A 72,089-nucleotide genomic window follows, 5' to 3' on the forward strand; every position below is an offset into this window, starting at 1 on the left:
GTAAGCAAGGAACTTTCTCACCAAAAAGTACGACCTCTATTATCAGTTGTCCTCATGATTCTACAACAGCCTCATGACTAGGTTCTTCCCAAAAATCATGCACTGCCTCACGTCTGTCGAATCCTGTAGCTTCTGCAGACGAAAGAAACATATTTATGGGGTCTTCTTCCTCATTTACTCGTTAACTGTGGCAGCTTCAGTTAATCTATTAATGACCGGTCAAATCATTCCTCCAAACTTTCACCTTCTCGAATCCTCTCAGATTCTTCAATACTTCCTTCTATGTTGTTAGAATTTTTAAAATCAATCCAGCTTCATCTACTTCTGTTAGCTGCATCACTACCTAATGAGCTTTCTCCCACTCTACCTACACCTTCTTCTACATCCGAAACTGCTCTATCGTTACCAGACAGAGTCTCCTCCATTTTAGCTAAAACTTCATCTACTGGTATACCATTCTCCTCTGCCACCCTTTACCTATGTACAGCAGTTTCCTCAACGTTCCCTGTAGGAGCCTTTTTCCTACTGCAGTCCTCAGACTAAGATTTTCCCCCACAATCTCATCACGTAACTCCTACTCCTTGCTAACTTGGTTCCTAGATTTGTGATTTTTATATAATCTTTCACAGAATTCTGCCACGTTTCCCTGAAAAGTAAATAGTCTCACTTTCTCCCTTTCTTCCAGTATGTTTACTATACCTGTACCACTATTTGTTTTTGTGTTGATTGCTGGCTTACAAAAGGGCTCTAATAGCAGATTTATCCTATGTTTTGGCAATCGGTAAACGCTAGCACTCTTACAGACTGCTATTAGTTTTGCTCCTCGCCTACTCCGTCATCGGCTGTAGCGTTCCGTTCATTCGGGTGTCTGGAATACTTTTCTGCTCTCTGAGCTGATGGCTTATTTGTATAGCTGTCATTCATGTTCCTGACGTAATTTCTATATACAGTAAAACCACTCTCCCTCTGGCCCTTTCTCTGTAGCAGTTATGTCTCTGCACACCTGTTCTGTTTCGTTTCACTTTAATTCGCCTATCAGGAGCCCTATATTCTCTATTATTCTCCTGTTCTTTCAAAAGATACTCTACCTTTTCCAAGAAAACAATGAACTTGTCAAGGTCCTCTCTAGTTGCAGAAATTATCTTATGTCACCAATACAAAGGCAACTTGTTTTCTAGCTCCCTTATAATCTGTTCCTTGTATAACTTGATAGTCACATAAGGCAAAATATTTACCCACTTCTGTACAAACCTCTTAAAAGTGTCTATGTTTGGATAAAATTTTTACCTGAACAAAAGCTGTTTAATACATCCATCTGTTTTCTTATTCCCCAGAATTCCTCAAAGATGTCCTGTTTAAAACGTTCAATATTGTCATACTTGTCTACAACTAAATATCTCCAAATACCTTCTCTCATAAGATTAGAGATCATAAAATCTCTTTTCTGACTGTCAGTCTGTCAATCCATGAACTTTTTTGGATGCACAGTCGTGTTGGGATTAAATCTCAAAAACTGTCTGGGGCAACAATAGGCTACTGTAGATGATCCTGCAACACTGTTTCTCATTTCATACCACTACCTTTAGTAATTCTTTGTCCTACATTTACGTCTAATGCCATGTACCTGTAGGTTACCATTTACAACTGCACAAAATCCTAACAAGTTGGTTTGTAAATCATTTATTCGTTCTTTATATGGGTAGTTACCTCCTTTCCTGATTTATTCCAGAAACAAATTCTCGTATTTTACTCTCAACATCAGACCAAACTTGATTTATGTTTCTGTTCATATTGTCATTCATCTCAGTCCCAACTTCATGTATTTTTGTATTCATATTCCTTATAATACTAATGTTAATGCCACGCATGTGTCTCATAATGTACTGGAACTTGCCTTCTGTCCTAACTTTATGCTTACCAGTCGCCAATGCTGGCCCTGCATTCTTTCGATGATAGTAAACGGTCTAATTTAACGTCAGGACCAGGTGGCCATACCCTACTTACTTCTTCAATAGAAGTACTTACATTTTTCTCAGCACCTTCAAAGAATTACTCCTTTTTTTTCCTTCATAAGACCATGTGTCAACTTAACATCAACTTTCCCATATTTTGCTAATTAATTGGGCCATTAGTATCAGATACTGAATTCACATCATCAGTGCCATAAATCTCATACATCGACACCAAAAATTGCCTCTGCTACAATCATCTACAAATTCTGAGTCAGAAAAATGTACACCAACCTTCATTTCGCTTATTACAGACCTGTCACTTTCTTCATGTTGACATCTTTCTTCTCCACTCACACAACAAACGAATCAAAACACTACTTAGCTTTTTCTTCACGTTGTCAGAACTGTGGGATGCTACTGCGAGTCCATCCGTCAAAGGCTTGTACAGAACCAAGTGCTAACTGTTCTTGCTGCCGATCTGCTGAGGACGCTGCTGCCAGGGGCTTCGGTCGGCATTAATGAACCTCGCTGGCCTCTCTGCCGGCTGTGTTCTGAACCTCTGCTAAAGTATTTCACAGTATCTGCATTGGTTTAAGTCCTTCTTTTATTCCTTGAGTTCAACCGTTTACCTACACATGCGTGGTTCATTCTAACATAGGTTTTATAATGCTGCTTTTCAAGTTAATTCAACATTGAGCCTTTCGATTCCCTAGCAATGCACCAAATGTAGAGTTACAGGTTGGTCCCACACTATCTTTTAAACAATCAGTCCACCCACCTGGAAAGGTTTCAGGTTGTCTGTCCCTTCACTCTGCGATGGTGGATACTGTTTAGCCCTATAAAACCGACGTTGATGAAAAGTCAGCTAAATACTTTGTAGCTTGCCCCTTCCTGATCGGCCTACTGGATTGCGATATAACTTAAAGTGATCGCGTATGCTTACTGCAATTTTACAGTCAGTAAGGAAATTGTACAACAGACCATTCTGAACGAAGGATCTGTTATGAACCTGTTCTAAATCAATTTTGAAATGTGTAGTATATACTACAGTCGCTCACGAACCACACAATGGAAAAATGAGTATCACGCAATGTTTACTAAAAACATTACTGATTATCAAAAGAAAACACTGATTAGATTATAAGAGGATAATTAAACTGTTGCAATAAATATTAGAATGTTAGGAAAGGTAACGCCAAAGGAATTTAATCAAAAAATTACTAGGTTGGCAACAGAAGATTGTCATCCTTTTCCACAGCAAAAGAGTTCACGAGAAAATAAATGATTCAGAAAGCACTGAGTTTGCAGTTTACCTATTTTGAAATACTACATTTGGAAAGTAAATTTAAATAGCGTTATTTGTTAAGAAAATGCAACTAAGGCTTCGTTACATAGAAAAATACTTCTGTAACCTCATTGTAACGTAATTCAAATTTGAAAAGTTTAAGGAATATACTTTCGATTATAGATAGTTTTATCTGAATTCCTCTTAATCAAATGCGTAACTGATTTTACTTTTAATACAAGAATAGTGTAATACCAGCAGAAGTCACTCGTTAAGCTGAATTCAGAGTAAACGAAATTTTGCACACTTCATTTATGCTGTATCTTTAGTTATTAGTTTTCCCATGAAATTTTACGTTACTTTATTTGAATGTAGCTAATATTCAAAATTCGAAATTAGTTAAGCCTCTGTTATGCAATATAAGAATAAACAGTAGTTGTTGCTTTTGTTGTTGTGGTCTTCAGTCCTGAGACTGGCTTGATGCAGCTCTCCATGCTATCCTATCCTGTGCAAGCTTCTTCATCTCCCAGCACTTACTACAACCCACATCCTTCTGAATCTGCTTAGTGTATTCATCTCTTGCTCTCCCTCTACGATTTTTACCTTCCACACTGCCCTCCAATGCTAAATTTGTGATCCCTTGATGCCTCATAAGATGTCCTACTAATCGGTCCCTTCTTTTTGTCAGGTTGTGCCACATACTCCTCTTCTCCCCAGTTCTATTCAATATTTCATCATTAGTTATGTGATCTACCCATCTAATCTTCAGCATTCTTCCCTAGCGCCACATTTCGAAAGCTTCTATTCTCTTCTTGTCCAAACTATTTATCGTCCATGTTTCACTTCCATACATGGCTACACCCATACAAATACTTTCAGAAACAACATCCTAACACTTAAATCTACACACGATGTTAACAAATTTGTCTTCTTCAGAAACGCTTTCCTTGCCAGTCTACATTTTATATCCTCTCTACTTCGACCATCGTCAGTTATTTTACTCCCCAAATAGCAAAACTCCTTTACTACTTTAAGTGTCTCATTTCCGAATCTAATTCCCTCAGCATCACCCAAATTAATTCGTCTACATTCCATTATCCTCGTTTTGTTTTTGTTGATGTTCATCTTATATCCTCCTTTCAACACACTGTCCATTCCGTTCAAGTGATCTTCAAAGTCCTTTGCTTTCTCTGACAGAATTACAATGTCATCGGCGAACCTTAAAGTTTTTATTTCTTCTCCATGAATTTTAATACCTAATCCGAATTTGTCTTTTGTTTCCTTTACTGCTGGCTCAATATACAGACTGAATAACATCAGGGAGAGGCTACAACCCTGTCTCACTCCCACACCAACCACTGCTTCCCTTTCATAACCCTCGATTCTTATAACTGCCATCTGTTTTCTGTACAAATTGTAAATAGCCTTTTGCTTCCTTTATTTTACCCCTGCCACCTTTAGAATTTGTAAGAAAGTATTCCAGTCAACATTGTCAAAAGCTTTCAAAGTCTACAAATGCTAGAAATGTAGGTTTGCCTTTCCTTAATATTTCTTCTAAGATAAGTCGTAAGGTCAGTATTACCTCATGTGTTCCAATATTTCTACGGAATCCAAACTGATCTTCCCCTTGGTCGGCTTCTACCAGTTTTTCCATTCGTCTGTAAAGATTTCGCGTTAGTATTTTGCAGCTTTGACTTATTAAACTGATAGTTTGGTATTTTTCACATTTGTCAACACCTGCTTTCTTTGGCATTGGAATTATTATATTCTTCTTGAAGTCTGATGGTATTTCGCTTGTCTGATACATCTTGCTCACCAGATGGTAGAGTCTTGTCAGGACTGGCTCTCCCAAGGCCATCAGTAGTTCTAATGGAATGTTGTCAACTCCCGGGACCTTGCTTCGACTGAGGTTACTTAGGCATAAAATTAGGCTGAAACTGGACATTAGCGACTACACACATAACTGTCAATAAACAGTTAATTAATTTTCATAATTATACGACTCACGGTGATTGCATGGAAAGGAAACGGGCCCTGGTTGGTAATAATGGCTAATGACAATGACAACATAGGTGCACTACAAGTTCCAACTATTGCAGGTTATTATCCCAGTTAAACATACTTTGTGAATGAAATGCCTCTTGGTAATGGCTCTATAAGTTTATAATTCTTCAAGTAACGGTTTTACGATATTGTTTCTGTGCGGACGATGCTGAATGTAGCCGACAACAGTGCTGGGATGTTACTGTTGCTGCTGGTTGAGAATCCTGCGCCATCTGCTGAGCCTCGAATAATTATGAGACAGGCAATAGAACTGCAGTTTCCTCCGCCCAACCATACCTACCGTGGTATCGATATTCGCGGGTAATCGACTTTGGTGACCGTACATTGGCGCGATCATAGCTGCACACTGCGTCTGCAGGAGAGCGCAACAAACACTTCCGCACTCTTTCATGACTCAAGCTCTTCTGCTTCCTCTCTGCTCGCAGCGCGAGAGAGATGCTGCACAACCAAAGATAAACAACAGCACAACTACTTTTATTTCGCCATCGCAGTTATCGATACATCTAAACATAGTTTCCTTGGCTATTACCTAGCAATTTACAATATTTGCATTTTAGTTTCTATCAGTTGTATACAGTCACAAATAAATAAACTATTTCATCGATTACGTATGAAATATCGTTTTTGTAATAAAGCTTATAGATTCAGAATCAGAAGTACAGTACAAGTTATCATTGGGTATGTATTCGCATTTTCGGTATTACATGCGCCCAATATTCCGTTAGAATCAGGGAATGTCCCAAGAAATGCAAAACGAAATGCTGATTCGGAAATTAATTTAGTTTTGTTTACATATCTTTTGTTAATCACTCATTAAGCACGTAATTAGCATGACAATAATGTGTCATTACACGCAATTAGCATTACAATACTCTCTCATTACAGCTGAAATGAACATCGTGCACCATAACATGTTTCAAATAACAGAATTGCATTTCTCAAAAAAAAAAACATTATATTTGAAATGAATATTTCATATCAGTATTGTAGAAGGAACCGTAAGTAACACAGCTAAACGTATACAAATAAAGAGTAAAAGATAAGACGTGATATACGAAATCACTGGCTACAATGTTAACTTTAGATACTTTTTCATTGATTGATAACCATTAACAGATTACATTTCTCATTAGCAGGATTCATTTATTTCAGAGGAGCCTCGAGATGAATATTTACAAAAGGGATTTACGCTGGTTGTGTTATAAAGAAAAACTCCGCGTTTCACACCTGAATTTACAGAAGACGCCTCAGCTTTCCAAGAGTCCGCAGCGGTTGGAACAGACAAGGCATTGTTGTGTGTCTTACAGCGGCAATCTTGATCTCTCTGTTTGTGCAGCGGCATTATCGAACGTCTACCTTCATTGCATTCTTGGAAAACTCACTCCTGAGTAATCTCAAGAAGTCCTTATGATTCTGTTACTGTGGATAACGCAACGCTGTCCGTATTCACACGCATACACAGACCTGAAACTTATATGTCGTCAGAGTGCACCGGTATTCACTTATATAACGCATGACATAAAATAAATTTTATAACACATTATTTACAAATTTACAAAGGATACATGTACCAGAGTGACTTTTATACACATTGGTTATGGCTTGGAATTTTCCTCATTGTTGTTGTTGTTGTTGTCTTCAGTCCTGAGACTGGTTTGATGCAGCTCTCCATGCTATTCTATCCTGTGCAAGCTTCTTCATCTTCCAGTACCTACTGCAACCTACATCCTTCTGAATCTGCTTAGTGTATTCATCTCTTGGTCTCCCTCTACGATTTTTACCCTCCACGTTGCCCTCCAGTACTAAATTGGTGATCCATTGATGCCTCAGAACATGTCCTACCAACCGATCCCTTCTTCTGGTCAAGTTGTGACACAAACTTCTCTTCTCCCCAATCCTATTCAATACCTCCTCGTTAGTTATGTGATATACCCATCTAATCTTCAGCATTCTTCTGCAGCACCACATTTCGAAAGCTTCTATTTTCTTCTTAACCAAACTATTTGTCGTCCATGTTTCACTTCCATACATGGCTACACTCCATACAAATACTTTCAGAAATGACTTCCTCACACTTAAATCTATACTCGCTGTTAACAAATTTATCTTCTTCAGAAACGCTTTCCTTGCCATTGCCAGTCTACATTTTATATCCTCTCTACTTCGACCGTCATCAGTTATTTTGCACCCCAAATAGCAAAACTCCTTTACTACTTTAATTGTCTCATTTCCTAATCTAAGTTCCTCAGCATCACCCGACTTAAATCGACTACATTCCATTATTCTCGTTTTGCTTTTGTTGATGTTCATCTTATATCCTCCTTTCAAGTCACTGTACATTCCGTTCAACTGCTATTCCAAGTCCTTTGCTGTCTCTGACAGAATTACAATGTCATCGGCGAACCTTAAAGTTTTTATTTCTTCTCCATGGATTTTAATACCTATTACGAATTTTTCTTTTGTTTCCTTTACTGCTTGCTCAATATACAGATTGAATAACATCGGGGAGAGGCTACAGCCCTGTCTCACTCCCTTCCCAACCACTGCTTCCCTTTCATGTCCCTCGACTCTTACAACTGCCATCTGGTTTCTGTACAAATTATAAATAGCCTTTTGCTCCCTGTATTTTACCCCTGCCACCTTTAGAATTTGAAAGAGAGTATTACAGTCAACATTGTCAAAAGCTTTCTCTAAGTCTACAAATGCTAGAAACGTAGGTTTGACATTCCTTAATCTTCCTTCTAAGATAAGTCGGAGGGTCAGTATTGCCTCATGTGTTCCAATATATCTAAGGAATCCATACTGATCTTCCCCTAGGTCGGCTTCTACCAGTTTTTCCATTCGTCTGTAAAGATTTCGCATTAGTATTTTGCAGCTGTGACTTATTAAACTGATAGTTCGGTAATTTTCACATTTGTCAACACCTGATTTCTTTGGGATTGGAATTATTATATTCTTCTTGAAATCTGAGGGTATTTCGCCTGTTTCATACATCTTGCTCACCAGTTGGTATAGTTTTGTGAGGACTGGCCTTGTTTCGACTCAGGTCGTTCAGTGCTTAGTCAAACTCTTCATGCAGTATCGTATCTCCCATTTCATCTTCATCCACATCCTCTTCCATTTCCATAATATTATCCTCAAGTACGTCGTCTTTGTATAGACCCTCTATATACTCCTTCCACCTTTCTGCTTTCCCTTCTTTGCTTAGATCTGAGTTTCTACCTGAGCTCTTGATATTCATACAAGTGTTTCTCTTTTCACCAAAGGTCCCTTTAATTTTCCTGTAGTCAGTATCTATCTTACCCCTAGTGAGATAAGCTTCTGCATCCTTACATTTGTCCTCCAGCCATCTCTTCTTAGCCATTTTGCACTTCCTGTCAATCTCATTTTTGAGACGTTTGTATTCTTTTTTGCCTGCTTCATTTACTGCATTTAATATTTTCTCCTTTCATCAATTAAATTCAATATTTCTTCTGTTACCCAAGGATTTCTACTAGCCCTCGTCTTTTTACCTACTTGATTCTCTGTTGCCTTCACTACTTCATCCCTCCAAGCTACCCATTCTTCTTATACTGTATTTCTTTCCCCTATTCCTGTCAATTGTTCCGTTATCCTCTCCCTGAAACTCTGTACAACCTCTGGTTCTTCCAGTTTATCCATGTCCCAAGTCCTTAAATTCCAACCTTTTGCACTTTCTTCAGTTTTAATCTACAGTTCATAACCAATAGATTGTGATCAGAGTCCAAATCTGCCCCTGGAAATGTCTTACAATTTAAAACCTGACTCCTAATCCTCTGTGTTACCATTATATAATATATCTCAAACCTGTCAGTATCTCCAGGCTTCTTCCATGTATACAGCCTTCTTCTATGATTCTTGAACCAAGTGTTACCTATGATTAAGTTGTGCTCTGTGCAAAATTCTACCAGACGGCTTCCTCTTTCATTTCTTAGCCCCAATCCATATTCACCCACTATGTTTCCTTATCTCCCTTTTCCTACTGACGAATTCCAGTCACCCATGACTATTAAATTTTCATCTCCCTTCACTATCTGAATAATTTAGTTTATTTCATCATACATTTCTTCAATTTCTTCGTCATCTGCAGCGCTAGTTGGCATATAAACATGTACTACTGTACTAGGTGTGGGCTTCGTATCTATCGTGGCCAACATAATGCGTTCACTATGCTGTTTGTAGTAGCTTACCCGCATTCCTATGTTCCTATTCATTATTAAACCTGTAACCCTGTAGTCACCTGACCAGAAGTCGTGTTCGTCCTGCCACCGATCTTCACTAATTCCCACTACATCTGACTTTAACCAATCCAATCCCCTTTTTAAATTAAATTAAGGGATCTGACATTCCACGCCCCTATCCGTAGAACGCCAGTTTTCTTTCTCCTGATAACGGCATCCTCTTCAGAAGTCCCTGCCCGGAGATCCGACTGGGGGACTATTTTACCTCCGGAATATTTTACCCAAGAGGACTCCATCATCATTTAATCATATAATAAAGCTGCATGCCCGCGGGAAAAACTACGGCCGTAGTTTCCCCTTGCTTTCAGCCGTTCGCAGTACCAACACAGCAAGGGGGTTTTGGTTATTGTTACAAGGCCAGATCAGTCAATCATCCAGACTGTTGCCCTTGCAACTACTGAAAAGGCTGCTGCCCCTCTTCAGGAACCACATGTTTGTCTGGCCTCTAAACAGATACCCCTCCGTTGTGGTTGTACCTACGGTAAGACTACCTGTATCTCTGAGGCACGCAAGCCTCCCCACCAACGACAAGGTCCATGGTTCATGGGGGATTTTCGTCATACTTCTTGAAAATTAATTAATGACAGTCTGGTTCAAGAAAGAATAAGCTTTGAAAATTACGCTAATAATTAAGTCTGTGCAGGAAATACTTTCTCAGATTTATGAGTTCTTGATTGACTGAGCTACAAGTCAACAACATTACATACACGTAACAGCTTGCTAGAATTGGGACAAGCTAAACGGAAAGCATTGGCATGAGGTATAGTGACAATCTTAAATAGTCCATTCTAAAATAATTTAAAATTTGAAACCTAATTATCGATCTTGCTTGCTTTATCGTTCCGTTTAACGAGAACGAGGTAGCCCATTGCAAATTTTTAAAATCGCTCTTTCGAGTCATAACTCCGTATTCGCTTCTCGGCCTTATTTTCCGTCATCTCTCGTAAATGCTCTTTCTTCACCTACATGACAATACTATCTAGCGGTGGGAAATCAATTCTCTCTTCCACCAAACTCTTAAACTCACAGTCTAACTTGATTTTCTCCAGGGTGAATCCTGTAGATTCGTGCACCAAAGCACTCATAAGCCTTTAGAAATCGTTTACATATTTGCCCCATGCTCTGTGATTGTGATGACAATACATTCGGCAAACTCGCCCCAGCTCATGTGTGTCTCGTGCCGCTGGATTTCCGACAGTGCTATAGGCCCAGATGTGTATCATTTTCAATCCATTTGCTGTCCATATCTTCATTCATAACTTGGAAGTAAGCTGTGGCCCTTTGTCGGGCAAAATCGCTTTTGGTTTGCGATATGCAAAAGTAATCATTTAGAGGTTTGCCATGAAAAACCGATTTGGCTGTTACCTTTCTTATCAGATACAACTTAATGACATTCTAAAACGCTTTTAGTACTACAAATATGTAGACAAAATTTTCTGGGGTGTTTGGCAGGAGGTCATACAGGTCTGTAAACACTAACTCTACGGCATCGTCAGGTGTTATGCTCGACATAGGGCCACGATTTGTGCAGTTGGTCACTTTGAACCTCTGAAAGTTATCGTAGGTCTTTATACTATCTGTTACTATCTTGCATGAGTTGTTAAAATACCCAACCCTATTTCTGCCTAAACCAATTCCATCAGGTAAAGCAAGAATGTGAACACGTTGGTACTGACTACTCAGACCAACACTTTTTTCCTTAAAACACACTAATTTCGATCTCATCTTTTGAAATGCGTATAACTGTTATATTGTTGCAGTCAATTACTGCGTGGTAACGAGTCTAAGCTCATTACTATCACGATGCTCACATCTGGCACGACGATCAATTCACATCCAAATTTTTCCGCTTAAATTTCTAAACAGGCACATATTTTATGGGATACAGGTTTGCTACTCTTTCCGGTAGCACCGATCATTTCAGCTCACATTACGGGCGTTACCACTACTCTTGGTCTTTCCTTTAACAAATCGAAAATTTTTTCTGCCTCGGTATCAATTAAACCGCACTTTTGTAGGCTGTGCATACCGATGGGTAGAATTATTTATCTACACTTATCTGTGTCTAGTTCTTGGTTTTCTCATAACAAATACTCATCCATATTAAGGTCATTCAAGAAAAACTCATCCGGCTCTGACACCAATAGCAGCTGATGTGGTGGTTTTTTAATTTTCTGTTATTGGACATTTATAATTTCTGTCTGCCTGCCTTGCATTTGTTGAAGCCCTTTTGACAATACTGAAACCTTTTTATCAATGTTTTCGTTTAACGGACCTAGTATTAGGAACAATTTGCTAACTCTCAAGTCACAAAAGTTTCCTCCGCAAAGAAGGTATCGTCTTCCAAATTTGTTGAAGAAATGTACTCGGTCTCTGCTTCTAATTCGTTTCCCGAGCTCACACAACCCATACCACTCCTGTCTGATTGTATGATGTCAGCCTTAACCTCGTAGATGTCGTAATCTATGTGGCCATCAATTAGTCGTACCCGCTCCTCATCGGCAAATACGTCTTGCCCCTCTTCAGAAAGTTTCCTTAGGACTAACCACCTTGTGGTTGGCAACTTCAGTTATTTCACCATTTAGAGCAGCTTCAGTACAGATCTTTCCGTTTCTTCATAAACGTTAATATCAGGCGGGTTTAGAAGCGTCAGATATTGTCCACTCTCCCCATTAGCACACCTGCCATACAGTTCTCTGTAATTCTTCAGTTTGTCGTATATCTGACCGAACTGACCTAGCCACATTTCCTGGTGTTTCTCGTTGCCCTGCTCAATAACTGAAGTTTAATCCGATATCGGTTTCTTTAATTACGCCGGCGAATCACACTGTACTAGAGCCTGTGGTACCAATGTCGTCCTAACATGGGCGCCTCATCCTCATTGACCAGTACTCTCTTTTCAACGTCTTTACTGACAGCGATCGCTTTGTCCACTACCTTATCATCTTCAATTATTCTTACTCCGGGTGTGCTACTCACTCTGTCTTCTTGTACATCCTCCCATCGCCCATTTATCCATCCTAATGTACCATAGCGACGTTTGTTTGCTTTTTCTTCTGGGCTACCAAGGTTTTCCCACGCCTAGTGAGCCCAAAACTGGTGCAGTTAATGGTTTCCCACACTAGGTACGACAGGCCTGTTTCTATGCGCCTGTCACAATTGGAGATTTTGCACCTGCATACAATCATTCTGCTGAGAGCCACGTGCCACATTCACATGATACTGGCCTCTGTCATTTCTTCTACTGTTGTTTCCACTATGACCATTATTGTTATAGTGGTGTCAGTTATTATTACCATGGTGGTGATTAAGATTATTGCCATGTTTTTTTGTTATTATACACCATACTTGCTCCGGACACAGCGAGAGGGCTGTACAAGCAATGATCACACGCATGGCACAGCGGACACACCAGGAACCGCGGTGTTGGCCGTCGAATGGCGCTAGCTGCGCAGCATTTGTGCACCGCCGCCGTCACTGTCAGCCACTTTGCCGTGGCATACGGAGCTCCATCGCAGTCTTTAACACTGGTAGCATGCCGCGACAGCGTGGACGTGAACCGTATGTGTAGTTGTCGGACTTTGAGCGAGGCCGTATAGTGGACATGCGAGAGGCCGGGTGAACGTACCGCCGAAATGCTCAACACGTGGGGCGAGAGGTCTCCACAGTACATCGATGTTGTCGCCAGTGGTCGGCGGAAGGTGCACGTGCCCGTCGACCTGGGACCGGACCGCAGCAACGCACGGATGCACGCCAAGACCGTAGGATCCTACGCAGTGCCGTAGGGGACCGCACCGCCACTTCCCAGCAAATAAGGGACACTGTTGCTCCTGGGGTATCGGCGAGGACCATTCGCAACCGTTTCCATGAAGCTGGGCTACGGTCCCGCACACCGTTAGGCCGTCTTCCGCTCACGCCCCAACATCGTGCAGCCCGCCTCCACTGGTGTCGTGACAGGCGTGAATGGAGGGACGAATGGAGACGTGTCGTCTTCAGCGATGAGAGTCGCTTCTGCCTTGGTGCCAATGATGGTATGCGTGTTTGGCGCCGTGCAGGTGAGCGCCACAATCAGGACTGCATACGACCGAGGCACACAGGGCCAACACCCGGCATCATGGTGTGGGGAGCGATCTCCTACACTGGCCGTACACCTCTGGTGATCGTCGAGGGGACACTGAATAGTGCACCGTACATCCAAACCGTCATCGAACCCATCGTTCTACCATTCCTAGACCGGCAAGGGAACTTGCTGTTCCAACAGGACAATGCACGTCCGCATGTATCCCGTGCCACCCAACGTGCTCTAGAAGGTGTAAGTCAACTACCCTGGCCAGCAAGATCTCCGGATCTGTCCCCCATTGAGCATGTTTGGGACTGGATGAAGCGTCGTCTCACGCGGTCTGCACGTCCAGCACGAACGCTGGTCCAACTGAGCCGCCAGGTGGAAATGGCATGGCAAGCCGTTCCACAGGACTACATCCAGCATCTCTACGATCGTCTCCATGGGAGAATAGCAGCCTGCATTGCTGCTAATGGTGGATATACACTGTACTAGTGCCGACATTGTGCATGCTCTGTTGCCTGTGTCTATGTGCCTGTGGGTCTGTCAGTGTGATCATGTGATATATCTGACCCCAGGAATGAGTCAATAAAGTGTCCCCTTTCTGGGACAATGAATTCACGGTGTTCTTATTTCAATTTCCAGGAGTGTAGTTGTTACCATTGTGGTAATTATTTATATTACCACAACTCTTAAAATGTTCGTGATTATTCCAATAATTGTCTTCATCTTCGACCTTTCCTAGGAATGCAGTAACTATTTTGTAACTACTGCCTATGTACCTCTTGTAATCATTTGGAAGCTTCTTGCACAGCTCCCGATTCAGTCCGTTGATCACACAAATATTTTAACTTGTGGACCAAATTTTCACAAAATTCTTTCATCGCGCCGCGAGAGTTCGCGTCGTAGAATTTTGACACTACAAAATCGATCCATTCACTCTCATGCTTCTTCTCCCACCAAAGATAGCATTCTCAAATTCTTGAAAGCTGAAGTTCACAAAATCGAGATTTAAGCCCGATCGCTTAGCCTCGCCCGTTTGCAAGTCGATTACAGCGTTAATTATCACTCACCTGCCCACACTTCAGGCAAGAGCCTTTCGGAGTTTGAATGAAGTCGGTAGCGTGCAATCCGGGGGATTTTTGAGAGGATTGAAATGCTGCCCCGTCGCTAATATTTCAGATTTTTGTGCGTGGCATGACACATAGTGTAGCTTTTCGTCTACTCTCTTTTCTAACTTCGTTAGTTTTGTACCTACTTGGCTAGTGGTCGTCACTAATTTTTTCACTTTTCCCTTTTTCTCATCACACATAGCCAGCTGTTTCTTTCCTCTGGTATATGTATCTGAGACTAAAGTTTGAAATTCACCTTCTCTCTCGAATTTTACCTTTTCAGTTATGGTACTTTATTTTCAATAACGGGATCAACGGTCTGTTTAAGTTTCTATTCAGTCCTCTCTACTTCCGTCGCAAAACGACTATTAATGCTTTTCTGCTATGGTTGCAGGTTCGAATCCTGCCTCGGGCATGGCTGTGTGTGATGTCCTTAGGTTAGTTAGGTTTAAGTAGTTCTAAGTTCTAGGGGACTAATGACCACAGCAGTTGAGTCCCATAGTGCTCAGAGCCATTTGAACCATGCTTTCTATTTTTGACTGTACCTCTGTCATGTCCCGCTTAAGGTTACCGAATGCGATATTCATTACAAATATTTCTTTCTTGATTTCATCTACCTTCGTGTTAACTACTTCAATATTATTCTTTACAATTCTCATTGTTTTGGATTGAGCGTTAATTGATTCGGACTGAGCTTTTATTGATTCAAACTGAGCATTACTTTTAGCAGTAACTGATGCGGACTGAGCATTAATTTTAGCAGTAACTGATTATGACTGATCATTAAATGTACTGTTCAACATGCTCAACAAATCGTTTATACTGGATGGTTATGATTATACTTTTCCTATTCAACACGTTTTAACACAGAAACTAATTATCATATGTGTACCAAACTGGGTAGCATTAATGTTGAGAGTAGGAGGTGCATTATTTCCCTGCTTCACCAAGCCACCGTCCAGTTCAAACTATACCAACCAGATTTCGTGATCAGTCATCATGATTCGTAGTTTCACACACCTGACCAGTGGAAGTGCACTTGTTGACGTGGCAACATGAGCTTGTAGAAAAGGAACACTGCATTATTGTTGAACTTCTATTATCAAAACAGTGATGCTGCAGCTTCACAACGAGAATATCGCCGGCTGAAAGGACTAAGGAAGGTTTCTCTTTCTCGACCTGTTGTGCAGAGTATGATGAAGAAGCTCGAATCGACTGGAGAGCTGGGTGTCTCTCTGGGAAGAGTCGGACGACCTGTGGCACCACAGGTGGTCGACGAAAATGCTGTTGCTATGGCAGACAACGCTGTGCACAATTCCCTATCGTCAGGCAGTGCGTATGGTGAGGTATGACAGTTGAACATCCGATGGTCCACTTCAAAATGCAAAATTCGTGACAAGAACAAATTTGATACTATCCTGTTACTAGCGTCGCCACGAGTAATTTCCTCTTTTGCAGATAGTAAGGCTATTGCTACCAAAGAAAAATATCACCGGTCAGTTGAAAAAAACTGTAAAACGAAACCTTCTGAATGATGTATTTATTCTAAACCTAATCTAAACACTGATAACTATTTAGATGTGGGTGGAATATACTGCAACCGCTCCTAAACCACATAGTAGGGAAAACGGTACAATGTTTTCCCTAGTACCATATTTACTACACAAATTACTGATAGTACAATACTGATTAGCTATAAAGAGGATAATGCAATGGTCGCTAGTCCGCTAGGGCAATGAATCTCCCGAATCTTAGGAAAAGGTGATGGCAAAGAAATTTAATCAAATCACTTACGTGGCAACAGAATGTAGTCACGATTATCCCCAGCACAACAGTTTACGACGGAAAGAAAATCATAACTGTGCAGTAAATTATTCTAAAATACTAAATTTTGAAAGTAAAGTTAAATAGAATTACTTGTTAAACAAATGTGAGTAAGACTTCATTAGATTAAAAAAAGTGCTCCAGTAACCTCACTGTAACGTAATGCAAAATTTAGGAAACGACAAGCTGTTTACTTATTATTACTGAAAGAATGAATTGAATTAGTTTTTAAACAAATGAGCAGCTGACTTTATTTTATATTTGACAATAACAAAATAGGTATCGAGCCAGCAGATGCCATTCGCTAAGCTAAATATACAATCTATGAACCTGTCCATTCTTCAGTTGTGCTGTATCTTTAGTTATTAGTTTTTCTGCTGATATTTTACGTTGCTGTAAGAGAATGAAGTTAAATGCTCATAACTGCAAATTATTTAACCAGTACAAGAATAAATACTTACTGAAAAAGAAAATTTAGAATGGAACTGGTCTTTAACGAATACACACGTAACTGTCAACAAGTAGTTTATCAAGTTTCATGATTTTACGACACTCTGTGATTGCCTGGAAAGGAAGGGGGCTTGCTTGGTAATAATACCTAAACACAAATACAACACAGGTGCAGTACAAGTTTCAGCTATTGCAGGTTCTTATTCAAGTTAATCATACATGGTGAAACAAATGCCCCTGGGTAATTCCTATACAAGTGTATAATTTTTCACTTAACAATCTTACGGTGTTGTAGCTGTGCGGATGGCGGAGAACGTAGCCGAGGGCAATGCTGAGCTGTCGCTGTTGCTGCAGGTTGCGAAGCCCGGGCCGTCTTCAGACCCACTGCATCTCCCTCCGCCTGACTACTCCTACTGTATTCTCAATACTCGCGGGTTAACGACTGAACTGTGCATACAATGGCGCGATAATAGCTGCACACTGCGTCAGCGGGAGTGTGCAACAAACAGTTTCGCATTCTTCCATGACCCAAGCTGCTCAGCTCCCTCTCTGCTCGCAAACTCGATACAAATACTTCATACGCAAAAATAAACAACAGCACAGCTACTGCCATTTCGTAGTTGCTACCGATACATTTAAATAAAGATCCCTGGGCTATTACCCAGCAATTTACAATATTTTCAATATAATTTAAATCAGTGATATATAGTCAGAAAATAATCCACCGCTACATCGATTACGCATTAAATATACTTTCTGTAATAAAGCTAACAGATTCAGAATCGGATGTGCACTAGAAGTTTTCACCAATATTAAATGGCGAAAATTTTGGGTGGTTGAGTTGGTATCTTAGCTGCATTTTCGGTGTTACAACCTACAACGCAAAGGCACATTTCGAATGATAACGCTGCAACCGCATTTCTTCTTTATTTTTACCGCCTCTTCGGCGGTGGCACCATGATTAGTGAGCAAGGTAGAGATGTCGTGAAATTTCTATCTCATCTCAACCACTGCCTCTTAAATACAGGAGGCCCAACAAATTTCATTGTGGCTAATGGTACTTACTGGACCATTAATTTATTACTTTCAATCACAGGCCATCTCCCATCTGACCATTGGAGAGCCCAGAATGCCTTGTGTTGTGGAAATCACCTCCCCATCTTCATGTCACTCCCCCAGCGTCATTACCCTGGCCACCTACACAGATGGGCTACAAACAAGGGAGACTGGGAAGTTTTCATCTCTGCCATCGTTCTGATTCTCCCCCACAAGGTAACATCCACTTGGTGGTCGAGAGAGTAACTACAACGATTGTTTCTTCTGTGGAAAATTCGTTCCCCCGAACTTCATGATGCCCCCAGCTTAAGACTGTGCCTTGGTGGTCGCCAGAATTCGCTGAGGCCATTAAAGAGCATAAGTGGGCTCTTCAGCGACATAAGTGGCATCGACCTCTGGAGCACCTTAAAGCTTTTAAATCGCTCTGTGCCCGTATTCACTAGCTCATGAGAAAACGGGAATAGGAATGTCGGATGAAGTATGTCTCAACATATGGTGGCTTCACAGGTCTGGGCAAAGATTAGATGCTTCTTTGGGTACAACAACCCAACATGTGCCCCTAGCGTTCACACCAATCGAGTATTATCTATTGACACAATCACAATTGAAGAGCGCATTGCTGAGCACAGTGCTTGATTGGAAAATTACCTCCTACCCCACGTTTCATACCCTCAAATGAGGGAGGGAAGGAAAACTCCTATCGATCCTTACAAGCCTCAGTTAACCATATAACGCTCCATTCACTGAGGTGGAACTCCTGGGCCAGACCGCACCCACACAATGGTGATTAAATATTACTCGTTGGATTACCGCCCGCATCTCGTGGTCGTGCAGAAGCGTTCTCGCTTCCCACGCCCAGGTTCCCGGTTTCGATTCCCGGCGGGGTCAGGGATTTTCTCTGCCTCGTGATGGCTGGGTGTTGTGTGATGTCCTTAGGTTAGTTAGGTTTAAGTAGTTCTAAGTTCTAGGGGACTGATGACCATAGACGTTAAGTTCCATAGTGCTCAGAGCCATTTGAACCATTTGAATCGTTGGATTACCAGCGATTTATCCTCGTCACCCTAACTGCATCCAGAGGGATGAGTAGTCCCGATTCGGTGGTGGGATAGCTCCGTCATTCCAGTGCTAAAACGTGGACTTCTTGAAGTCTGATGGTATTTCGCTTGTCTGATACATCTTGCTCACCAGATGGTAGAGTTTTGTCAGGACTGGCTCTCCCAAGGCCATCAGTAGTTCTAATGGAATGTTGTCAACTCCCGGGACCTTGCTTCGACTGAGGTTACTTAGGCATAAAATTAGGCTGAAACTGGACATTAGCGACTACACACATAACTGTCAATAAACAGTTAATTAATTTTCATAATTAATACGACACACGGTGATTGCATGGAAAGGAAACGGGCCCTGGTTGGTAATAATGGCTAATGACAATGACAACATAGGTGCACTACAAGTTCCAACTATTGCAGGTTATTATCCCAGTTAAACATACTTTGTGAATTAAATGCCTCTTGGTAATGGCTATATAAGTTTATAATTCTTCAAGTAACCGTTTACGATATTGTTGCTGTGCGGACGATGCTGAATGTAGCCGACAACAATGCTGGGATGTTACTGCTGCTGGTTGAGAATCCTGCGCCATCTGCTGAGCTTCGAATAATTATGGGACAGGCAATAGAACTGCAGTTTCCTCCGCCCGACCATCCCTACCGTGGTATCGATATTCGCGGGTAATCGACTTTGGTGACCGTACATTGGCGCGATCATAGCTGCACACTGCGTCTGCAGGAGAGCGCAACAAACACTTCCGCACTCTTTCATGACTCAAGCTCTTCTGCTTCCTCTCTGCTCGCAACGCGAGAGAGATGCTGCACAACCAAAGATAAACAACAGCACAACTACTTTTATTTCGCCATCGCAGTTATCGATACATTTAAACATAGTTTCCTTGGCTATTACCTGGCAATTTACAATATTTGCATTTTAGTTTCCATCAGTTGTATACAGTCACAAATAAATAAACTATTACATCGATTACGTTTGAAATATCGTTTCTGTAATAAAGCTTATAGATTCAGAATCAGAAGTACAGTACAAGTTATCATTGGGTATGTATTCGCATTTTCGGTATTACATGCGCCCAATATTCCATTAGAATCAGGGAATGTCCCAAGAAACGCAAAACGAAATGCTGATTCGGAAATGAATTTAGTTTTGTTTACATATCTTTTGTTAATCACTCATTAAGCACGTAATTAGCATGACAATAATGTGTCATTACACGCAATTAGCATTACAATACTCTCTCATAACAGCTAAAATGAACATCGAGCACCATAACATGTTTCAAATAACAGAATTGCATTTCTCAAAAAAAAAACAATATATTTGAAATGAATATTTCATATCAGTATTGTAGAAGAAACCGTAATTAACATAGCTAAACATATACAAATAAAGAGTAAAAGATAAGACGTGATATACGAAATCACTGGCTACAATGTTAACTTTAGATACTTTTTCATTGATTGATAATCATTAACAGATTACATTTCTCATTAGCAGGATTCATTTATTTCAGAGGAGCCTCGAGATGAATATTTACAAAAGGGATTTACGCTGGTTGTGTTATAAAGAAAAACTCCGCGTTTCACACCTGAATTTACAGAAGACGCCGCAGCGTTCCAAGAGTCCGCAGCGGTTGGAACAGACAAGGCATTGTTGTGTGTCTTACAGCGGCAATCTTGATCTCTCTGTTTGTGCAGCGGCATTATCGAACGTCTACCTTCATTGCATTCTTAGAAAACTCACTCCTGAGTAATCTCAAGAAGTCCTTATGATTCTGTTACTGTGGATAACGCAACGCTATCCGTATTCACACGCATACACAGACCTGAAACTTATACATCGTCAGAGTGCACCGGTATTCACTTATATAGCGCATGACATAAAATAAATTTTATAACACATTATTTACAAATTTACAAAGGATACTTGTACCAGAGTGACTTTTATACACATTGGTTATGGCTTGGAATTTTCCTCATTGTTGTTGTTGTTCTTGTCTTCAGTCCTGAGACTGGTTTGATGCAGCTCTCCATGCTATTCTATCCTCTGCAAGCTTCTTCATCTTCCAGTACCTACTGCAACCTACATCCTTCTGAATCTGCTTAGTGTATTCATCTCTTGGTCTCCCTCTACGATTTTTACCCTCCACGCTGCCCTCCAGTACTAAATTGGTGATCCATTGATGCCTCAGAACATGTCCTACCAACCGATCCCTTCTTCTGGTCAAGTTGTGCCACAAACTTCTCTTCTCCCCAATCCTATTCAATATCTCCTCGTTAGTTATGTGATATATCCATCTAATCTGCAGCATTCTTCTGTAGCACCACATTTCGAAAGCTTCTATTTTCTTCTTGTCCAAACTATCTGTCGTCCATGTTTCACTTCCATACATGGCTACACTCCATACAAATACTTTCAGAAATGACTTCATGACACTTAAATCTATACTCGATGTTAACAAATTTATCTTCTTCAGAAACGCTTTCCTTGCCATTGCCAGTGTACATTTTATATCCTCTCTACTTCGACCGTCATCAGTTATTTTGCTTCCCAAATAGCAAAACTCCTTTACTACTTTAATTGTCTCATTTCCTAATCTAAGTTCCTCAGCATCACCTGACTTAATTCGACTACATTCCATTATTCTCGTTTTGCTTTTGTTGATGTTCATCTTATATCCTCCTTTCAAGTCACTGTACATTCCGTTCAACTGCTATTCCAAGTCCTTTGCCGTCTCTGACAGAATTACAATGTCATCGGCGAACCTCAAAGTTTTTATTTCTTCTCCATGGATTTTAATACCTACTACGAATTTTTCTTTTGTTTCCTTTACTGCTTGCTCAATATACAGATTGAATAACATCGGTAAGAGGCTACAGCCCTGTCTCACTCCCTTCCCAACCACTGCTTCCCTTTCATGTCCCTCGAATCTTATAACTGCCATCTGGTTTCTGTACAAATTGTAAATATCCTTTTGCTCCCTGTATTTTACCCCTGCCACGTTTAGAATTTGAAAGAGAGTATTTCAGTCAACATTGTCAAAAGCTTTCTCTAAGTCTACAAATGCTAGAAACGTAGGTTTGACATTCCTTAATCTTTCTTCTAAGATAAGTCGGAGGGTCAGTATTGCCTCATGTGTTCCAATATATCTACGGAATCCATACTGATCTTCCCCTAGGTCGGCTTCTACCAGTTTTTCCATTCGTCTGTAAAGATTTCGCATTAGTATTTTGCAGCTGTGACTTATTAAACTGATAGTTCGGTAATTTTCACATTTGTCAACACCTGATTTCTTTGGGATTGGAATTATTATATTCTTCTTGAAATCTGAGGGTATTTTGCCTGTTTCATACATCTTGCTCACCAGTTGGTACAGTTTTTTCAGGACTGGCTCTCCCAAGGCCGTCACTAGTTCCAATGTAATGTTCTCTACTCCGGGGGCCTTGTTTCAACTCAGGTCGTTCAGTGCTTAGTCAAACTCTTCATGCAGTATCGTATCTCCCATTTCATCTTCATCCACATCCTCTTCCATTTCCAAAATATTATCCTCAAGTACGTCGCCTTTGTATAGACCCTCTATATACTCCTTCCACCTTTCTGCTTTCCCTTCTTTGCTTAGATTTGAGTTTCTACCTGAGCTCTTGATATTCATACAAGTGTTTCTCTTTTCTCCAAAGGTCTCTTTAATTTTCCTGTAGTCAGTATCTATCTTACCCCTAGTGAGATAAGCCTCTACATCCTTACATTTGTCCTCCAGCCATCCCTTCTTAGCCATTTTGCACTTCCTGTCAATCTCATTTTTGAGACGTTTGTATTCCTTTTTGCCTGCTTCATTTACTGCATTTTATATTTTCTCCTTTCATCAATTAAATTCAATATTTCTTCTGTTACCCAAGGATTTCTACTAGCCCTCGTCTTTTTACCTACTTGATTCTCTGTTGCCTTCACTACTTCATCCCTCCAGGCTACCCATTCTTCTTATACTGTATTTCTTTCCCCAATTTCTGTCAATTGTTCCGTTATGCTCTCCCTGAAACTCTGTACCACCTCTGGTTCTTCCAGTTTATCCATGTCCCAACTCCTTAAATTCCCACCTTTTGCACTTTCTTCAGTTTTAATCTACAGTTCATAACCAATAGATTGTGATCAGATTCCAAATCTGCCCCTGGAAATGTCTTACAATTTAAAACCTGGTTCCTAAATCTCTGTCTTACCATTATATAATCTATCTGAAACCTGTCAGTATCTCCAGGCTTCTTCCATGTATACAGCCTTCTTTTAAGATTCTTGAACCAAGTGTTACCTATGATTAAGTTGTGCTCTGTGTAAAATTCTACCAGGCGGTTCCTCTTTCATTTCTTAGCTCCAATCCATATTCACCCACTATGTTTCCTTATCTCCCTTTTTCTACTGACGAATTCCAGTCACCCATGACTATTAAATTTTCATCTCCCTTCACTATCTGAATAATTTCTTTTATTTCATCATACATTTCTTCAATTTCTTCGTCATCTGCAGCGCTAGTTGGCATATAAACATGTACTACTGTACTAGGTGTGGGCTTCGTATCTATCGTGGCCATCATAATGCGTTCACTGTGCTGTTTGTAGTAGCTTACCCGCATTCCTATTTTCCTATTCATTATTAAACCTACTCCTCCATTATTCCTGTTTGATTTTGTGTTTATAACCCTGTAGTCACCTGACCAGAAGTCTTGTTCGTCCTGCCACAGAACTTCACTAATTCCCACTACATCTAACTTTAACCTATCCAATCCCCTTTTTAAATTTTTCTAACCTACCTGCCCGATTAAGGGATCTGACATACCACGCCCCTATCCCTAGAACGCCAGTTTTCTTTCTCCTGATAACGGCATCCTCTTGAGAAGTCCCTGCCCAGAGATCCGACTGGGGGAATATTTTACCTCCGGAATATTTTACCCAAGAGGACTCCATCATCATTTAATCATATAATAAAGCTGCATGCCCGTGGGAAAAACTACGGCCGTAGTTTCCCCTTGCTTTCAGCCGTTCGCAGTACCAGCACAGCAAGGGGGTTTTGGTTATTGTTACAAGGCCAGATCAGTCAATCATCCAGACTGTTGCCCTTGCAACTACTGAAAAGGCTGCTGCCCCTCTTCAGGAACCACATGTTTGTCTGGCCTCTAAACAGATACCCCTCCGTTGTGGTTGTACCTACTATCTCTGAGGCACGCAAGCCTCCCCACCAACGACAAGGTCCATGGTTCATGGGGGATTTTCCTCATACTTCTTGAAAATTAATTGATGACAGTCTGGTTCAAGAAAGAATAAGCTTTGAAAATTACGCTAATAATTAAGTCTGTGCAGGAAATACTTTCTCAGATTTATGAGTTCTTGATTAACTCAGCTACAAGTCAACAACATTACATACACGTAACAGCTTGCTGGAATTGGGACAAGCTAAACGGAAAGCATTGGCATGAGGTATAGTGACAATCTTAAATAGTCAATTCTAAAATAATTTAAAATTTGAAACCTAATTATCGATCTTGCTTGCTTTATCGTTCCGTTTAAAGAGAACGAGGTAGCCCATTGCAAATTTTTAAAATCGCTCTTTCGAGTCATAACTCCGTATTCGCTTCTCGGCTTCATTTTCCGTCATCTCTCGTAAATGCTGTTTCTTCACCTACATGACAATACTATTCCGCGGTGGGAAATCAATTCCCTCTTCCACCAAACTCTTAACCTCACAGTCTAACTTGATTTTCTCCAGGGTGAATCCTGTAGATTCGGGCACCAAAGCACTCATAAGCCTTTAGAAATTGTTTACATATTTGCCCCAGGCTCTGTGATTGTGATGACAATACTTTCGGCAAACTCGCCCCAGCTCATGTGTGTCTCGTGCCGCTGGATTTCCGACAGTGCTATAGGCCCAGATGTGTATCATTTCAATCCATTTGCTGTCCATACCTTCATTCATAACTTGGAAGTAAGCTGTGGCCCTTTGTCGGGCAAAATCGCTTTTGGTTTGCGATATGCAAAAGTAATCATTTAGAGGTTTGCCATGAAAAACCGATTTGGCTGTTACCTTTCTTATCAGATACAACTTAATGACATTCTAAAACGCTTTTAGTACTACAAATATGTAGACAAAATTTTCTGGGGTGTTTGGCAGGAGGTCATACAGGTCTGTAAACACTAACTGTACTGCATCGTCAGGTCTTATGCACGGCATAGGCCACGATTTGTGCAGTTGGTCACTTTGACCCTCTGACAATTATCGTAGGTCTTCATCCTATCTGTTACTATCTTGCATGAGTTGTTAAAATGCCCAACCCTATTTCTGCCTAAACCAGTTCCATCAGGTAAAGCAAGAATGTGAACACGTTGGTACTGACTACTCAGACCAACACTTTTTTCCTTAAAACACACTAATTTCGATCTTATCTTTCGAAATGTGTATATCTGTTATATTGTTGCAGTCAATTACTGCGTGGTAACGAGTCTAAGCTCATTATTATCACGATGCTCACATCTGGTACGACGATTAATTCATATCCAAATTTTTCCGCTTAAATTTCTAAACAGGCACATATTTTATGGGATACAGGTTTGCTACTCTTTCCGGCAGCACCGATCATTTCAGCTCACATTACAGGCGTTACCACTACTCTTGGTCTTTCCTTTAACAAATCGAAAATTTTTTCTGCCTCGGTATCAATTAAACCGCACTTTTGTAGGCTGTGCATACCGATGGGTAGTATTATTTATCTACACTTATCTGTGTCTAGTTCTTGGTTTTCTCATAACAAATGCTCATCCATATTAAGGTCATTCAAGAAAAACTCATCCGGCTCTGACACCAATAGCAGCTGATGAGGTGGTTTTTTAATTTTCTGTTCTTAGACATTTATAATTTCTGTCTGCCCGCCTTGCATTTGTTGAAGCCCTTTTGACAATACTGAAACCTTTTTATCAATGTCTTCGTTTAGCGGACCTAGTATTAGGAACAATTTGCTAACTCTCAAGTCACAAAAGTTTCCTCCGCAAAGAAGGCTATGATCTTCCAAATTTGTTGAAGAAATGTACTCGGTCTCTGCTTCTAATTCGTTTCCCGAGCTCACACAACCCATACCACTCCTGTCTGATTGTATGATGTCAGCCTTAACCTCGTAGATGTCGTAATCTATGTGGCCATCAATTAGTCGTACCCGCTCCTCATCGGCAAATACGTCTTGCCCCTCTTCAGAAAGTTTCCTTAGGACTAACCACCTTGTGGTTGGCAACTTCAGTTATTTCACCATTTAGAGCAGCTTCAGTACAGATCTTTCCGTTTCTTCATAAACGTTAATATCAGGCGGGTTTAGAAGCGTCAGATATTGTCCACTCTCCCCATTAGCACACCTGCCATACAATTCTCTGTAATTCTTCAGTTTGTCGTATATCTGACCGAACTGACCTAGCCACATTTCCTGGTGTTTCTCGTTGCCCTGCTCAATAACTGAAGTTTAATCCGATATCGGTTTCTTTAATTACGCCGGCGAATCACACTGTACTAGAGCCTGTGGTACCAATGTCGTCCTAACATGGGCGCCTCATCCTCATTGACCAGTACTCTCTTTTCAACGTCTTTACTGACAGCGATCGCTTTGTCCACTACCTTATCATCTTCAATTATTCTTACTCCGGGTGTGCTACTCACTCTGTCTTCTTGTACATCCTCCCATCGCCCATTTATCCATCCTAATGTACCATAGCGACGTTTGTTTGCTTTTTCTTCTGGGCTACCAAGGTTTTCCCACGCCTAGTGAGCCCAAAACTGGTGCAGTTAATGGTTTCCCACACTAGGTACGACAGGCCTGTTTCTATGCGCCTGTCGCAATTGGAGATTTTGCACCTGCATACAATCATTCTGCTGAGAGCCACGTGCCACATTCACATGATACTGGCCTCTGTCATTTCTTCTACTGTTGTTTCCACTATGACCATTATTGTTATAGTGGTGTCAGTTATTATTACCATGGTGGTGATTAAGATTATTGCCATGTTTTTTTGTTATTATACACCATACTTGCTCCGGACACAGCGAGAGGGCTGTACAAGCAATGATCACACGCATGGCACAGCGGACACACCAGGAACCGCGGTGTTGGCCGTCGAATGGCGCTAGCTGCGCAGCATTTGTGCACCGCCGCCGTCAGTGTCAGCCAGTTTGCCGTGGCATACGGAGCTCCATCGCAGTCTTTAACACTGGTAGCATGCCGCGACAGCGTGGACGTGAACCGTATGTGTAGTTGTCGGACTTTGAGCGAGGCCGTATAGTGGACATGCGAGAGGCCGGGTGAACGTACCGCCGAAATGCTCAACACGTGGGGCGAGAGGTCTCCACAGTACATCGATGTTGTCGCCAGTGGTCGGCGGAAGGTGCACGTGCCCGTCGACCTGGGACCGGACCGCAGCAACGCACGGATGCACGCCAAGACCGTAGGATCCTACGCAGTGCCGTAGGGGACCGCACCGCCACTTCCCAGCAAATAAGGGACACTGTTGCTCCTGGGGTATCGGCGAGGACCATTCGCAACCGTTTCCATGAAGCTGGGCTACGGTCCCGCACACCGTTAGGCCGTCTTCCGCTCACGCCCCAACATCGTGCAGCCCGCCTCCACTGGTGTCGTGACAGGCGTGAATGGAGGGACGAATGGAGACGTGTCGTCTTCAGCGATGAGAGTCGCTTCTGCCTTGGTGCCAATGATGGTATGCGTGTTTGGCGCCGTGCAGGTGAGCGCCACAATCAGGACTGCATACGACCGAGGCACACAGGGCCAACACCCGGCATCATGGTGTGGGGAGCGATCTCCTACACTGGCCGTACACCTCTGGTGATCGTCGAGGGGACACTGAATAGTGCACCGTACATCCAAACCGTCATCGAACCCATCGTTCTACCATTCCTAGACCGGCAAGGGAACTTGCTGTTCCAACAGGACAATGCACGTCCGCATGTATCCCGTGCCACCCAACGTGCTCTAGAAGGTGTAAGTCAACTACCCTGGCCAGCAAGATCTCCGGATCTGTCCCCCATTGAGCATGTTTGGGACTGGATGAAGCGTCGTCTCACGCGGTCTGCACGTCCAGCACGAACGCTGGTCCAACTGAGCCGCCAGGTGGAAATGGCATGGCAAGCCGTTCCACAGGACTACATCCAGCATCTCTACGATCGTCTCCATGGGAGAATAGCAGCCTGCATTGCTGCTAATGGTGGATATACACTGTACTAGTGCCGACATTGTGCATGCTCTGTTGCCTGTGTCTATGTGCCTGTGGGTCTGTCAGTGTGATCATGTGATATATCTGACCCCAGGAATGAGTCAATAAAGTGTCCCCTTTCTGGGACAATGAATTCACGGTGTTCTTATTTCAATTTCCAGGAGTGTAGTTGTTACCATTGTGGTAATTATTTATATTACCACAACTCTTAAAATGTTCGTGATTATTCCAATAATTGTCTTCATCTTCGACCTTTCCTAGGAATGCAGTAACTATTTTGTAACTACTGCCTATGTACCTCTTGTAATCATTTGGAAGCTTCTTGCACAGCTCCCGATTCAGTCCGTTGATCACACAAATATTTTAACTTGTGGACCAAATTTTCACAAAATTCTTTCATCGCGCCGCGAGAGTTCGCGTCGTAGAATTTTGACACTACAAAATCGATCCATTCACTCTCATGCTTCTTCTCCCACCAAAGATAGCATTCTCAAATTCTTGAAAGCTGAAGTTCACAAAATCGAGATTTAAGCCCGATCGCTTAGCCTCGCCCGTTTGCAAGTCGATTACAGCGTTAATTATCACTCACCTGCCCACACTTCAGGCAAGAGCCTTTCGGAGTTTGAATGAAGTCGGTAGCGTGCAATCCGGGGGATTTTTGAGAGGATTGAAATGCTGCCCCGTCGCTAATATTTCAGATTTTTGTGCGTGGCATGACACATAGTGTAGCTTTTCGTCTACTCTCTTTTCTAACTTCGTTAGTTTTGTACCTACTTGGCTAGTGGTCGTCACTAATTTTTTCACTTTTCCCTTTTTCTCATCACACATAGCCAGCTGTTTCTTTCCTCTGGTATATGTATCTGAGACTAAAGTTTGAAATTCACCTTCTCTCTCGAATTTTACCTTTTCAGTTATGGTACTTTATTTTCAATAACGGGATCAACGGTCTGTTTAAGTTTCTATTCAGTCCTCTCTACTTCCGTCGCAAAACGACTATTAATGCTTTTCTGCTATGGTTGCAGGTTCGAATCCTGCCTCGGGCATGGCTGTGTGTGATGTCCTTAGGTTAGTTAGGTTTAAGTAGTTCTAAGTTCTAGGGGACTAATGACCACAGCAGTTGAGTCCCATAGTGCTCAGAGCCATTTGAACCATGCTTTCTATTTTTGACTGTACCTCTGTCATGTCCCGCTTAAGGTTACCGAATGCGATATTCATTACAAATATTTCTTTCTTGATTTCATCTACCTTCGTGTTAACTACTTCAATATTATTCTTTACAATTCTCATTGTTTTGGATTGAGCGTTAATTGATTCGGACTGAGCTTTTATTGATTCAAACTGAGCATTACTTTTAGCAGTAACTGATGCGGACTGAGCATTAATTTTAGCAGTAACTGATTATGACTGATCATTAAATGTACTGTTCAACATGCTCAACAAATCGTTTATACTGGATGGTTATGATTATACTTTTCCTATTCAACACGTTTTAACACAGAAACTAATTATCATATGTGTACCAAACTGGGTAGCATTAATGTTGAGAGTAGGAGGTGCATTATTTCCCTGCTTCACCAAGCCACCGTCCAGTTCAAACTATACCAACCAGATTTCGTGATCAGTCATCATGATTCGTAGTTTCACACACCTGACCAGTGGAAGTGCACTTGTTGACGTGGCAACATGAGCTTGTAGAAAAGGAACACTGCATTATTGTTGAACTTCTATTATCAAAACAGTGATGCTGCAGCTTCACAACGAGAATATCGCCGGCTGAAAGGACTAAGGAAGGTTTCTCTTTCTCGACCTGTTGTGCAGAGTATGATGAAGAAGCTCGAATCGACTGGAGAGCTGGGTGTCTCTCTGGGAAGAGTCGGACGACCTGTGGCACCACAGGTGGTCGACGAAAATGCTGTTGCTATGGCAGACAACGCTGTGCACAATTCCCTATCGTCAGGCAGTGCGTATGGTGAGGTATGACAGTTGAACATCCGATGGTCCACTTCAAAATGCAAAATTCGTGACAAGAACAAATTTGATACTATCCTGTTACTAGCGTCGCCACGAGTAATTTCCTCTTTTGCAGATAGTAAGGCTATTGCTACCAAAGAAAAATATCACCGGTCAGTTGAAAAAAACTGTAAAACGAAACCTTCTGAATGATGTATTTATTCTAAACCTAATCTAAACACTGATAACTATTTAGATGTGGGTGGAATATACTGCAACCGCTCCTAAACCACATAGTAGGGAAAACGGTACAATGTTTTCCCTAGTACCATATTTACTACACAAATTACTGATAGTACAATACTGATTAGCTATAAAGAGGATAATGCAATGGTCGCTAGTCCGCTAGGGCAATGAATCTCCCGAATCTTAGGAAAAGGTGATGGCAAAGAAATTTAATCAAATCACTTACGTGGCAACAGAATGTAGTCACGATTATCCCCAGCACAACAGTTTACGACGGAAAGAAAATCATAACTGTGCAGTAAATTATTCTAAAATACTAAATTTTGAAAGTAAAGTTAAATAGAATTACTTGTTAAACAAATGTGAGTAAGACTTCATTAGATTAAAAAAAGTGCTCCAGTAACCTCACTGTAACGTAATGCAAAATTTAGGAAACGACAAGCTGTTTACTTATTATTACTGAAAGAATGAATTGAATTAGTTTTTAAACAAATGAGCAGCTGACTTTATTTTATATTTGACAATAACAAAATAGGTATCGAGCCAGCAGATGCCATTCGCTAAGCTAAATATACAATCTATGAACCTGTCCATTCTTCAGTTGTGCTGTATCTTTAGTTATTAGTTTTTCTGCTGATATTTTACGTTGCTGTAAGAGAATGAAGTTAAATGCTCATAACTGCAAATTATTTAACCAGTACAAGAATAAATACTTACTGAAAAAGAAAATTTAGAATGGAACTGGTCTTTAACGAATACACACGTAACTGTCAACAAGTAGTTTATCAAGTTTCATGATTTTACGACACTCTGTGATTGCCTGGAAAGGAAGGGGGCTTGCTTGGTAATAATACCTAAACACAAATACAACACAGGTGCAGTACAAGTTTCAGCTATTGCAGGTTCTTATTCAAGTTAATCATACATGGTGAAACAAATGCCCCTGGGTAATTCCTATACAAGTGTATAATTTTTCACTTAACAATCTTACGGTGTTGTAGCTGTGCGGATGGCGGAGAACGTAGCCGAGGGCAATGCTGAGCTGTCGCTGTTGCTGCAGGTTGCGAAGCCCGGGCCGTCTTCAGACCCACTGCATCTCCCTCCGCCTGACTACTCCTACTGTATTCTCAATACTCGCGGGTTAACGACTGAACTGTGCATACAATGGCGCGATAATAGCTGCACACTGCGTCAGCGGGAGTGTGCAACAAACAGTTTCGCATTCTTCCATGACCCAAGCTGCTCAGCTCCCTCTCTGCTCGCAAACTCGATACAAATACTTCATACGCAAAAATAAACAACAGCACAGCTACTGCCATTTCGTAGTTGCTACCGATACATTTAAATAAAGATCCCTGGGCTATTACCCAGCAATTTACAATATTTTCAATATAATTTAAATCAGTGATATATAGTCAGAAAATAATCCACCGCTACATCGATTACGCATTAAATATACTTTCTGTAATAAAGCTAACAGATTCAGAATCGGATGTGCACTAGAAGTTTTCACCAATATTAAATGGCGAAAATTTTGGGTGGTTGAGTTGGTATCTTAGCTGCATTTTCGGTGTTACAACCTACAACGCAAAGGCCACATAACTCCAGTCCACGGGCGGCATCTGAAAGTTGATTAAATTATAGGCATTCGGGATTATAATACGACTCGTTATAAATATGTCTTATTTTTACCTTTAGTTGTTTAAAACACATGAAATAGCTATCAAGTCCGTATTTAATATCCGGACACCAATTATGCAGTGTTACTGTCTCTGTAAAACTTCACATCCAAAAGCGTCAATGAGATATTTTGTTCGACCCGATATTTTAAACGTTCTAATCAGTCTCTGACCCCCGACTATTTCCGAGTTAACACAATCAGTCATTCTGTAGTCTCCTTGTACAGGAGCGTTCGTCATAATGTCTCGTAATTTAGACGAAACACGCCACGCAGTGTTTATGTACCACTTGAAATGTTCACACGCAAAGTCTTCTAAGATAAATCATTCACAAAACTCAAACTCTCTCATAATACTCAGCACTATAGTCGTTTCTTATCAACTACACGAGAATTTGTGAAACGCTCGAATTTCTTCATTTCGGTCAAAAACTTCATCAGCGAGATTTGACATAGGTCTTTACCAGAGATGGCTCCCGAGTGACTACCGCGATTCGTAGATCCGAGTCACAATGACCTACTCAAAAGCGCGGAAGGCGCTGAATTTCTATTGGCTCATATATTAAGCAGCCCATCAGAGCATCTAGAATATTTCTATACTCGAGGTATATCTAATGTTAGCCAATCCGGTTACCACACGGAACGTAGACCAGAAACCTCGAAATTCCGAAACTAAAGAATATTTATCGAAAAAAAAACGATTCCTTTCTAGAAAATAAATTACTAATAAATTTAATACTCAACATCCCCCTTCTAGGTGCACTTCATAAAATCAAGCTCGCTCGGACATCCGTCCAAATTCCCCTATCACATGGCAACTTTTTCACCCTTACATTTGCATAGTTTTAATAAAATATAATGTTCTGACATGGTGTACATCCTCCATTCACACAGTCTCTTCAAAACACTCACACATCCATAACACAATGAAATAATAATTTTCCAGTGTACTGTTAATTACGTTAGAAATCTGGGGCAATGAAACTGAAGAAAGTTCCAGAAAATTAGACTATATGAACCTATTCTTGTGATGGTGCATTCACTTGATGCTTTGGATGAATATATTACAGTACCTAACTCTGTTTCACAATACCTACACGGTTATTAAATGTTTCAGGTAAAACTTTATAAGTCCCAAGGTAGTGAACTTTATTTGAATTCTTAGCACTGTGGTTGTGTTATTGATTGAATTTGGTGTATGAAGGATAAAAAGGTCAATTAATATTTAATTACTTCTTCAGATTCATAGAGAGTAGGTTTAATATAGTGTACGCACCGTCAAGCAAGTACACAGCTGGCACTGCACAGTAGACAGCCTGAGAACCATTTCATCTCCTCCTGGCTCTATGACAAGCTACGTTTTCAATGCACAGTTAAGCGTCGTAATAATTTGATACGTTACACTGTTTAGATGGTGTTGCTCTACTCCACAACTGTATTTATTACGATTATTTAATCACTCAGTACAGTTGAAATTTTCAGAGCGGCTGTTATTCTTTGGTAAATATTGATTCCCGCTAACATTACTGTGTGCTCGACTAAAAACTTAGAAAGTAAATGTTTGACTGGAGAAATATTGAATATCAAGACGAATCAGCCCTCTGCTAGCAGTCCCAGCATTTGTAACACATGAATAATTGATATACCATTCCGTGCAGTTGCGCTATATTTACATTGAGGCAGGGGGGAAATAATTGTATTATGAGAACTTTGGCTTTTAGTTTCGGCTCACCGGTCTGCTGTTCCTGCAAAAGAGAAAGGAAAAAGAAGTCAATTTAGAGCATTGACCAGCGTCATGCAAGTATCAACTACTTGAGCTACCGTGAATGACTATTGAAGACATACAAACTTGATGAAATAATATTGGACCCAAAATTTCAGTGGAAATACTACTTGGAAATGTAAAAATACCGTAAATTATTTGTTTTGTTTGAATTGTCTCCTATGTTGACCACCGTTAATCTTCCCATTGATTTTTGGAGGAGAAAATTATGCATGACAATAATGTACTCGTACAAATCTTGATACGAAACTGATAATAAAATATCTTATACGGCATATAGGTACATAAAGATTAAGAGTAGCTGAAAAAAATGTAACTCTTCTTCTTTCTTGTCTTCGTCCTATGACTATGCTTTTTTACCCCATTCTAACGTATCGCGATCTTGACAAGCGAAACCAGTTTGAGGTTGTTTTGATACTTTGCTGTCACAGGAGAATAGGACACTTATTATGAATAGAAGACTTTTGTGTGTAATACATAGTGCATTTATGGAGGGTTCTTCAGACTTTACTTCAGCTTAATATCGTATCGACGATATTGTGACTATACTGAGAATGATTACTGCTGTTTCCCTAAGGTGATGTACTTCCTGCGCACAATACCAGTGAACGATGTGAGGTGCACCCCTGTATTTTCTGAAATATAAAGGATTTCGTCTATTAGGAAGTTTTACCCTCAATTATGAAATGTGTTGAATACAACATTGGAGATGAAATGACAGATTCCTAACGAAACGTAACACAATACAAAAAGTTTTGTATAGAATAATTTTAAAAATGAAATAAAAGTAATAATGAAATATTAATATTAGGGGAGAAACTAACAGAAAATTTAAGTGACCCTGTTAATATTGCTTCACACATAATAAACGAACGAAAAGATGAATTGAATATGCCATTTATAGCTATTTTCTGTCACTGCCTTACTTGCTCTAAATTCGTTGAGGTATATACCATCTATGCAATTAAATGAAGACAGTTCATTTCTTGCCAACCACGTTCCGCTTCTTTTATTTTGGAAGCATCATCAGTGGAGATTTCAAGGCCGTTAACTCATGTGTGTGGTCCTGTAGATGTGTTTGTTGGTCTTCACACTAGAGTTGGCCGATTTCTGGCGTTGCTTCATCCAGATACGTCGCATCCTATGCTTCATTTTCACTACCATTTGGTGATCAATGTATATGTGCCTACATTTGTTGATCACCAAATGGAAGTGATGCTGATGATGCTTCTAAAAAAAGAAGAGAAACGTATTTGGCAAGAAACAAACTGCCTTCACTTATTTGCATAGATTTATTTACATAGATATATTTGCAGCTATTTGCACCTCTACAAAGAAGTAAAGAGTTTATTACCTTATTTTGTTCCTCAGTCCAATGACGGAAAATAAGTTCAAACTTCCATTCTCTTAAATTATATGATAATGAATGTGAATATACTTATTATTTCATTAGACCACAAATAAGAAATTTACAACAACAATCATACATTGTTGTAGATAAACATTCTTACGGTGGAGAAATTTTGAAATCGAATCATGATCTTAATTCGACAGATAAATGTCATAGAATGAAGAAAAGATTGAATGCTGCCAATTGCACAATTATTTCTATATTTTGTATAATTACACTGAAAACAACTAAAAAACATATTACTACACTTCATCAATGAAACTAAAAATGTCACAGTTCTTCCCATACTAAAATCTTAAATAGCGCTCACAACAGTTTTTATATAGACCCAATGAACGAAACTAGTTAAAGCTATGTGGTTCAATCAACTAATATAAAAGCACCCAAAAAATTTCCACCCTAAACCGTCTTCAATAACCTTTAGTTTCATGATGGTAACGAAATCTGCCAAACAAAACAAACAATAGTGAAATACGTTTTGTAATTACTAACAAACATGTTTCAGTTTATGGTAACGACTTCTATTTATGTGAAAGAATTCTTTTATTTCTATGTATCGAACTACTTTGTGACTTTTAGAATCTGTATGATTTAACATGTATTTTATTGCCATTCAATCCCAAAAAAATTCCAAGATAGATATTTGGATAATTGGTTTTAAACAATCTGTTTTTGTATAATTTCCTATTATGTCTTCTCTGTCTCTAGATCATAGTTTAATTGTGTCTGGATTAGATTTACTATTGTTTTCATTACCTATATTTCCATTGATCAAATGGCTGTGTATCAATTCTTGAAGATCCTTTTAATTTACTTATCCATACTTTATCGCTTAATTTGTGTTTGCTATCAGTACTGGGAAAAATTGTTACCTAAACAACTGTCAATAATACTTTTTCAGATTCTTACTCACACCATTTGGTTTCAGTTTTAAAGTTGAATATTTATTGCTATTAATTTTCTGCAATTAGATTTTTAATTAAATCATCCATTTAGAATTACAATTAACAGCCAATTTACCCCATTCTTCTTTCAATTTCTTATGAAATCCTTTAGCGATGGGTGCTTTTCATTCAGAAAGCGTTAAATAGTGATTATTGAGTATTTTCAGAAAAGTTATGGAAAATTCTCATTAAAGAATTCGTTACAGTTAATTGCAAGTAATTTTTCTGGAAATCAGACTTTGAATATTCTTTCAAATGCATCAACTTGATTCTACCTGTCTTATATTTGATTGGAACATACCAAAAAAAATTCGAAAAATCGTCAATAACCGTTTCTAAATATTATATTCTTTAATTATTTTTGAAATTCTTTTTGAATTACCTGAAAGCATTTCCACGAAATCATCTTCCCATTAGTGATCAATATCTAGAGAAATGATATTTTTCCATTTAAGATATTTTATTCCTGTTAAGGTAAACCATTAATAATTTCTTCACTAATATTTAGAAAACACCTAAAACATTTTTATAAAAAATTTACTGTTCTATGCTTTACATGTTAAACGAGGACATTCAATTCCTTGTCTTCCACTTACAGTTTTAACTTTAGAAAAATTACTAGTATCAGTAAATTTTCTATACTTTCAACACCATATGTGATGGTTGTCAAGGACTTATAGATTCTCCATTTATGTAGGTTAAAATAAAATAATTATTTTTCCATTCATTCATCATTTTATTCTTAACACAATTCACGAAAAATTTGTAATTCATTTTGAACAGGAACAGTTTTAACAGATTGACTTAGATGTATGAAAATTTTTCCCTTCATTCTCATTTCGAGTGATGGATTATGGAATTGTGTCATATGTGAAATTTGCACCAAACACAAAATGTTTATATTACCAACAGTATTTACTTTTATTGCTATTTCATACTTTGACATATACATCAGATATCAAAAAATAATTAATTTTTTACATTACACTCAAATGTATATTTAAATATTTCATGAGCCTAACAAAATGTATCTGAAGTCTCCGTTTATCATACATTACTTTTCGAAAATTGATTAAATGACTATGATATAGATTTAAATCTGCCTTGATAATTTATAATTTTTGTGTACTAATGAGATAAGTTTTAAGTTATTTAATTTTTTGTTATGATGTATTGTAATGGTATAAATATCAAATTGTGTTAAATTGTTTCACTATTCAGTTTTTTAGTTGACTGTGCCTCATTTTCTAAATAATGTTTGGTAATATCATAACCTCAATTGCATCACTCGATCTATTAATCTTGTATCTTTAAAAAATGTATAAGTCTAAGATTTTCTAAAAAGCTTGCATTATTGTGTTTGAAATTGTTTATTCATATTTTCTGTTTTTGGATTAATTTTTGTATTAATACTTGATGCTAATGAATTCAGTCATCATTAAGAATTGTTTCTACTTATTTATTAACAATTGATTCTACCTTCTAACTAATTCACTGGCTTCAGTCAATAATAGTCGACATTAATTTCGCACATTTTATATTAAAAATGTCCATTTATGAAATTTAAAAATTAATAAAAGTTGTAACAATATTGTTATATTTTTAACACAAACACCAAGTACCATAAACAATTTTTTTAAAAATTCTGGCTTTTTTCACCATTATGGTATGAGTGATTTTTACCTAATTAATTTACTAATTCTTTGGTATATTTCCTGAAAATCAGTGTTTCGATTTATAATAACAAATCTAATGTGTATGAACAACGTCAGAGGTATCAAAATTAACCATCTGTCATTTATATTCCTTGGGATAAGTAGCCACTTCGTCAATCATGAATACGTCACTGAAGTATTTTAATTTTTTAAATTTCTTAACAAGTTTCTCTACATCAAAATTAGTAAAACCATTAGAATAGAAATGGATTTTTTCCTTGATTTTATTTACTATTTTCTTTCTAGTCCTGTCTATAGCTAAATTATGTATTATTTTAAATTCTTATTCTTTATCAATTTTTGTTTATTGTGAACAGGTGTCTGCTACATAAGATACACCACCAGCTAATGAACTAATAGCTGCTAATATTGTTAAAAAATTGGTAAATATACTCCTTCATTTTATGTTAATCCGATGACTTCTTTCTTTTTTGTTAGACTTTCCACCAATTTTCGTTTGTACCTAATTGTGTAAGTAAATTTCTATGGTTTTTATAATCTCAGTCTCTGTTTTAAGTAACAGAAATTATCGATGGTATTTAATTGTCCATTACATAGCTTAATTCTAATCGCTTTTGGTTTGGTCTTGCCACTATGTAGCAAAAATATAATGAATGGAAGTTATTCACTTATATACATTAAAAATTTAATAACAAGCTTATGAAGCCCATCCATTTTCATCAAATTTCAGATCCATTCGCCATTATGGGCTCAGGATTAGTTTGCTGGATATGGGCTTGGCGAAACAGGGTTTCAGAGCTGGGACTGGTCAGCGCCACCAGTCCTCTGTCTCTGTAATCTCAGGTAATGCTTCAGCGACCGCTATGCAGTGTGGTAGTGAAACATTGTGTGTCACAGGGGATGAGGATCTAAGTTTCACCGTCCGGATCGCAAGAATGGTAAAAAACTCTATAAATAAAACCTCACTTTCAAGGTACGCTGGGTGATGATGAGATGCATGGCTGTCGCGGTGGCATAGTAGCTAGCGTGCAACGCCTGGGAACGTGCCACACCTCAGTTGTATAAGGTTTATTCAGCCACGTTCGGCTCTGTCTGGGAGGACCCTTATTTCCCGAGCTGCTCCGGGGACCAGAATGTTTTCCTCGTCTCAGCGGAAAGGGCGGGCTGCTGGAAGCTACTAAGACAAAAATGAAGTAGAGGTCTCAGATAACCAGCCCTCCAGATGCGAGAGTAAGGCGGTACATAGTGAAGAATAACAGAACAGAGGCTAGTAATCAGAATGTGTTTTTAATCATAAAAGGGAAGAAGGAAGTTTCGTGGAAGTCTCATCTTACTACACCAAGAAGGGAAGATTACAAATCTGTAAATCTGGTTTGAAATGGGATCCTGTTGTTTGAAACATCCAGTTTCCAACAAACTGTTAACCTACATGGAGCTAAGTGCCTTGGCGAAAATGCTTTCAATACTGAGCTACACAGAATTTCAGCAAAGGTGTTATATCATATAGAGACGTCGTTGACATACCAATCGAAGAATTGAAGAGTGACTTGTCTCCACACCGAATTATGGATGTTCAGAATGTTATGAAAAATTGCTCCTTCATTCTTACCTTCCGTACCCCAAACTCCCAAACCCCCTCAAGGGAGGCTTTCTCCGCCTAAGCATGTACTGTTTTAAATATCTGCCTTTTAGGCATACAACTGTAGGGTGTAAATGAGACACAACATGTGGCAACTGCAGTAAGACTACTCATGAAGGAGTTAGCTGCTCGTCTCCAGCGAAGTACATCAGTCGCTCTGGACATCGTCCTGTTAGTAATAGAGACTGAACTATCTTTCTAGAGGAACGCAGGGTACAGAAAATATAAATAACGAAGCGTGTCCCCTAAGGCGAGGCCAAAAGATCTACAAGTCCATGCAGCCTTCCACATTTCTATGTCTATTGCATCAGTGCTACAGAACCCTACTCCACGCTAATGTCTCTGTGCAAACGGAGGTGGCGAGTGTTGGCTCTAACATCTGCACGTGTCAGTGCACTTGCAAGGCAGCAAGTGTTTCAGAGCCTGTAACCTGCCCTACAACAGCAGAAAAGGGTACAGTGGTTAACTTGGGCGACCCTCAGGCGCCTCCAGCGGCTGAGGCTGTTCAGAAGCCCAGTAAGGACATTACCATTCCTACTCCATCTCCAGAAAAGCCCCAAAAACAGGGAAACACCACTGTAAAGCAGCAAAACCTGGTAAAATCAGGCTGTAAACCGTACGACCATGTGACTGTGACTCTACCTGTCGCTTCATCTGACTCTTCCCCAGAGCTTATGACGTATGAAGTATGTATGGGGGAATCATCTCGCTACACGACTGAACCTCCACTTGCTAAGCTGTCCCTACCACAGTAGAGAGACAGGATGCAGGTGCCATCCCCATGATAAATGGCCCTTATACTACTGTGGAATTTGCAGGTGTTGCGAACGCATGAGGACGAATTTTGTCGAATATCTAATGGTTGACACTGTGTCTATGTCTCCAGGAGACTAATTTGAATCAATCACACCCCCTTGAACTTCGGGGTTATGTATTGCACAGGAAGTATCACGTGAATGGAGACAGAACTAGATGAGGAGTAAGTTTCGTTAGTACTGACTATCACTTCTTGTCTCTGTCATAACGAATTTAAGAGCAACTGCCATATCAGTGCACATTGATGATTGATTGATAATATGCTCCGTTTACCTGGCGCAACATGATGTACTCAACGAAGAGGCTCTAAGCGACCTTTGTACACAGATTCTCCATCCCTTCGTCATGTGTGGTGAGTTTAATGCACACAATATGCTCTGGGGCCTTGCAATACTCTGTCTCAAAGGGAAGCACAGTTGAAAACTTTCTAATGTCATTGTGAGTATTTGCACTCGCACCTGTGCACTGCAACTTCGTGATTCTCTGCCAAAGATCTGTCGCCCTGTCGCTTTGCTTTCCAGTCCTCGCCCAGGTGGCTCAATGGGAACTACTTGACGACTTGCACGGAAGTGATCACTTTCCGATCTGGATCCAGTTGCCAGATAGAGTGGAACCATAATGGAAACTGCCATGTTGGGTGTTCAGTATAGTTGACTCGACGCTTCAAAAACAACTAGCCAAGTTTGAACATTATGTCCATGTTCAGAAATGGGAGGAATTTATTAATAACATCAGCCACCGTGCTGCTGAAGCATCCAGTCCTCAGTCCACAGGAGGCATACTGTTCCTTGATGAGGTGACGAACGCCGCTCTGCAATCAGAATTAGAGGTGCTCCTCTGCGTAGGTTCAAGTGCTGGGCAACTGCAGAGACTCTTGCAGCCTTACGGGTGGGTTGTGTGAAACACTGTCAGATCATTCGAGAGCCCAAGAACAGGTCGTGGCAACGGTTCCTAAACAACGTTCATCGTTCCAGAAGAGCTCTGTTGTATGGGCACCCATAAAGAGGATTGCTGGGAGAGGTGGGATGTGCCCCTTGGCTGCTGTAGTGAGAAACAGCACTATCCAAACCAATCTGCGAACTACTGTCCAGACGGTCTGTTTTGCCACAGTTGCTGCAACTGTCAGTCAGTATCAAGGTTTCCACCACCACAGGGCGGTTGCTGAGAGTGGCAGTTAGGACTTATTGTCCACCTCTGATGAAGATTACAACTGCCCATTTCCATGAGGAAGCTGCATTCTACATTTTCTACAAGTCGTGACTCATCTCTGGCCAAAAAAAAAAAAAAAAAAAAAAAAAAAACCATGACAGTATACTGCAGTATCTCTCAAGTTGAAATAATGATGTCCTCCTTTCACTTTTAAACGCCATTTGGATATCATGTAACATTCCTGACTCATGAAGTGAGGCCATTTTGATTCCTCTTTTAAAACCTGGGAATGACTAAACGTCCCCAAGTAGTTATCGTAGTGTTGCCATCCCTGTCTGCTTCAGAAAGACCTTGAAGCGGATGGTCAAAAGCAGCCTTGACTCGATCTTAGAATCCAAGCAACTGCTTAGTCGTTTTTAGTGTGCGTTCAGGAGATATTACTCCACCTTTGACAGTCAGGCCCTACATGAGTCGGCCATACATCAGGTTTCCTCGCAACATCAAGAAGGCCTATGATACTACTTGGCGGCATCATATCCTCGGGAAGCTTCATGAATGGGGTTTTCGTAGTTGTCTTCTCATTTATATTCGGTCCTTTCTCTCGCCATTTTATTTTAGATACCGAGTCAGTTGCTTCCTGTCTAACGCTTTGAGCAGGGGAACAGGGCCCCTCAAGGTAGTGTTTGAAGCATGAAAGTCTTTGCCATAGCTTTCAACTAAGAAGACTGTGTGTGTTTTTCTTTACCCATTCTCATTCCATTTAAATTTTTCTGAGTTGAGGCCAAGCACCCAAATATACGGTCGCATAAGGTTCTCAGTATTTTAAAATGTCTTTGCCCCAATACATGGGAAGCCGACAGGAGTTGTGATCCAGTTTTACAGTGCTTTTTTGCGATCTAGATTCGACTTTGGGAGCACAGTGTATGGGTCTGAGAGGCCTTCTTATTAAAAGACGTTGGATGTGGTACACCATGAAAAGATTCAGTTGGCCACTGTGGCATTCACAACACGCTCCGTACCAACTCTCTGGGCAGGGGGTGCTGATCCACGACATCATGTCAGGCGATGGCTACTTACGGTACGCCATGTATGTAAAACACTGTCCACATAATACACACCGGAATACCAAACAGTTGCTCTGCGTCCACGGGCATGTGTTTTTATAACCTGCAACGAGCAGGGATTCGTGCCCATGATAATCTTTTAGAGATGGGTGTGGCTGGTCTTAATGTTTTATGTCGAATATAGGGCAGATTTCCCTCTTGGCTCCGCCAGAGACACAGACTTATATTAGATTTGACTCATTTTAAGAAAGATGGTACGCCACAGTTTTCAGTCCAATCTCTGTTTTCCAACATTTTAGATATGCATCGCGGTTTCACAGTAGTTAAGACTGGTTGCTCCCAACAACTGAATTCCCTTGGCTGCTCTGTAGTGTTCCCTGACCATGTCACCAAGATTCGCCTTCCTAACGAGTGTACTCTTTTCGCAGCAAAGCTCAACGCGATCCTAAAGGCAGTGGAGCAGTTGTGTCATATTTGCGGCAAACGTTTTCTCATATACTCCTATTCCCTTAGTGCCTTACAATCGTTATAGAATCTGTGCCTAGTTGAGGAACTGGTCCGGCTGTATATAAGTGTACTTGCTCCAACAGCTGGGTAAGCTGGTGTTATTCCGCTTCGTGCCAGGTCATGTAGGGATATGTGGCAACGAACAGACCGATCAAGCTGCCAAGGAGACATGCAGAGGATGGGTGTCACTGTCCGATTCTCTTGCTGGTTTTCTTTTCTGCACAACACAGAAAGTTGATGCAGTTGTGGGATGGGGAATGACTCACGGTAATGGCCAGTAAGCTGCAGTTGGTGAAATCTACAACCCGGACGTGGCATTCCTGCAGCTAGTTGCTCGGGCGGAATGAAGTAACCCTCACACGTCTTAGAATTGGGCACTGCCCTCTCACACACAACTTTTTACTGTAGCGAGAAGATCACCGTTTTGCGATGCTTGTGACTTGCAGAGAGAGATATTTTAACAGAGTGCATTTTAGTCTATGCTGTAAGGGCAGAAGTAAATATTGGTGACGACCTGCCCTCTATTTTAGCTGATGATGAGGCAATTGTAACTAAGATTTTAAAGTTTTGTGATGTGTCTAGACTCCGGTCTACACTTTTAGGCAGGCGATTTTAGTGTGTTGCAGAGTGGCTAGATCCTGCTTTCTTTTCTTGTGATCAGGTAGTCACATCCAAATGATATACTGTTTTAGTTCCTTGTACCACTTTCTTCCTGTCTCGTCAATATTTTACTACTGCTGCAGTACTTCGTTCCATACTTCTAAACAGGTACACACACAGCTTCCAACTTTTACTATTAGAGTCTGATGTGCGCCTTTATCTTCCTGTTTTGTGTATTTTACTGACACGTGTCTAAGTCTGTTTTCGCTTGGGTACTGTAGACCTAAGTGTCGTGCGCACATATGAACAATTCCATCCATCCATCCATTAAAACCCATTCCTAATTTTAATTTTTCATACACTATTCCTCTAACCACGGTTAGCGAAATTTTTCAACAAATGAACAATCTGTAGTCTACATTCTTTCTTTCACAGTTGAAATTCTTTACCAGTTCCATATCATTTTTCAGATCTTTATTATCTCTTTTCGCCTGGCATACGAATTCGTTGACCACCTCCAGAGACACTTTCTTCCAATTTTGTTCCAGAACCACACTTATTATAACCAGGAAGATGTATTTTACTCTGAGGGCCTCAGTGTTCATTTGCTGAGAACAGGTGTGGTAACCCTGGGGTCCAATAAGTACCACCAGTCCCTGTCACTGTAAGCTCTAGGCATGCTTCAGCGACCTACAAAGCGCGATATGACAGCGTTGTGTGTCACACGCAACAGGAATCTTTGCTTAGCTGCCCGGGCAATCTCAAGGTGCGCTTCGCTTCCGATGTGATACATGACTGTTGAGGTGGAACAGTCGATAGTGGGGAACATCAGGGGAACCTACCGCAAGTCCGTTTTATAAGGCTTACCTTGGCACACACGGCTCCCTCTAGGTGGACTATTAGTTCCCGCTCGTGAGACTGAGGTGGATGCTTCGATGTTTTCTCTTCCAGCGTACTAGTGGAATGGGTGGACTGCTGGTAGGTGACAACACCCACTCAAATTAGAGGGCACAGGTAATCAGCCATCCTGACACAGCCGTTTTTAACAGAAAACACGCCGTTTCTCAGAATGTGTTTCCAACAGTTAAAATAAAAGAGGGCAGTTCCAAAAAAGAATCATCGTCGTTTTATATACAACAACGATTGGGGGCATTGCTGGAACATTAAATGTCTAAAGCACTTTCTTACGGAAGCCTAGTTCGAAACGTCGAGTCACCAACAAGTGAAGAACCTTCAATAAGCTCAATGCCTAGTGGAGTACGCAATTTAAACTGAACTGCACCGTACCTTGAATACAGCAAAGGTTCTGTGACTCACAGAGGTCTTTTTGATATTCTCTGAGAAGAACTGAAGACAGACTGACCACTAGATGGAATGCCTGACGTGAAGAACATTATAAAAATTTGGATGTAAATCTAGAGAAATCAGACTCCTTTATACTGATGTTGAGCAATGTGAAACTCCTAGAGCACATTAACACTGATTTCCTTCACCTTAGTGCATGGCCTTATTTTCCAAACCTTGTGTAGTGTTTAAAGTGCCAGTGCTTTCGGCACACTAATGTCTGTGTAATGCAGAAGCCACTTTAGACAAATGTGGGAATGCTGCCTATCAAGGAACTGGCTGTTTTTCTCATGTAAAACGTGTCAGCTTCTCTGGGGATCAACCTGTCTTGAATACGGATTCCAGTGCCTTTCTTGAAGAAAGAACGATGCAGGAAATAAAAACAAATAAACGTAACTCATATGGAGATGCCAACAAGATTTTTAAGGCCATAAAGGTCCCGAAGTTTGCTACACCCTTCCCATCAGTTATTAAACAGTGGTTCCTAAAACCGATGCTGATATACAACCAAAGGTTGCCAGTGTCAGACACCTGCGACTGCCAGTGCACTTGTTGTTCCTTAGTTATATCGAAGCCCACACTTGCAAGACTGCAAACAAGGCTATGGTGGCTACTCGTACGAAGACCCCTGCGCCTCGTAAGTTTCAGCATGGTCCAGTGGTGCTGCTACTACCACAGTCATGGTTGTGGCCCTAAAGCCCACTCAGTGCAAAAAGTGCAAGACAATGTCTCAACCTGTAACAGAGACGGGACACCGACTGTTCAATGATATCGAAATGGTCCTGTCTAATGCATCTCTTGATTTGTCATCAGAGTCAGTGGAACCCGATGTCAAACTGGGACAATCATTTCGTCACAATCCTCGGCTGCTTCCTACTGCAGACTCCTTCCACGACAGAAAGAAAGAGTGACAAATCCCCAAGATAAATGGATTTCATCCTTCAGAGGAACGTAAATGTGTTCAGGACCCATGTGGAGGTACTGAAGAACCTAGTAGAGGGAGGCCCAGAGTTTATCCGTCTGCAGGAAACACATTTTAAAGCATTTGATACCCTGGTCTAATGAGGCTATTCCGTCGATCGCAAGGATGGCTTGACTGGGGACAGGGCCAGTGGAGGTGTTGCTCCTCTGCTGTCCCTCTGGCTACTGACCTGCCAGCAGGTGCAGTTGAAATTCACATATGCTAAAGGATCACTGTTTGTTGCTGTATTTACCTCTCTCTGAATCAGTAGACTCTTAAGCTCACACAGATCTCATGGAGCGACTACCCCATCCCTCTCTCGTCTTGTCAGACTTAAATGCTCATCATGTCTTGTGGGACTCGACCCGCACGTGTCTTCAGAGTCGTGTTTTGGAGAGTCTCAAGACATCATTAGACCTGAACATCCTAAACCTCGCACTTCCACTCATTACTGTGCTGCGACTGTGTCCATCTTGGCCGTTGACCTCACTGTCTCTGCTCTCCAGCCCGTGCAGACCCTGTTCAGAGGGAAGTCATTGATGACCTTCATTCCAGTGACCACTTCTCAATCTACGTTCACTGACTGGTTGGAGCGCTACCGAAAAGAAGCCACCAAAGTGGATAATCAGCTAATTTTGCACTGTTCAAACAGGTGGCTGTGTTCGAACATCCTAACAGCGTCCAATGATTGGTGGCCTACATTGTGCAAGTGATCCGTTATGCGACTGACATATCAATCCTCAAGTCTTACGGTCATTTTATGAGAGAGCATGTTCCTTGGTAGACGGATTAGTACCGTTCAGCAATCAAGGACAGAGTGTGTTTCTTCGATATTTTAAATGCCGACTGACTGCAGGCAACTACTCGGTCATTCGAGTTTCGAGTGCAAAAGCTCGACGTTTTAATAGAAAGAGTCAGAAAAGGTCCCGGAAAGGGTTTCTGGATCAATAAACAACTCCACTTCTTCCACAAAAGTGTTAGAAGCCATGCAGAGAATTTCTCCCAAACATGGTCGCTTACCAATAGTGGCAGTACTGAAACTGGAGTGTCTCCAAACAACACTGGGAGGCATCACTTAGACGCTGACGAAACATTTTCCTACAACTACGGCCAATGTCAGACAGGATTCGGCGTTTCGTCACTACTGTGCGACGGTAGAGAGGGGAAAATTGGAGTTCAGACGCAACAATTCTGGAGCAAGTATACTTTCCCCATGTGAGAGCTGGAATTTGCTCTGTCTGAGACTAGTAATTTGCACCTGGTCACAACCAAATGCGGTGCTGCATGATTCGAAAATTGCTAATGGCGTGAAAGAAATAAACCTCGTATGCTTTAATTTCATATAGCAAAGAGGTAACTTCCCCAACTCGTGAAGAGAAGTAATTTTAATACCTTTCCTCAAACCAGGAAAGGACCCAACATGTCCCAGTAGTTATCAGACTATCACTCTAACGAGATGTATGGGAAAGACACCAGAGCAAATGCTTACCCAGCGTGTGGTCTGGTTGTCCAGGAACCTCCTTAGCTCCTATGAATCAGTATTTCGGAGACTTCGATCCACTGTCGACAACCTGACTCTACTATAGGCGGCTATTCAGCAGGTTTCCTTATATAAACATCACTGTATAGGCACATTCTTTTATGGCAGTAAGGCATACGGTACTACTTGGGGACACTGTATTCTCGCACAACTCCATCAACGGGGCTTTCGTGACCACCTTCCTATCTTCGTATAGTCATTCCGGTCTCCGAGGTGTTTTAGGGCCTGAGTTGATGACTCGCCGACGGATCGTTATGAGAGGGTGTATGGTGCCCTTAGGATAGTGTTTTCGGTGTTAACTTCTTTGCCATATCCATTAACAGCATCACATCAACCGTAAGAAGTCCTGCAGAATGCACTTTATTTATGACCGACTGTCCTCTTTATGTTCCTCCTTCATTACTGCAACAGCGAGCCGTCAGTTGCAACTTACATTGCACAGGTCAGAAGCATGGGCTGCAATGACGGGTTTTCAATGTTCTGCAGATAGGTGTTATGTGTTCGTTTTAATCCTTCTCGTAATATTATTAATTTGCCTGACTTACTTATGAGGAACACCGTCCTACATTTTAAAGATTCAGTCAGGTTCCTAGGCCCCATTTGTGACTCGAAATTATCGTGGCTGCCAGAACGCTCAAGGAAATAAAAACCATCAAGAGCCTTAACCACAGGTCTCGGGGAGCAGGCTGGGCGCGTCTGCTTCAGTTTTATAGGGCTTTCTGGCGTTCGCAGCAGGACTATGGGTACAGAGTCTTTGAATTATTGACGTCTTCGTGTTTGAAGATCACTGACATTGTCCGCCATGAAGGGATTCGGCTGGCCACAGCAGCTTCCAGAGGCAATCCCATATACAGTCTCTGTGCTGAGGCTGGGGAACCACCACTCACCATCCGGGGGCTGCTCCTCATAGTGCCTTGAGAATGTAAGTTCCTTGCAGCTTCAACTTTACCCACATATCATACTGTCGCTCGCCCACCTTTGGAACTCGTTTTCAGCAACCATCTCGGAATCACGATGCCATTCGGGATCCATGTACAGCATGTGTGGGAGCCACTCAGTTTGGAACTAGTAAAACCCCAAATCCATATTTTAAACCGTTTGACACATTGGTTACAGCACCATTTTAGATTTTGTGCAATACAGGATAGACTGTGCTACTGCTTCTATTTTTAATTCAATAGGTTCTGACATTTTATATGAGAACCACAACTATATTGCTGTCTTTACTTTGTTGGTTGCTCTGTTATATTTCCAGATAGCGTTTTCAAGGTCTGACTGCCTTAAGAATGTATTGTCTTTGACGCAGAATTTATATATGAAATTGCGAGCACTGGAGCAGATGTGACGGTCTTCCAGGGCTAAATATCTTATCTGTTCCCGTTATCTTAGTGCTCTTCACTCTTTCCAGCGTTTGTAACCAGCAGAAAAAATAGCCCAATATATCCAGGATGCCCTCCTCCAACTACAGCGGCTGGAGAAGTAGATGTCTTTGTGCTAAGTGCTAGGGAACATGGCTATTGCAGGATACGAAAGGGCTGATATAGCACACTAGGAAGCGTGTTGCGATCCTCAGGTATTTCAGTGTGCTAACCCCCTGCATGCTATCTCCTCACTGTTGAGATAAAAAGTAATGTTTCAACGGAAAGACGAGAGGCAGAGAGTGACAATAAGCTCTGTGTAGTAAAGCTGTGGTATATTACCTTCCAGCCATGTCGACGGGACGAGATACTTGTTATTCGTCTTTGCATAGGTCGTAGCTATATGAGACACATTCTTAGTCTGACAAGATGACCTTCCAATGTGTGGTGCTCGTGGCGTACAGATCACTGTGTGCCGCATTTTATTGGACTGCATTTTATTTATCAACCACTGGGCCATGGAGGATTTACTGACGAATCTGCCATATATTTTAGGTGACGTTCAAAGGAATGACGTTCATGTTTTCAGTTTTGTGAAATGTCCAACATTTTAATAAGGCTTCAGGAAGCTACGTTTAAACTTGCAGGGAAGCTCTCTTTGCTTTCGCAGTAATTTCCTGACTTTGTTGGTGAACCACGGTGGGTTTTCCCGTCCCTCACAGTTTTCTTCGGCACGTAAGTGTCTAAAATGCATTTTACGATTGCCTTGAACTTTTTCCATAAACACTCAACATTGTTATTGTCGGAACAGAAATTTTCGTTTTGACCTGTTAGGTAGTCTGAAATCTGCTTCCTATTACTCTTGCTAAACAGATAAACCTTCGTCTCTTTTTTATATTCCTATTTACTTCTATATTCAGGGATGCTGCAACGGCCTCTGTTTAACATACCAGTCATTTTCGTCCAGAAGCAAATGTAATAGCTTCTCTTAAGCCAAAAGCGAAATTTTCAGGATCATTACTTTTTAACCACATTATCCTATAAATGTTCCATTCTTTGATGCTATACACATGTAAAAAATTACTGTAAATAATGAACATGATAGTTTTATTTACTTTAATAGTACAATTGCCACAGTAATTTTAAAAATGTCTCAACAGAAATTTATCCTTTATGAATGAATAAGACTGAAAGCATCCAGTATAGCTCATTTCTCCTGTCAATAAAAAATCAACAGATAATTTACTACTTCTAATAAAGAAATACATATCATTGTAAATATTGATTATACCTGTATTCATCCTAACATCCAAACTTTATATGGCCTTATTGAAAAAATGTTATTTATTACCCTACGTATAATGGAATATCGAATAAAGAGTTAATCATTGATTATGTAGGAAGACAGACTGAAATTAACACAGTTACAAAAAGAAATAAAATTTTGTCTACAATAGAACATCCATTTATTTCATCATCAACTGATATTCAGCTAACTTCGTCACTAGCTATGAATTAACTATGGAAGGTCATATTCTTAATAAGGAAAAAAATAAAAAAATGAAAAACCAGGTACATTATCTAATATAGTTATTCCGTATATTTCTTGAAGATTTTGAAGGAATAGTTTGGGAAGGATGTAACAGTAAATTTCACTTGGTTTTCAAGTTCTGCAGATTTTCTTCTTAGTTTGTTTGATAAAAATGATGCTGAAGTTGAAATAAAAGATATACTAGCCAAAGGTAAAACTGTTAGAGAATCTTTGGGAATTTGTGTTCCTGTGGTTAAATGTAATTCGAATATTCACTCAAGCTGGAACAAAGACGACTGAAAAAGTCGAAAATTCCCATATTCGTCTTTTAACCACAAACTATACAAATTGTAGCATTAAGTGAAAAGTTTTATTTTAAACTACATATCACTCATTATTAAGATTCTGCGGAATTTTCTATGACTTACTTTAATTTTGTTCTTCCTCAAACGAAGTGAAGAAATAATCAGCTAATTGACTCCTCTTCATTTGACCATACTAAATTACAGATTATCTGTATAATGAATGGTAGAAGTGAAGTTTTACCACAAGAATTATGTAATTTTGATCGTCTGAAAAACTTTTATAGAGCTTTTGATGCTTTCAGATATTTTAAGAGTATCACAACTGAATCATGATGTTAATCTAATTCTATTCAATTACATGCAAAATGACTCCATCTATGTTATAAATATGCAGTGACATATGAATGTTTTAACTTCATAAAAAGAAGCATCAACATACGTACTACTTTCAATGATAAAATTTTAGATGATACACTGTCATATGTAATTATATATGGTGAAAATAATTTATCTTACCATTCACTACACATGATCTCGATTGAACATTTTAAAAATTATCATCACATTTTATTGCTATTGAGTAAGAAACATTTTTATGAAACATGTATAAGTGTAAATATGTCCCTTTTTTAAATATGAATTAGATTGAATGGTGACATAAAGAAAAATGGCAAATATAAAATTATGGCTTTACAAAAAAACTTACAAAAGCATATCCTGAGCCAGAATCCGCAGTTGACAGCTACTGTCTTATCAACTAGTTCCTCTTAATTGGCAGTTTTTTTCTATGTTCCTTTCTTCATAGATACTGTGGATAGTCAATGTACTCCTTAACTTATCCATCTAATTTTCAATGATCTTCTGTAGCATCTTTTCTCATTCACATAGGTTCTTTTTATTACTGGTTTACCTACAGTGCTTCACTACTATTCAGTGCTGTACTCCAAAACTTACAGACTGGAAATATTTTCTTCTCGTAACACGTATGTCTAAAAACCATTAGCCTTCTTTTGGCCAGGAGGGCCTTTTTGCCCGTGCTACTCTGACTTCTGTGAACTCCTTGCTTCACATGTGATCTGTTAATTTGCTTCCAATGTAGCACATTTCATTAACTTCGTTTTAAACCCTGGTTACCATTTCAATGTTAGGCTTATAGCTAATCTTTTTTAATGCTAATGCACGTTACTTTTGTCCTTCTTCCATTTATTCTCAATTCCTCTTCTGTACCTATCAGACTGTTCACTCCAATCAACATGTCCTGTAATTCTTCTTCACTTTCACTGAGGAAGGCAAAGTCATGAGCAAATCCAATCATACCTGTCTGAATCTATATCCAAGTCTTTTTTCATTTCTGCCATTGCTTCTCCAATCTATAGGTTGAACAGTTACACCTTTGAAATCCAGCACTGAGTTTTCAGACATGCATACTTATTGCTTCATATTGGTTCTTCTACATATTGTATATAACTCATCTTCCCCTATAGCTTAGCCTTATTTTTTCAAAATTTTGCATGTGCACCATTTCACGCTGTATAGCTTTTGTTCTACTCAACAGATACATATAAGTTCTATTAATTCCCTTAATTCCTGCTTTTATTATCTAGTGCAACGTCAGAAGTGCCTCTCTGGTACATTTATCTTTTCTAAATCCAAACTGATCGTTGTTGAACTGTTTCTTTACTTTCTTTCCCATTTTGCTGCGTATTACTTATGTCATCGGCTTGGTGCATGAGCTGTTAAGCTGATTATACTATACTCGAGCACCTACCTCTCCTGCGTGCGGGTCTCTGTGGATAATTAAAATTTCCTGAAAGTATGATGGTATATCTCCATTGTCATAAATTCTACACGTCAGCTTGGCTAGTCGCTTAGTCACCAGTATCCTCAATGATTATAGCATCTCTGATGGAATCTTTTCTAGCCTCTCAACATCACTACGTTACAATTCTTCAACATCTGTATGAAACCCTGACTGTATAATGGATCCTCTGCATTTCCATATCGGCTTTGTTTCTTCATATGTCAGTTCATTAGACTCTTCTCTGTCCTCGTACAAGCCTTCAGTCTATTCATTCCACCTAATCACTCTTTCCTCTACGTTGAATAAAAAGTTCCTTTTGCACTATTAACGTTGACACATGCACGATTAATTGCACCGAAGGTTATTTTGACTTTTCTGTAAGCTGAATGAGTACCTTTCCCGATTATTCCTTTGTTCATTTCTTCATTTTTCAGGTATTATTTCGTCTTCCATTCCCTGCACTAACTTTTTTTATTTCCTAAGTGATTTATGTTCCTGTATTTCTCTCATTCCTTGAACTTTTTTGCACTTTATCCTTTCGTTGTTCAGCTGAGATAATTCTTTTGTAACTAAAGACTTCTTTGAATTTACCCTACGTGAACCTACGTTTGTCTCTCGAGACTTTGTGATTACCCTTTATAGAGCAGTCCATTCCTCTTCAACTGAAATGTCTACTGTGGTATTCATTGTTGCAATATCTGCAGCCTATAAAACTTCAATCACACCTGTCTTTCTTTAGTCCTTTATTATTATACCAGTTCTTTCCATACTAATTCTTCGTAATGTGTGTGTAACATAAATCTACCACATTTTAAATCGAGTATGTCTGCTCCTAAGTATGAATTGCAATCTAATGTTTAATTTCTAAATCTGTGGTTGACCATCGTGTAATGAAGATGGAATACCGTGCCTCCGGTTCTTTTCCGAGTTCATCTCCTCGTATTTTGACCTTTGAATCCTCTATTTGTAGCTAAGAGCTGAAATTTATTGCAAACTCAATTAGCGTTTCTCCTCTTTCCTTTCAACTAGAAACTCACTTTCTCCCGCAAATCTGTCCTCTTCTCCTTGCCGTCCTATCGCACTCCAACCTCCCCTGACAATTCACTTAGCATCCCCCTTTATATACGGAATTACTAGTTCATTAATGTTCATATCCTTTCTGTATCTATTCGGCTTCTGATTGACATGTTGGCATATGTACCTGAACTTCTATTTTTGGCGTTGGATTTCTATTCATTCTCCTGAGAACCCACCTATCAGTAACTGTTCACAGTAACTTATTCTCGGTCCATTTATAACAAATTCCTATTTATAACAAATTCTACTCCCAATACATCATTTTATCTTCTTTCTATTTCAGTTCGCTGATCCATACATTACCTATATTGACCCTTTGCATGCTCCTTCTCCCGTAATATCCTAGAATATATCTTACCAGCGTTTTGTATATTACTTCCTTTACATATTCGCTCTAACTTTCCCAGATCTCATCTAATGAACCCGTGTTTCGTTCGGCTCCTTGATGCCTATATCTGGTGTTCGTGCAATTCCATATTGCTTATTAACATTATAGCTGGTGAAAGCGAAATTAAACGATGTTTACGTAATTCTCACCTATAATCTTGTAAATCGATACTATAATAATATTTGCCTGAGTTGTAGGCATTATATTACACCTGCTTTCATTTTAGAAAAGCTTCCATTCACAATACGGCTGATAACCAAGTCCAAATCTTTCTGCGTTTCCCTACTGCGGTCCGATGCCGAAACTTTCCTGAAGACAACAGCATCGCCAGCGAACTATCTTACGTTAGGTATTCACAAAACACGTTTGAGATCCTGCTATGGCAAGTCACTAGCGATGCTCAAAAAACTTAGGGCACCCCATTTTAACATTACAAAATGGTCCCGCAGAAAATGTACCTACACACAAGTCAAATGCCGGAAAGTCTCAGGACGTGGGGACGGACAGAAGACGGAATGCCTAGAACTGACCACGGGTGCACACCTCACGGACAAGCGCAGTACACTGTAGAGCAATCGATACCACAACTTTTTTATTTTAGAGAGGAGAACTCAAAATTTGTGGTTAGCACTTGCAGAGTGAAGCCGATGCCGTGTGGTACATCGTTTACCACATATAGTAGAGGCAATTGCGGATAGTTTATGGATATGTTCATTTATTTTGACATCAGGAGACGTACTACATAGTACGTGCTATACTGAGTCAGTGAATTTTTCTTACAGTTTTTGTTCATAATAAGTAAATATATACTATATATATATATGTTTCGTAAGAGTGTGCAAAAATATAATTGGACATAGAGAACGCTCCACCGAATACTTTGAAGTATGGAACATGTGGTAAACTAACGTTTATTTGAGTTTACATGTACTGTGCTGTTTATTTATATCTGCTTCCTTTATTTTCTGCAGGGAAACGAAGTGGATGATCCTGATTACTGGGAAGTCATGTTGCAGGTTTTTTTCGTGCAAAGAGCTCCACCTGGGTTGTTGGAGAATGTACCATTCGGCTGTCTGTGAGAGGATGTTTCAATAGAGCTTCCACTGTGTTCTGTTAAATTTTTCACGGTTTTACAGAAATACCCTGTACATGTAAAAATAAATACTTATAATTTTCAGAAAATAGGATACACTATACTTTTCATTAAAAATAAATAAACAGATTTAAAAACGACATTATTTTACATAATTGTGCAGCTGGAACACAAGTTTTTCATTAGCTGTGTTACGACAAATCAAAAAGTGAATGTGGATTATTAATATTTTATCCAGTGAGGAAATGCGGTTTGATCGTTGTGGTAGCTATACAATGTGGAGAAAAATTGTGTCACAAAATAACTGTGGAAAGCTGATACCAGTAGGAATTAAAATTACTAATGTTGTGTAGGTCGACAACGCACCATTTATAAACTACGAAAACGTGGCGCCAAGCACTCCGATTTGCCTTGGGATTGCCCTCTTGCCGTTCTTCGGTTGACGGACAGCGCAATCGTTGTCGAAGAGCATGGCCCCAAGTTTCCGTAGTTTAAGGATGATGCGTTTTCGACCTACACAATACACAACATTGGTAATTTTGGTTCTTACTGACATGAGTCACCCGACATTAAAATTTGGTGATAATTTTTCTCCACGCTGTAGTAGTCAGAAGTACACCGTTTCGGCAGAAGTGTGAGATATCCTTACAACTGAGCTGAGTTTAGCATGTAGGTGGTATTGGAAACAGTGTCGCCTGTACAGAAACCAGCTGATCGATCACCGTGTAAAACGAGTAAGGCAATGACACCCCCTGAAGAAGGTTATACATACTCAGAAATAGCAAGAAGGCTGTGTCGAATCACTACAAAGGTGGGTGTGAGCAAAATCTGCCAGCGGTATTAAGAAATTGGGTCAACCAAAACTGCTCCAAGAACCGGCAGAAAACAAAAGTCGACTAATGAACGCTGTAATTGCATCTGCAGTTTTCGTCTATAAGACGGTCGTTGCATAGCAAAAATGTAAATGCCATCTTGAAGAATCGGTGTTTGAAGTTACCAAGGTGAGACAAAAACTTACGAGCTATAACTCTAAAAAAGAGGCCTTCTGTAAAAAAGATCCAGAAACTGAAAAGTACGGAGTGGGCTTTAGCACAAAGTGAGAGTAGACGCAAAGAGATTGGGATGTAACCATATGGAGTGACGAGACGAAGATGGGCGTCTTAGGAAGCGATGGAATTAAATTCGTTCATCGACCAGACAAAGACATGATGTCTGGGAGCAGCATTGCATCCCATTAGTGTCATGGTTTAAGTATGTAATGTCCTTCTACAAACGTTACAGCGCAACTGTTAAGTCAAAAACTGAAAGGAAGATAAATCATTGCCCCTTCTCACGCTTTTTTTCAAGATAGCAATGATTAGCACATATTTAGCAAGACAGTGCGCCATGTCCAGCGATACAACCAATAAGAAATGGTTCACTGACCACTGTAATAGTAACGACCTCAATCCGATTGAGACCTAGTGACATCGGCTGAAAATTATTGTTCCGCGAAATAATCTGAGCAACAAGAGGAAGCTGCACCAAACAGTTCTTCGTTGACAGTAATAAAAGTAGAAGGTCTTCGACATTTGGAAGATTGAAAACCGCACAAAATCGAGGCAGTGATTAAGTCAAACGAAATACAGAGATACATTTCAGTAACTTTTGTACAGAATGGTATGTAAATTTCTGAAATTGTTGGTTCACGAGTATCCTTCTTTATTGTTTATGAAATTTAATTAAATGTTTATATTTTAACTCATATATTCAAACATTGCACATAAGTACACATTTCTGATAATTTTTGATGAATTGCAATATCCATTTGAACTTAAATAAGCTCCTGAATGCAATATAAAATTACTCTAAAAAGTGTTCAGAAATAATACTATCGATACATGTTGCAAATGGTACAAAACGTTGACTTAATTAGAATGAACGCAGCTGACGATAAACAGTCAACACTCTAGTGCCACTATTTGTTTACATGGCGAGGCAGTTCTTATCTTTCGGGTGTGCACGCTGCAGCACTTAGAACCATCACTGTGCACTTGTGCAGGGCCGTGCTGCTTGTCGTCACGGGGTAAACGTTTGGCTACCATCGATATTAGACGAGGCAATTAGGCCTGCCCGCACGAGGGTACAATTTTTGTGGTCTTCAGCCCCATTGTGCGGAGAACGGAGCAGGTTCCTCCCCTGCGGTTTTCGGACGCCCTCTTTTTGCCCGCTATGTAAGCGGTCGCCGAGTCGTTAACTGCAGAGGCGGAGCGTGCGTGGTCGTGTTAATCCAGGCTGCCGATGTTAACGACCACTGCGGATAGAGGTCAGTGTCCCACGCGTTGTGGAGTGTTTGTACGTGTGTGTGTGTGTGTGTGTGTGTGTGTGTGTGTGTGTGTGTGTATGTATGTGTGTGCTTCCCCAACCCGCTCTCTCCCCGTGCGTTCTCTAGAGGCGGGGCCCTCCTTTATTCCGCAAGGAGATACGACTTTAATTACAAAGAGCGCACTCGTTCTCCATGCCTCTCCAGTTACACTCAGTCATTAGTCTCCCACAATACTGTGCAAAATGATGACGTAATTAGAAGGAAAACGCTCGCCCGCCTCATTCGCGTGTTCCGCAAAGCATTCGGCGGGAAATGAAGTCCCTTTTTGTCGAATTCTAAATGCTAGTTTGCGTGTGGCAGTCTCTCTAATGGCGCCATTGTTACTAATGTTCGCCTTCTACAGTACCTCACTATTCATCAGTGGTCGATGAAAGTTTACTACGTAATTGAAGCCTGAAATAAATCAACACAGCATTTTGTACGACGATGTGGATACAAGAAATTTATTACACATACAAGGTTACAAACACTACTGCACACAACACACGTTTATCGAGCCGACAATCACCTGTGAGGGAAATACACTACTAGAAGTCGCCTGCGAAGCTGCGATGTTTATCACGTATTCAGGTTATGAAACTAACAGGTTAGCGATAGTCAGACTGGGGTAGCATGGCGTATACAAGTTATGAAAAGGAAGCATATTGGAGGAGGCATCATATGTACTCCGTGTTTCATGTGAAAAGTTTTCCTTCGTGATTATCGCTGTACAACGGGAATTAACAGTCTCTGAACGCGGAATGGTAGTTGGAGCTGGATGCATGGCACTTTCCATTTCGGAAATCGTTACGGAATCCAGTATCTCAATATCCACAGAGTCAAGGGCACGCTGAGAATAACAAATTTGAGGCATTACCTCTCACCATGGACAAGGTAGTGGCCGACGGCCTTCACTCGACAACGGAGACCAGCGGCGTTTGTGTACAGTTGTCAGTGCTAACATACTACGTGATATAACAGCAAAAATCAATGCGCGACGCACGACAAACGTATCCGTTGGGACACTGCGACGAAAGTTGACGATAATGGTCTACGGCAGCAGACGATCGACGCGAATGCCATTGCTAACAGCTCGTCATCATCTGCAGCGCCTGTCCCGGGCTCGTTACCACATCGGTTGGACCCTAGTCGACTGCAAGGCCGTGGCCTGGTCAAATGAGTCCCGATTTCAGTTGGTAAGGGCTGATGGTAGGGCTTGAGTGTGGCGCAGACCCCCCAAAGAGCCCTGGACCCATGTTGTTAACAAGACATTGTGGGAGTTGATGGTCGCTCCACAATGGTGTGGGCTGTGTTAACCCAGTATGGACTGGGTTTTCTGCTCCCACTGAACCGATCATTGACTGTAAAATGGTTACGTTCGGTTATTTGGGCACTATATGCAGGGGTTCACGTTCCCAAGCAATGAGATTACGTCACCGGGTCACCTTTGTTCGCAATTGGTTTGAAGAACATTCTCATTTCGAACGAATGATGTGACCAGTCACATCGCCAGACAGGAATCCTATTGGCCACTTCTGGGATGTAATCGAGAGGTTAGGTCGTTCACAGAATCCTAAGTCGACAGCACTTTCTCAGTGATGAACGGCCATAGAGGGAGCACGGCTCGAAATTTTCTGTGCAGTACTCCCAACTAGTAGAGTCCTTGCGATTTCGAGTTGCTGCTCTACCCCTGGTAAAAAGGAGTCCGACACAATGTTAGCGGGCTTCAGATGTCTTCTGTCACCTCAGTGTACATCTGAGTGACGAACTTTACTATTATCGGACGCAAATATGATTGTAGGTCTCCTGCGTTAGGCTCCTCTTCCGAGACGATCATCTGCGCGGCTCTCACCGTTATTCGCACACTTCACACACACACACACACATACACACACACACACACACACACACACACACACACACACACATCGTCGCCAGTCATCTAAACCTCAGTCCCTTGCTGCCAGGGACGCTATGAAGCAGATGCTGTTTAGGCTTTAGTAAAAAGTCACTGGAATCTTCCTTGATTATGGAATACATAAGATTTTGTATATTCCAGTCATATAAAAAATACGGCCAAATACTATGACTTAGTACTAGAAACAGAAAATTATGGAACCTGATTTGATCAGCAATAATTTAGTAGTGAAAATATACAGTTTTCTCTACGTCTTTCAAAAATAATTAAAGAAAACAACAAATAAACAACGGAATATGGCTTTTCATTTTCTGTCCTACAGTGTTACTACATCATCGTTAATACAGAACGGAACACCAGAAGTGATAGAACTGAGAATGGAAAGTCGGGAAAGACGTACGCAGCGTGCACACCTGTAGTCCAGATAATTATACATACATTTCGCTGGATAGATAAGTGCGCATCAACTATATAGAAATTTGATTTCAATCATTGCAATTGCAGCTAATTTTCCTTACATCCGGAAGTTCATCCACACGTACATTCTTAGGAATATTTATAAAATATAACTAATCTATAACTGGACTCGCGGCGCTCTTTATTTTCTGATGAAAATAACATAATTATTGTACCAAATGGTCCAAATGGCTCTGAGCCCTATGGGACTTAACATCTGTGGTCATCAGTCCCCTATAACTTAGAACTACTTAAACCTAACTAACCTAAGGACATTACACACATCCATGCCCGAGGTAGGATTCGAACCTGCGACCGTAGCAGTCGCGCGGTTCCGGATTGCGCGCCTAGAACCGCTAGTTCTCCGCGGCCGGCTAATTATTGTACCACTAATATTTATGTCCTCTACTAGGAGTACACGTATCACTAAACACTTTGTATGTATGTAGCACTGTCTACTTTCTTTAAATGATTTTTCAGAAAATATTTATTTTTAGCTGTGGTTAATGATGTGTGCACTATGTCACTTACCTTACGATCGTGTGTAATTAGTTAAGTATTTGAGGGGCTGAAGAGATAGTGTGAAATTGAATGATGTAGACAGTGAATATGGGCGTGTGGGTAAAGACAAACACAAGTGTTGAACAGTGTGGGGGAAAGGGCAAAATAGAAGTGAAACGGAGATAAGACGGAGCGCTGTTTGTTTCTCCTACGCTCGTAGCTTATTCAAGAAAATTATTAAATAAATTTATTTAATCTTTCTTTTCCATTACGTATTTGATTGTGAAGCGATTCTTTATGGTATTTGTCATTCTTTTAAAAATGTTCGAATGTGTGTGAAATCTTATGGGAGTTAACTGCTAAGGTCGTCAGTCCCTAAGCTTACACACTACTTAACCTAAATTATCCTAAGGACAAACACACACACCCATGCCCGAGGGAAGACTAGCAACCTCCGCCGGGACCAGCCTATCATTGTTTTCTCAACATTTAAAAGTAAGTTAGTTTTCGGTAAGTACGCAAACTTTGTGACCTTTCTGTAAAAATTTGCTTGTAAGTGTGAATACTGCATATTTTGGTTTCCCGAAACTTTCCTCGTATAATTAGTATTTTAGTCATCATATTCAACTGCTGAGCATATTGTCTGCTGGTTGGTCCTGTACTGTGCATGTGAACTCTGTCGTAAAGCAAAACTTCCAACTTAATGAAACGCAGTATTTGAAAAGATGAAAATATATCTAATTAACTATAAAAGGAAACTAATAGTTGAAAACTATATAACTGAAACTCAATACTGAAGTACATTATGAAAGTTACAAGATAAGAAGTTCAATGTTTAACTTGGAATACCGACAAAAATTAGGAGGAGATGCAGCAGCTAAAGAAAAATAATCAATGCCATTTTCTTTTTTACATTTTTTTTATCTGACACAATCTGTTGCTGTGTGTGGGGCAATGTGCAGACATAATATTCAAAACTTCACAAGCTTGTATAACATAAGCAGACTTACAATTACAATATTCTCTCGTTACAAATATTACAGACATCTGAACCTGTTGAGTAATTTGTGACACAATGAATACAAAGAACTCAAGCGACGACTAATGACAAAGATTACTAGTTATCTAAGGGGAAAAGTTTCCTTTAATTAGTGCTTCTGACAAACAACCGCTTTATTCGTGAGCATGTCTGGGTTACATTTAAAATTTCTCCAAAAATCTATTCCATTAATAGAAAGATTGAAATAGGTTAATAAAGAAAAGTTTTGATCTCAGTAATAAAATATTCCAGATAGTTTTTCCCAGATTCAAAAACAAAAGAACTAATTTTCTGAGAAGCACAACTGCCATTTATTACGCCTCAAATAATAATGCCGCAGTGCTACATAACTGTCTGAATAACAAGTGAACCGCAGGTAACACTACACAGAGTGTAGGATCTTGCTCAATACCCGTACAGAGTGCTCATTCATTATTGTTCCACTACAAGAAAGGTAAATTACTTACAACAGCAGGAAACATAAGAAAACCTTCAGCCTTTTCTAATATGCTTGGCGTATGGCCTTTGTGTTGGGATTCTGAGGCTACACAAATGGGCTCGAAGTTCAGTAATGTATGTGAAACTTCCAATAGTACTAAATATTGGACTGTCTCAGTCCAAATTCAAAGTGTGTAAATAACGGCTCCTTGAAATACTGCGCTTTTAATGCAGAGTGATTATGGAAACGAGAAATCAGCTGTCCGCTTATTGAATGACCCTTACAGAGTATTAATGCCAAGTCTACTGGGCTGTCAATACAAATCTAAAGTAAGGGACAGTATGTTAAGGATGACACAGCAACATATTAATGAGTTCCCAAAGGGCAGAGTTACTTTGATGTTATTATTGTGAAGTTAGATTAGTATAAGACTTGATGCTACCACTATAATGAGTATGTGGAACCTAAAATACTTGCACTAACACGAAAGAGTCTGTTGTGATTCGCCCATGTGACTATAACGTGCTATAACCACATTCCGCCGACATAGCTCTAACTGCCGGTACAAATTTATGCAAAGAGTTGCCTCCACACTGGAAGACCGTCACATGTTTAGACTTGTTAGATTCGACATTGAAGTACAATGACAATGGCTGGACGAATGAGATGAATTCCTTTGAACCAGTTATTCTTTTCCAGAGCGATTAAAATACGAGTGATTTTCTTTGCCGTGGCTACACTGCACTGGCTTCCTGATTTATTAAGTCAAATAGACAACAGACGATAAGTAGGATGATTCGTAATGTCAGGAGCTAGTGTACATTCTTTCGCATAAAATACAGCCTGAACATCAGCTGCTAAAGTAAGACAGATTAGTGATCGCAGATGAAGCAGTTCCTAACACCGTATTATTGTAGAACAACATGGAACAATATTCGCCAAGGAAAGCGCACTAGTCCGTCAAAGTTTCAAAGTTTTGCCACCACGGCTCTAGAGTGAATATTCTCCTGGCATTCTTGGCAATGAATAAGCCTGGATTTGAATGAGTGGAGAAGAGTCGTTCCTGGTCTTCCAGCAAATATTCTGAGGCTCAAAAATTAATAACAAAGTTGCCGACATTTAGGGGATAAATCTGTAGCATTTGAGACTGTAACATTCTATAAGCATTAACCATCGTAAACAGTTATTTGTTGTTAGTAATAGGCGTATTTCTACTTTCCTGATGTGTGACTTAGAGTATTTTTCAGTGTAATGAGTCGTTTCATAGTTCTTGTTTCGACCAATGTTGGTGTACTTGTAACATACCAATTTCGCAAATAATACACCACCTTCAGAATGTGCACTTGGAATCGCACTTCTAAATGGGCATATAGGTTAAGAGGTATCAATTTACTACGTTGTATCCCTATAGCAGCAAAAATTACAAAATACACTCCTGGAAATGGAAAAAAGAACACATTGACACCGGTGTGTCAGACCCACCATACTTGCTCTGGACAGTTTGAGAGGGCTGTACAAGCCATGATCACACGCACGGCACAGCGGACACACCAGGAACCGCGGTGTTGGCCGTCGAATGGCGCTAGCTGCGCAGCATTTGTGCACCGCCGCCGTCAGTGTCAGCCAGTTTGCCGTGGCATACGGAGCTCCATCGCAGTCTTTAACACAGGTAGCATGCCGCGACAGCGTGGACGTGAACCGTATGTGCAGTTGACGGACTTTGAGCGAGGGAGTATAGTGGGCATGCGGGAGGCCGGGTGGACGTACCGCCGAAATGCTCAACACGTGGGGCGTGAGGTCTCCACAGTACATCGATGTTGTCGCCAGTGGTCGGCGGAAGGTGCACGTGCCCGTCGACCTGGGACCGGACCGCAGCGACGCACGGATGCACGCCAAGACCGTAGGATCCTACGCAGTACCGTAGGGGACCGCACCGCCACTTTCCAGCAAATTAGGGACACTGTTGCTCCTGGGGTATCGGCGAGGACCATTCGCAACCGTCTCCATGAAGCTGGGCTACGGTCCCGCACACCGTTGGGCCGTCTTCCGCTCACGCCCCAACATCGTGCAGCCCACCTCCAGTGGTGTCGCGACAAGCGTGAATGGAGGTACGATTGAGACGTGTCGTCTTCAGCGATGAGAGTCGCTTCTGCCTTGGTGCCAATGATGGTCGTATGCGTGTTTGACGCCGTGAAGGTCAGCGCCACAATCAGGACTGCATACGACGGAGGCACACAGGGCCAACATCCGGCATCATGGTGTGGGGAGCGATCTCCTACACTGGCCGTACACCTCTGGTGATCGTCGAGGGGACACTGAATAGTGCACGGTACATCCAAACCGTCATCGAACCCATCGTTCTACCATTCCTAGACCGGCAAGGGAACTTGCTGTTCCAACACGACAATGCACGTCCGCATGTATCCAGTGCCACCCAACGTGCTCTAGAAGGTGTAAGTCAACTACCCTGGCCAGCAAGATCTCCGGATCTGTACCCCACTGAGCATGTTTGGGACTGGATGAGGCGTCGTCTCACGCGGTCTGCACGTCCAGCACGAACGCTGGTTCAACTGAGGCGCCAGGTGGAAATGGCATGGCAAGCCGTTCCACAGGACTACATCCAGCATCTCTACGATCGTCTCCATGGGAGAATAGCAGCCTGCATTGCTGCGAAAGGTGGATATACACTGTACTAATGCCGACATTGTGCATGCTCTGTTGCCTGTGTCTATGTGCCTGTGGTTCTGTCAGTGTGATCATGTGATGTATCTGACCCTAGGAATGTATCAATAAAGTTTTCTCTTCCTGGGACAATGAATTCACGGTGTTCTTATTTCAATTTCCAGGAGTGTACAATACGTAGTAACGAAATCATATGATCTACATCGATATGAAGAAAATAAGGCAGTGAAACTGACTTTTCCCTACGACACATTACGTTGTCTCAATTTTAGCAGCAGTAGCATTTTTTAAGGATTCCTTGCTGCGAAAAGTGCTCACGATTTATCGACACATTACATATTTCAGCTATAGTTGTGGGCAAATTAATTGGTACAAGCTCATATTTTACAAGGAATTTGAGTTGACTAGCTATAAATTATTTTATCCGCCCAATTGTTGGACTGTAATTTATTTGAGTATGAACAATAGTTGCAGGTCCCCTTCTGTTCATACGACTGCTTGAATGTGTGAGAACAACGAGTGACGTTTCTGTGTTTCCGAATAGGAGACTTGGTGCTTGTACTGAAATGAACATTTCATAATGAGAGGCGGGTAAAAATAGATGCTCCTTGTCTATGACTATAATGTAGCAAAACCTAGTGATTCAAAACTTGTTAGGGCATATAGCTGTCTCCAGAGAGAAAAGCCAGAGGTGCACGAGAAAGAGCAGCCATCCATAACTCTTCAGAAATAGAGGTTGTAGAATTCATTCATACAAGACAAGTTACGATGTTGCATTCGTTACTGGAGTTGAAATCCTCTCTTCAACGGTACGGCGTAGTCAGCTTTGAGTGCGCGCGAAAAAAACCCAAGCCAATAAAGAGGCAGTTGTTAACTTCCTGCCATGAAGAAAAAACGGTTGCCCTGGACCAAATTATAAATATCTTGAACCTCCAATCATTGCAAAGGTGTAATTTTTAATAATGAGTCACATTTTATTGTTCACGGCTACACAGGTGTAATTTTTAATAATGAGTCTCATTTTATTGTTCACGGCTACACAGCAATTGCTGTATGGTTTATCACCTAAGGGGCAATGACAGCTGAGCGTCCTCAACCGACTGCAAAATATCTTCCCAAAATAATTTTTAGGGGCTGCTTCATTGGAAGTAGCCGTGGGGCATAAGTACAAGTGGACGTCGCGATGCATTCAACCAAACTGACGCAAATCCTTTGGGCGCAGGATTGTGCAATTCCTACAGATCCTTTACACAAGTTGGAGGTAAACTTCAACATGACCAAGGCTCGTGTCCAACTCCTGAATTAGTAAAGACGTTGATCGAAAAAAAAATGCTTCAGTGGCCTGGTAATTCACAATCCAAAAGAGAGCTTGTGGAGTATTCTGTAAAGATGTGTTGGTAAACTGGACTGTCAAGCGAAAGAATGCATATTAATAATGTGGTACAAATTTTATGACGATGAACTACAGAAAACTTACAGTAAACTACTAAACTACTAACAGCAATAATTGTGCACAGTTAAAGTTTAGGCTACTGATCACTACTGTATACGCAACGGTGAGCATGGAGCGTGTTTCTGGTACTACAAGGAAATGATCCCCTTGGTCTCACGAAATGTCATCTCCTGGAGACATTCATGCCCTGGCCACCATCATTTCATTAAATAACCCTGATAATTAATTCGTCTATCTTGTTTCGTAAGCTATTTGCTTGTTTTCCTGTCTCTCTCACATATTCGCAACATGCTAGTGTCAAATTCACGTGGAACAAGTCTCAGCTTTTGAATCATTTTCCCATTACACTTCCAAATACCACAACTGCAAGTCTAAAATTGTATTTCACTATGTGTGAGACCCAGCCCTTTTTTCCAATTAAAAATACATACACCCCAGGAAAAGAGGTTAAATGTGGAGCAAATTATATAAAAATAATATCGTCTGCTGATTTGTTCAGGACGTGTTAACATAGTTTCAAAAGGGACTAAGTTCGTTTGTACGATAGTAATTAAATGTTTTATAAATCTCTTAGGTTTATTCTTTTTTCAAGACGTGTGAAATAATATCTGAGTATATGGCAGGTAATATTTAGACGCTTAAGAAATTCATCTTCTCTAGTTACATGAATTATTAACGTCTAATCTGAAGTTCGGTGCAATGGTGGTGATAGACAACCAAGTATCCTTTCGGTCTACTGATGGAATCGAACAGCCTCTTCAAAAAATGGATGTATATCGCCTTCCTCTACGATAGGGAAACCATAAGAATGTAAGCAAAGTTGTACATTTGATCTTAGCACCTGATTTTCCATTATGTGAGAACGAGGTTACTGACGGAATAACATCTGCAACTACATCTACGTGATTACTCTACTATTCACAATAAAGTACCTGCTAGAGAGTTCAGTGAACCATCTTCAAGCAGTCTCTCTACCGTTCCACTCTCGAACGGCGCGCGGGAAAAACCAGCACTTAAGATATATTTCTGCGAGCCCTGATTTCTCTTATTTTATAGTGATGATCAGTTCTCCCCATGTAGTTGGGTGCCAACAGAATGTTTTCGCAATTGGAGGAGGAAACTGGTGACTGAAATTTCATAAGAAGATCCCGTCGCAACGAAAAACGCCTTTGTTATAATAATTGCCACCCCAATTCACGTATCTTATCTGTTTCACGATAATACGAAACGAGCTGCCCTTCTTTGAATTTTGTCGACATCATCCGTCAGTCCCACCTGACACGGATCCCACACCACACCGCAATACTCTTGAATAGGGACGACAAGTGTGGTGTAAGCAGTCTCTTTAGCAGATCTGTTGCACCTTCTAAGCGTTCTGCCAATGAATTGCAGTCTTTGGCCTGCTCTACCCACAATATTATCTATGTGATCACTCCAATTTAGGTAGTATTTGGTTGAAGTTACAGCCATCCGATTTGTGTGACTTATCGTGTAACCGAAATTTAGCCGATTTCTTCTAGGTCTCATGTGAATAACTTCACAATTTTCTTTAGTCAGGTTCAATTGCCACTTTTCGCTCCATAGAGATACCATATCTAAATCTTTTTCCAATTCATTTTGATCATCTGATGCCTTTACAAGACGTTAAATGACAGCATCATCTACAAACAATCTAAGACGACTACTCAAATTGTGTCGTATGTCTATAATATAGATAAGGAACAATAGACGGCCTATAACACTTCCTTGGGGAATGCCGGATATTATTTCTGTTTTACTCGATGATTTTTCCGTCTATTACTACGAACTGTGACGTTTCTGAGAGGAAATCAAGAATCCAGTCGCACAACTGAGGCGATATTCCGCGGGCACGCAGTTTGGTTAGAAGACGCTTTGGAGGAACGGTGTCGAAAGCCTTCCCGGAATCTAAAAATATGAAATCATCTTGACATCTCCTGTCCACAGCATTCATTACTTCATGAGTATAAAGCACTAGTTGTGTTTCTCAAGAACGACATTTTCTTAATCCCTGATGACTATGTGTCAATAAATCGTTTTATTCGAGGTACTTCATAATGGTAGAACGCAATACATGTTCCAAAATTCTACTGCAAATCGGCGTCGGTGATATGGGCTTACAATTTAGTGGATTACTCCTACTTCCCTTTTTTGGGTATTGGTGTGATTTGAGTAATTTTCTAGTCTTTAGGTACGGATCTTTGTGTGAGCGAGCTGTTGTATATAATTGTTAAACTTGGAGCCATTGTATCAGCATACTCTGAAAGGAACCTGGACGGGAGGCCTTGCTTCTATTAAATGATTTAAGCTTCTTCCATGTTTCTCATCTTGGCAAGTGTTCTTGATTGGAACTCAGGAATATTTACGTCGTCTTCTTTGCTGAACGAGTTTCGGAAAACCGTGTTTAGTAACTCTGCATCAGTGGTACTGTCATCACCGACATCACCGCAGTTATCTCGCAGTAAAGGCATTGATTACGTCTGGCCACTAGTGTTCATTATGCATGAACATAATCTCTTTGGGGTGTCTGCCAGATTAAGAGACACAGTTTCGTTGTGGAAATTAATGAGAATGTCTCGCATTGAAGTACGGGCTGTATTTCGAACTTCTGCATAACGTTGCTAGTGCTGAGGACTTTGCGTTCTTTTAATTTAGCATGTTTTTTTCGTTGCCTCTGAAACAGCGATCTGAACCATTTTGTGTACCTTGGGGGATCAGTAACATCACTCACTGATTTATGTGGTATACAGGGTGTTACAAAGACGTACTGCCAAACTTTCAGGAAAGTTATGTGGACATGTGTCCATAAACGCTTAATTTCCATGTTACAGCTCATTTTATTTTCGTCAGTATGTACTGTACTTCCTCGAATCACCGACAGTTGGCCCAATTGAAGGAAGGTAATGTTGAGTTCGGTGCTTATGTTGACATTGTGACTCATTGCTTTACACTACTAGCATCAAGCACATCAGTACGTAGCATCAACAGGTTAGTGTTCATCATGAACGTGGTTTTCCAGTCAGTGCAATGTTTACAAATGCGGAGTTGGCAGATGCCCATTTGATGTATGGATTAGCACGGGGCAATAGTCGTGGCGCTATACGTTTGTATCGAGACAGATTTCCAGAACGGAAATGTCCCGACAGGAAGACGTTCGTAACAATTGATCGGCGTCTTAGGGAGCACGGAACATTCCAGCCTATGAATCGCGACTGGGGAAGACCTAGAACGACGAGCACACCTGCAATGGACGAGGCAATTCTTCGTGCAGTTGACGATAACCCTAATGTCAGCGTCAGAGAAGTTGCTGCTGTAAAGGTAACGTTGACCAAGTCACTGTATGGAGAGATCTACGGGAGAACCGGTTGTTTCCGTACCATGTACAGCGTGTGCAGGCACTATCAGCAGCTGATTGGCCTCCACGGGTACACTTCTGCGAATGGTTCATCCAACAATGTGTCAATCCTCATTTCAGTGCAAATGTTCTCTTTATGAATAAGGCTTCATTCCAACGTGATTAAATTGTAAATTTTCACAATCAACATGTGTGGGCTGACGAGAATCCGCACGCAGTTGTGCAATCACGTCATCAACACAGATTTTCTGTGAACGTTTGGGCAGGCATTGTTGGTGATGTCTTGATAGGGCCCCATGTTCTTCCACCTACGCTCAATGGAGCACGTTATCATGATTTCATACGCGATACTCTACCTGTGCTGCTAGAACATGTGCCTTTACAAGTACGACACAACATGTGGTTCATGCACGATGGAGCTCCTGCACATTTCAGTCGGAGTGTTCGTACGCTTCTCAACAACAGATTCGGTGACCGATTGGATCGGTAGAGGCGGACCAATTCCATGGCCTCCACGCTCTCCTGACCTCAACCCTCTTGACTTTCATTTATGGGGGCATTTGAAAGCTCTTGTCTACCCAACCCCGGTACCAAATGTAGAGACTCTTCGTGCTCGTATTGTCGACGGCTGTGTACAAAACGCCATTATCTAGGGCTGCATCAGCGCATCAGTGATTCCATACGACGGAGGTTGGATGCATGTATCCTCGCTAACGGCAGAGATTTTGAACATTTCCTGTAACAAAGTGTTTGAAGTCACGCTGGTACGTTCTGTTGCTGTGTGTTTCCATTCCATGATTAATGTGATTTGAAGAGAAGTAATATAATTAGCTCTAACATGGAAAGCAAGCGTTTCCGGACACATGTTCACTTAACATATTTTCTTTCTTTGTATGTGAGGAATGTTTGCTGAAAGTTTGTCCGTTCCTTTTTTGTAACACCCTGTAAATGGCTCAATTGTCGTCGATAGTATGTACTTGAAATCATTCCACATCTATTCTGCTATTACGTCATTACATCGGAAGAAATGATGACGTTCTCTTAAGAAAGGAGTCAAGAAAGTTTTATCAGCTTTTCTAAAGATATATACTTTGCGTTTCTTTTTGATGGTTGTGGTTGTTTAGGTATTCAGCGTAGCTGTCGCTAATCTCTGTATTCTTCATGATACTCCCTATTTGTCCGGGATTATATGTTGCTAAGAGGTCAAATACGCTTTCGCAACCAGTTACTCTTATGAACTAGATGTACAAAATAATTTTCTGAGAAAACTTTCAGATCAATTTCGGATGACGTTTATGTCTGCCGCCGACTTTAAACATATAATATCAAGGTAAGATTGAAGTCACCACCGACTATAATAGTATTAGTGAAGTAATTGCTTGAAATGAGACTCAAGTTTTCTTGAACTGTTCACTAACTATATCTTCTGAATCGGGCTGGTCAGTAAAATGATCCAACTAATAGTCCAGTCCGACTGTCAAGTGTAACCTCTACCAGTACTATGAAGCAGGCACTATCTACTTCAATTTCAGGACAAGGTAAAGTATTTCTGATAACAACTGCATTTGATCTATCCTTCCGGAACACTGTTAGATCGTTTGAAAAAATTTCGGCTGAACTTATTACCGGCTTTATCCAGCTTTTTGTTATCAACAACTATTTGAGCTTCAGTGTTTTCTGTTAGGGTGTGGAGCTCTGGTTGTTTCTGAACACAGCTAAGACAATATAGAACTACAATACCGATCGTTTCTACAACTACTTCGGATATGCGTTTCTGGTAGACTGGAGAATTGATGAATAGACCAGGAATCGGTTCACTGCATAAAGTGAGTCACCGCGAGCACTGGAAAAGACAACAGGGAAACGTTTACATTCCGCCTAACGACACACAGAAGGAGGTACCGGTGGAGTAATGGTGTGGCATAAGAATTCCGATTTACTTCCAACTGAAATTACACCACCTCCCTGTACAGTATCTCAGTATAAGTGCATATTCTTTTGAACATCATCTACATCTACATTGTACTCTGCCAGCCACCTAATGGTGATACACAACGCCTCTCAAGTAACGTCTGCCAGCGGAGTTTGTTTAGCATCTCCATAACGCTCTGTCGCCAGCTAAACGACCCTCTGACGAAACGCGCCGCTCTTCGTTGGATCTCCACTATCTCCTCTATCAGTACTACGTGATAGGGATTCCAGACAGAAGAACAATTCCCTGTACTAGGCCGTACAAGCCACTTCTTTCGTGGATAAGTTGCATTTCCTTAAGATTCTTTCGATGAATCTGAGTCTGGTGTCTGCTTTCCCCATTATCTGTTTTATATGGTCATTCTAATTAAGGTCGCTTTGGGGAGTTACGCCTGGATATTTTACGGTAAACGCTGTCTCCAGCTGTCTGCCTGATAGCTTATTTATGAGAGAACTGTTCTCATCCCTTAACATATCGTGAAATAATTTTTATGAGTCTACTATATTATTTTACATATATACAAAAGACAAAGGTGCTTATGATAGATGAGGGATAATTCCACTAGAAGTGAAACTAAAATGGGAATTTGGATTTCCTGAGCACAAATCTAAAAGTTTGAATTTACAACTTCTGAAACTGTACAGTACTTCACACCATAATGATCTATAAATTG

Source organism: Schistocerca gregaria, chromosome 1 (assembly GCF_023897955.1).
Source record: "Schistocerca gregaria isolate iqSchGreg1 chromosome 1, iqSchGreg1.2, whole genome shotgun sequence".
Taxonomy (NCBI): Eukaryota; Metazoa; Arthropoda; class Insecta; order Orthoptera; family Acrididae; genus Schistocerca; species Schistocerca gregaria.